The sequence below is a fragment of the Oryctolagus cuniculus genome, chromosome 8 (genome assembly GCF_964237555.1).
Source record: "Oryctolagus cuniculus chromosome 8, mOryCun1.1, whole genome shotgun sequence".
Lineage (NCBI taxonomy): Eukaryota > Metazoa > Chordata > Mammalia > Lagomorpha > Leporidae > Oryctolagus > Oryctolagus cuniculus.
This window is the reverse complement of record NC_091439.1, coordinates 96,485,359-96,548,237: the sequence shown is the minus strand read 5'-3', so window position 1 is coordinate 96,548,237 and position 62,879 is coordinate 96,485,359. Positions and strand designations below refer to the sequence as shown.

General features: G+C 39.9%; 2 protein-coding genes across 2 annotated transcripts in view; both read right to left on the bottom strand.

The window, feature by feature from the left end:
- Positions 1–8,271: 8,271 nt before the first annotated feature.
- Positions 8,272–33,343, bottom strand: LOC108178122 (UDP-glucuronosyltransferase 2B13). Its single transcript, XM_070048062.1, has 6 exons — positions 32,580–33,343; positions 31,161–31,309; positions 21,519–21,650; positions 19,172–19,259; positions 18,070–18,289; positions 8,272–14,926 (listed from the first exon to the last, which is right to left on the bottom strand). Exons 1-6 carry the CDS (start codon positions 33,319–33,321, stop codon positions 14,647–14,649), a joined length of 1,611 nt encoding a protein of 536 aa, XP_069904163.1. The 5' UTR covers positions 33,322–33,343; the 3' UTR covers positions 8,272–14,646.
- Positions 33,344–56,805: 23,462 nt separating this feature from the next.
- The window catches only part of LOC100342219 (UDP-glucuronosyltransferase 2B14), a 22,045-nt gene continuing 15,971 nt past the window's right edge, over positions 56,806–62,879 (bottom strand). Inside the window, exon 6 of the mRNA XM_002717143.5 lies at positions 56,806–62,879. This exon is cut by the window's right edge and continues 535 nt beyond it. The gene's annotated coding sequence lies outside the window, so the exon portion shown is untranslated.

Genomic DNA, 62,879 nt, shown 5'->3' with positions numbered 1-62,879 from the left:
ATATTTCAGTTTTCATCGTGGAAGTGGCCAAGGTTTTCTTCTAAAATTCCTCTCTCTCTTCTGTATATATATTATAGAAAAGGGAAAATCTAAGGGTTAAACAACAGAATAGAATTCTGTTTACAACAGAATAGACATTCTCTAACCAAGATTGAGATACTTACTACTGACTCCAAAAGTGCATCATGTCATTATGCCAATTCTGGTTACATACGTAAACATCAGGGAAGTGACTAGCATTGTGACTTCACACTCAAAGAACTAATTCTATGTTCATGCTTTTCAGAACCTCTGTATGCTGTCCCTTTGAAGAATTTATTACCACGGGAAAACTATGTCTCTTACTCATATGTATCCCAGCACGATATAGTGCCCAAAGGTGTCTACCACATCTTAGCTGCTAGTAAATGAGAAATTTGAGATTTTGTTGTTTGCTGCACCAACTTTTTCACTTGTTTTGCCTTTGCCTCAAATACAACTTTGTGGTATTGAATCTAGACCCTGTAAATATTTTGTGTCTGTCAGCTGGATGAATGTTTAGCTTCATCAACCAAGGACCCTAGATTTTCACTAAAAGTGTGAGATGCAGGAAGACGCATCTCTTCCAAGACTCCACTGTTTAAATCTGTCATTATTGTTGGCTTCTAAGAACTTATGTTAAAGAATATACTCAATAATATTAAGTAAAATACTTAATAATATACAAAGAAGACTTCTAGTTAATGTACTTGTATTACATATACTTTAATAAGCATTGTATTCTATATGAAATTAAATGACAAGTCTCATAATTATACAATTAGTCTCTGACAGAGATAGTCTAAGAACATATCATTTGCAAGATGAAGTTCATTATTTATTGAAATTCCTCCAGGTTCTGTGGAGTTTGCCTGTTCATACCTTTAAGTAGTGTATTTGATATAAGCAAGAAATACACAGATAGTAATAAAAATGAAGAATTTTGTACAAGTTCTGTTTTTCCAATTCTATCAATCTGACTTGACTATATTTAAAATGTTTGAATACTAAAACATTTGAATTTTATAGTAATCAATAAATACTGAAACAAAAAACATAGAAACCACTTTATGATTTTGAATATTTAATGTTTAATTGGATTTTTATGATCCATTGCCAAGTGTATCATGTCTGCATATATCCTAATTATGTCTATGAAATTTGCTTCATGTGCTAAGATTTCTCAAAAAAAAAATAAAACAAATGACAAAACTGTTTGGATCTCCACTATATATTTATGTATATATTTGCAGGGTCTTAGTCCACCCGTACAAGGATGGACTGGGCCCGAGGAAAAGTAAGCAGACCGCTTGCCTGTATCCCAGAATCGCGATCCCGGAAACAGCAGATGCAGTGGGGCGTCAAGTCCAGCAGGAATTCGTTTATTGCACGCATAACAAAGCCTTTCAAAGCACAAAACTGCAGAGTCATTGGGGCAGGGCATAAAGACCAACCAATTACTTAAAAGATCATTTTACGGGGCGATTCTTATAGGACTAGCCATATGTCTATACACTCGTCATCAGTTGTCATCACTTCCTCTGATGCTGTGTGGCCAATTAGCTTTGGTGGTAAACAACTTTGTGTTCTGCCCACCTTACTTCCTTTGGGCGCCATCTTTGAATTGCCTCGTGTGCCTAATTTCCCTGCATATATTCAAATATATTTTGTTTATCTGACTTGATTTTAAAACAAAGCTCGATTTTACAATATCATTATTGAATCTGTGTTGGTTACTTCATGAGTATATAGAAAGAGACTTGAATTTTGCTTTGGCAATGTATGTAGAACTTCATTATTCATAATAATGGACATGTATAAGTTTCCCTTCTTGTAACAATATATTAATAAAAAATTTAATAAAAGAAAGCACTTGTCCATTTATTATTCTGGACATAATTATCACAAGTAGTTACATTAACAATTATTGTTAAAAACTATTTTGTAGTGTAGAGAGTGCTTGCAAATCTTATGCAGGCTTCTGTTCCACATGAATGTTAAAAATATCTCTTGTCAGGCTAAAAAGTGTCATCCACTTGTTTTCTTTGTTCTCTCTGTTTACTTTGCCATCTGCTTTCTGTGTCCAAATGCTTTGGTTAACAATGTTTAAAGGCAAGACATGCAGATATTTTTACATTTAAAGAACTTTCTCCAAGATAGGTTTTAAAAATTGGTGTGCATGGCCAGTGCTGCGGCTCACTAGGGTAATCCTCCGCCGGCAGTGCCGGCACACCAGGTTCTAGTCCTGGTGCGGGCGCCGTCTTCTGTCCTGGTCACTCCTCTTCCTGTCCAGTGCTCTGCTGAGGCCCGGGAGTGGAGGGGAGGATGGCCCAAGTCCTTGGGCCCTGCACCCGCATGGGAGACCAGGAGAAGCACCTGGCTCCTGGCTTCAGATCAGTGCGGTGCGCCACCTGCAGCAGCCATTGGAGGGTGAACCAACAGAAGAAGAAGACCTTTCTCTCTGTCTCTCTCTCTCTGTCCACTCGGCCTGTCAAAAAAAAAAAAAAAAATTGGTGTACATGATATTTAGCTTTTCATGCCATCCACAATGTTATCTTCTATGTATTGCAAGGGGAGACTACATTAAAAAAAAAAAAAAAAACTTCTAGTTTCCATATCCTCAGTGTCCTGGTTATTAAATTAGTTGGATGTATCTGATTTGAAAAGGCAGGGCTAAATAATGGAAGATCTTCCTATAGGAGGAGGGAACTCTAGCATTGTATATATTGAATAAAGCAAACATTGTAACTCAAGCATTTTCAAGGCATAGGTTAGAAAATATATCTCACCTTTCTAACCAAATAATTTACAAGATTACACAGATTTAATTAGTAAGTGTTAGGACTCTCCAAGTCAAAAAGAATTTTTCTTGATGACATGTTTTGTATTTCATGAGAAATGTGGACTGTGAACCCCATGTAGTAAAAAGAGCATCCTAAGCACCGTGCTAAAAGACTTCAGCAAGGTTGCTCAGTCTTGCATTCTGCCCTGGGTCATGTGCTATATCCCTAAAGGCGAACCTGTCATCATGGCTTAGTTTTTGCTGAAGAAAACACAAGAGGCACCTAAGTGCACTGGGGAGGTAAAGGAAGGTCACGTGGAAGAGGTGGTGTGTGATGTGAGGCTTGTACTATATGCAAGATTGCCAAATGGGTATGAAAGAGTACATTCTGAAAAAAAGGAGCTGTATATGTGTCAAATTGAAAGGTCAAGTGCCTTAATATGTTATTCCTCTTAGTATTTTTGTTTGTTTGTTCTACTTAATACTTTTGGTTGAATACTGTAATCAATACACAATTCTTCTTAAGCGCTAAAACTTAACTGAAAAGTGATTGCTGTTAAATATAAGAGTGGGAATAAGAGAGGGAAGAGATGTGCAATTCGGGACATGCTCAAGCTGACTTACCTCAAACAGTAGAGTTAGAAAGATACCAGGGGATTACAATTCAATCCCATCGAGGTGGCATGTACCAATGCCATCTCACTAGTAACGGTGATCAATTTCTGTTCACAATTGATCATAATGATAGGACTAAGAACCAAAGGGATCACATAAACAAGACTAGTGTCTGCAAATACTAGCTGATAGAATAAAAAAGGGAGAGAATGATCCGACATGGGAACTGAGATACACAGCAGACCCATAGAATGGCAGATGTCCTAAACAGCACTCTGGCCTCAGAATCAGCCCTTAAGGCATGCGGATCCGGCTGAAATGCCCGTGAGAGTATTTCAGGCATGGAAAGCCAAGACACTCTGGGGAAAAAAAAAAAAAAAAAAACCTAAATGAAAGATCTCCGCGAGTGAGATCCCACTGGAAAGAACGGGTCATCAAAGATGGAGGTACCTTTCTCTGAAGGAAGAAGAGAACTTCCACTTTGACCATGGCCTTGTCTAAATATGAGCAGAGTCGGTGAACTCAGGGGGCTTCCATAGCCTTGGCAGCTCATGACAAGAGCCTAGGGTGATTACTGATGCCATAAACAAGAGTGTCAATTTGTTAAGTCAACAACAGGAGTCACTGTGCACTTACTCCTCATGTAGGATCTTTGGCTTTAGTGTGCTGTACATTGAGATTTAATGCTATAACTAGTACTCAAACAATATTTTTCACTTTATGTTTCTGTGTGGGAGCAAACTGTTGAAATCTTTAGTTAATGTATGCTAAACTGATCTTTTGTATATAAAAAGAATCGAAAATGAATCTTGATGTGAATGGAACAGGATAGGGAGTGGGAAAGGGGAGGGTTGCAGGTGGGAGGGACCTTAATGGGGGAAGGGAAGCCATTGTAATCTATAAGCTGTACTTTGGAAATTTTTATTCATTAAATAAAAGTTAAAAAAAAAGGTCAAGTGCCTGTTAGAACATGCTCTCTCCAAGAAACCGTGCCATCACTAAATGTGATTTATAGGTTGTAGAAGGTTGCCCACACGCTATCTTGAAATTCCTTACTACTTTATTTTAAAGGTTGTTGATGTTTCCCACAGAAAACACAGAATTCTGCATAATAACAGAAGGGTATTATTTTTGGTGGTATTTGTAAATTTCTATATTAGGGGAAAAGGCAGATGACAAATGTAATGTTTGAATTAGGATTCAATGCCACAAGCCAAGAGATTATTATTATTTAATTAATATGTTTGTAAGAAACAGATCAAGCACTAGACACACACATACACACATACACTTACACACACAGTGCAAGGGAAGTCCTTAGAGCAACAAAGGGAGAAGGAGATCTTACTATGGTTCATTCATCAAATGCACCAAACAGCTAGGAATGGGCCAGGCCGAAGCCAGGAGCTGGGACTCAATCCAGGACTCCTGTGTGGCTGCCAGTGACTCAAATATTTTAGCCATGAGCTGCTGCCTTCTTCATCTAGGGTGAGTCAGCAGGAAGTGGGCATCAGAATTGGAGTTGGAACTTGAATCCAGGAACTCCAGTATAGGAGGCATGTGTCCCAAAAGCATCTGAACCCTTCAGTGAAACGCCTTCCCCCCTGGAAATTACTGAGACATTCTCTCTGAGAGGTACATACACTGAAAATAAGGATACTTTGATTCTGGGCCTACAAATTTTGTAATCATAAAGTGCCAACTGTTATAATTCATTGCATTTACCCTAGGACTGGGCAAGGATTGCAAAGGCATGTGGTTGATTCTTTAGGTTTCCAATAATAAAGTTTTACTACTCTCATCTTGATCGACTGTTACTAGTGTTTTCAGTGTCTGTTCTCCAGAGTCTTGCCAAGAAGGTCATTCTGGGGGATCCACTTATAGAGCCGGGTGTTAGATCCTAACATGTCTGGTTTCTTGCCTTCAAATCGCCAAAGAACCTGTTTGGTAAAGTAATAGCAATTTCATGAATTGGATTTCTAATTATGGCATGTTAAAATTCTAAGGAGGTTGAGAGATCACTCTTAAATATCTTGGATTGGAATGACAAAGAAAAGAGGACAAGATAAATTAAATAATGATCATTAAAAGATGAAGCCTTCTTGTCTCCTGTACTCTTGCTGCATTCAATCAGGTTTGGAATGTATTCATGGTGTGTGACATATAGGATATAACCCAGGTAAGATGAAGTGTGATAAATTCAAGCATTTGAGAAATTATTAGGTGGTCTTAATTCAAATGAAAGAAGAGGAACTCATTACCAGTTTACTTGTGATCTACATTATCTATATGTCTGTAAGTCTATATAGATACAGAGATATATAGATATGTGTGTGTATGTTTGTTTGTACATGTGTTTGTGTTTACCATGTGAGATGCATCTTCCAAACCTATTAACATTTTTAAATTTAAAAAATGGAAACAAGGTTTTATTTGCATCTACTGTTCCATATTTTTTATGAGAATCTGTGATTTTTTTTTAAGATTTATTCATGTATTTTTAAAGCAAAATTACAGAGTGGAAGAGGCAGAGAGAGAGAGAGAGAGAGAGAGAGAGAGAGAGAGGTCTTCAAGCCACTGGTACACTCCCCAGATAAATGCAATGGCCAGAGCTGAGTGGATCCTAAGCCAGGGGCCAGGAACCTCCTCCATGTCTCCCCAACGGGTGGAGGAGTCCAAGGATATGGGCCATCCTTCACCGCCCTCCCAGGCCACAGCAGAGAGCCAGAGCAGAAGTGGAGCAACTGAGACCCAAAGCAAAGCCAACACGGGATGCTGGCACTGCAGGCAGTGACCCCATCAGCTGTGCAATAGTGCTGGCCCGGAGAATTTGTCATCGTTTTTTTCTATCTGCTGTAGCCACTGCTAGGGTCCAGTAGTGAGGGGCAGATTAATTTTTCTGTTTCTCTAAATCTACTTAGATGAGTACATAGCTGGGTTCATGTTTGGTGAGCTCTGGACTTCTGTTCTCCTAATAGGCTCCTCATTAGTATCTTAAATACCCCTACATACAAATTAGGGAAAGTAAGGGGGCATGGATTATATGAGAATCCCAAACTTTATAATGTACTTAAGATGTGTTTCAGTATTCCCTTATTGTTACTGAGGTAGTGCAGTCAGTAATGAAAACTCAGCTCTGTCTGAATACAGCTTTAGTGTACACAGTGGCCTCACAATCCCACAAGGCAAAGAAGCCAACAGCAGGGTAGAATTCAGTGATTTCTCTTTATCTGCCTGCTAAATGATTGAGTATTCCAAGGTTTCACAAGTCACCTGTTAGGTACATTTCTGATCAAAATGTCAATGTCAAAGTTATCTACAATGAAATATACTCTGTGCTATTTTTGCACGTGTCAGGAAGAGTTTAACTGATGTCTGAAGAAAATTAAAGATATCATAAGTATCTCCACTTCACATAGGAGTGTGTGTAATGAGACACTTTGCAGAGTTTAGCAGGCTCATTCAGCGGTTGCCTGCCATTAGGGTACATTTCTGACCTTTTGTGGCAGCTGGGCAAGAGCTGATGCAATCACATTGGCCCTTTCTTCAGTCAGGTTACTGATCATGGACCCCAGGGAAAGCACCACCACTCCCTCTTCTCCAGAGCTCTGCACAAAGTCTTCCATCTCCTGTGAAGAGAAAATTGTGTCTGTCATAAAGAGCAGCATTGTTGGTTATCAGTGTCTTAATAGTTTTTATTTATTTATTCATTTTTTTGATGGGCAGAGTGGACAGTGAGAGAGAGAGAGACACAGAGAAAGGTCTTCTTTGCCGTTGGTTTACCCTCCAATGGCCGCCGCAGCCAGCGTGCTGCGGCCGGCGCACCACGCTGATCTGATGGCAGGAGCCAGGTACTTATCCTGGTCTCCCATGGGGTGCAGGGCCCAAGCACCTGGGCCATCCTCCACTGCACTCCCTGGCCACAGCAGAGAGCTGGCCTGGAAGAGGGGCAACCAGGACAGAACCCGGCGCCCCAGCTGGGACTAGAACCCGGTGTGCCGACGCCGCAAGCCGGAGGATTAGCCTAGTGAGCCGTGGCGCCGGCCGGTTATCAGTGTCTTAAAACACTATTCCTTCCAAAAGCAAAACTTTGTGCCCTATGGACATTATGTGATACATATTTAGAGCATTGAAATCCTAATTTATATTAATCTTGCATTTTACAGAAAATATGTGATTTTTTTATCTTCCTTGTTCTTCTGTTTGCAACTAAACCTTCTATTTTAGCTGATTTAGCCTTATTAAATGTTCTTTGGTAGAACAATATATAATGGTGTGATATGTATGTGTTTGCATATATTTGTATGTATATATAAATTTTAATCATTCCTTAATATTCAGTTTAGGTTACTAAAAATGTATTCTTATAAATAAATGCTACAGATACTGATTTGGCACTTACTAGTTCCTTTTCTGTGCACAATTTTATGTCTTATAAAACCAAAGAGTATATTTTTAAGTTACTGTATGTTATTTGTTAAATTTCTCTCTTCTGTCTTACAAAAGGACAGAGATTATCTGAGCTTACAATAATTAATAAAAAAGCAAGTTAATAGGGGAAACATGCTTTAACAGAATATGTAATTAAGTTCAATAATTCTGTACTTGGTTTCAAATATTGTTTACACAACTAAATCCATGAAGTCTGAGAATTTGAATTCTGCAAATATTTGAACAGAATTGACACTGGTGCATTAAAATGTTGTAAAGCATAATTGAGAGTATATCTTTTATTATTAAGAATAAAAATATAGATTGTGAAATACAATACAAGTTTTTCATATGTAAGCCACCTTATAAATAGGACATTGGACAAATATGAAACTTTTCATATATTACACAATAACAAATAAATGGCTTTCATTACCAGTACAATTATTTTCATGGTAAAGATGCAAAATACTTACAGAATGCATTCCATCACATTTATGGTGATATGTTTTTGGATTCATGTGACACAGCTTGTTTAGACAGTGTCATCAGTCTTAACTAATTTTGAATAATGTGAGTTTTAATGTCAAATCATCTTAGATACTAATAGGTCTAAGCATTTTATGCTTTCTTCCTCCTGATAGGTCCTGATTTAAATAATTTTAGGTATGCCAAGTAGTTTTCTCTTTTGAAATCCAATACATTTAAGAAATCTTTCCTGTCTTGTCAGCCAATGACTGCTGATTTTCATCCACAGAAGACCCTGGAGTGACACTGCACGGTGATAGACAGGATGACACATATCTTCTAACTCTCTACTCTTCATTTGTTCATTATTGTTGGGTTTTAAGAATATAATTGTTAAAGAATATACTTAATAATATTAAAGAATATGCTTAAATTATACATGAAGACGTCTTATTAGCATATTTATATTATTTTTACTTTAATAAACATTGTAATTGGAAATTACTTGACAAATTAATTACTGGAAATTAATTGACAAATTCCTGGTCATGTAATTAGTCTCTGACAAAGATGGACTAAGTTTCATGTATCATTTTCAAAATAAAGTTCATGATTTCCAAGATGGCTGAATAGGAAAAACCCATACTGACTGTACCCACTGACTAGTAACAGAAGTACAAAGAAAGGACAATGTTCACAGTGTACTGATTTAGAGAGATTTTTAGTGGAGAATGGAAAGAAGAGAACAGTACTCTGTGGAGCCATGAGGAGAGAGGTCTGACATGCCCACCAGTCTCGTGCCACCAGGGACTTCTACATATACATGATCAGCCCCAGACTGGGAAGCATCATATTCCAAGGCAAGATAATTGGAGGCTGCCACAGCCTACACCACCAGAAGTTTTGATTGGGGAGAATTCCATCATCTTCATCAGCTTTATGTTTGACCTGGTGAACTGAGAGGGGGGCTGAGCAACTGCTTCACTCTGTGAAGGGAGATCATGTTGTTATACTCCTCTCTCCCCACCAAAGCACCAGTCTCAATCTGCTGAGGTAGAGGTAAAGTTGATCTCTGCTCTGATTCAGAGAATGGCAGAAAGCTCATTTAGGACATGGGGAAGCTCATAAGGCAGATGGCAAAAATTCTGCACATGGTGACTGTGAGAGTTCTGGGCATAGGCCATGGAGATAAGAGAGCCATAGTTTGTGGCTGTGTTCCTGTGCAATATCACAGTCTGATTCTGGAAACTCAGAGTTCCCTGTGCACTAGGGGCAGATCTCACAGTGTGCTGGGCACACACACCATTGTGGTAGGTTAGTGTTCTGTATGGTGCATGTGCCTGGGTGGGTGGAGTGAGCAGCCATCATGAGATCTCTCTAGGTTGTAAATCAGAGAGTTCACCTTGGCACAAAGAAGGGATGAAATTGTGAACACACTAGTCACCTCCAAAATCCCCTCCCCCTACCAACAGTAGTCAGAGATGCTAGAGTATGCCCAATGTGGGTGCCACTTTGAATTCTTATAGCACCCATAGTTAGTAACCATAGCTCCATGGTCCATCCCATCACACAGCCATGAACACAAGTCTCAGGCTCTCTACTGGCCCAGAGAGGCACATTTTTAGAATAAAGCCTTCAAATACAAAACAAATCCACTAGAGGAGATAATAGCAAGTGACCTCCCAGATGCATAAAAACCAATGTAGAAACACAAGAAACATGAACAAGAAAGGTAATATGACTTCTCGAGAATATCAGAGTAATACATTAATTTTGTGCTATGAAGAAGGGGAAGTTGATAAAATGACTGAAAAGCAATTCACAGAATGATTGTAAGTTTACTCAAAAACAGAGAGAAACAGACACATGAAATAAGAAAATATGTACATAAGATAAAGAAGACATTTTATAAAGATATAGAGATATTGAAGAAAAAGGTAACAGAAATATTAGAAATAAAGTATTCCATATGTCAAATGAAAATAAAGTGGAAAATGTTAACAACAGACTTGGTGAGACAGAAGAAAGAATATGTGATCTAGAAAAAAATTTTGCACAGCAAAGGAAATGCTCAACAAAGCAAAGAGGCACCTGCCAGAATGAAAGAAAATATTTGCAAACTCTGCATCTAATAAAGTACTAATATCCAGAATATATAAGGATTTCAAGAAATTCAACAACAACAAAAAATCCAGTGAAGGAATCAGTAAAAAACACGAAGAGGTATTTTTAAAAGGATGAAATACTAATGGACAACAGGCACATGAAAAAATGCTTAGGATCACTACACATAGGAGAAGTGCAAATAAAAATCACAGTGAAGTACCACCTCAAGCAAGTTAGAATAGTTATCATCCAAAATGAAATTAACAAGTGATAGCAAAGATGTAGAGAAAAAGGTACCCTAATACATTATTGGTGGAAATGTAAACTAGCACAACCATTATGGAAGACAGTACAGAAATTACCCAGAAAACTAAAAATGGATCTACTCTGTGAAATAGCCATCCTACTCCTGTAAATTTACCCAAGAAATGAAATTAACATGTGAAAGACTAACCTGCTCTCCCATGTTTATAGCAGTTCAATTTACAACAGATTGTAGGGAATCAATGTAGAAATCCAATCAATAACTATATTAAGAACATTTAGTCTATAAAGATGATGGAATATTAATCAGCCATAAAAATAATGAAATCTTGAAATCTGCAACAAAATGGATTTACCTGGAGAACATCTTGTTAAGTTAAATAAGCCAGACCCAAAAGGAAGAACATCACATTTTTTCTCTTATTTGCAATAGTTAACAGAGAGACAGAGAGATAGAGGTCTTCCATCTAGATGCTAGTTCATTCCCCAAATGGCTGCAATGACTAGGGCTGTATTAGACTGAAGCCAGGAGCCAGGAACCAGGAACTCTGGGTATCCCATGTGGATGCAAGGGCTCAAGGACTTGTACCATCCTCTGCTGCTTTCCCAGGCACATTAGCAGAGAGCTAGACTGGTAGTAGAGCAACCAGGACTTGAACCAGTGCCCATTTGGGATTCTGACATTATAGACAGCAGCTTCACTCACTAAGTCTCTTTAATCAGCAATGAGTAGGTACAGATTTATGTATTTTAATATAAAGTTGAAAATATCATTTTGACAAAATCATCAATGAATTCACATAAGTTACTTCATTAAGAAAAATGTAAATATCCCCGATAACCTAAAGTATTAATGATTTTCTTAAAAAATGTGATGCTTAGAGAAAAACAGGGGAAGAAAACACATATAGATTTGAATTTGGCTTCAGTAGCCAATATAGAGCTTTCTTATTCAGAATAACGGATATGTAAATGTTTCTCTTTTTATTTTTTATTTATTTATTTTTGTTGCAAAATATCAGATTTTTTTTCATTTTCAATTATCTTTATATACAGAAGATCAATTTAGTACATATTAAGTAAAGATTTCATCAGTTTGCACCCACACAGAAACACAAAGTGTAAAATACTGTTTCAGTACTAGTTATAGCATTACTTCATATTGGACAACACATTAAGGACAGAGATCCTACATGAGGAGTAAGTGCACAGTGACTCCTGCTGTTGACTTAACAAATTGACACTCTTGTTTATGGAATCAGAAATCTCCCTAGGCTCCAGTGATGAGTTTCCAAGGCTACGGAAGCCTCTTGAGTTCACTGACTTCGATCTTATTTAGACAAGGCCATGGTCAAAGTGGAAGTTCTCTCCTCCCTTCAGAGAAAGGTACCTCCTTCTTTGATGGCCCATTCTTTCCATTGGGATCTCACTCACAGAGATATTTCATTTAGGTTTTTTTTTTTTTTCATTGCCAGAGTGTCTTGGCTTTCCATGCCTGAAATACTCTCATGGGCTCTTCAGCCAGATCTGAATGCTTTAAGGGCTGATTCTGAGGCCAGAGTGCTGTTTAGGATAACTGCCATTCTATGAGTCTGCTGTGTATCCCGCTTCCCATGTTGGATCATTCTCTCCCTTTTTTTATTCTATCAGTTAGTATTAGCAGACACTAGTCTTGTTCGTGTGATCCCTTTGACTCTTAGACCTATCTGTGTGATCAATTGTGAACTGAAATTGATCACTTGGACTAGTGAGATGGCATTGGTACATGCCACCTTGATGGGATTGTATTGGAATCCCCTGGCACATTTTTAACTCTACCATTTGGGGCAAGTCCGATTGAGCATGTTCCAAATTGTACATCTCCTCCCTCTCTTATTCCCACTCTTATATATATATATATATATATATATATTTCTCTTTAAAAAAAAACATTAGTGAAATTAAAGACTGTTAATGCAACTCTGTTTTCCTCTTCTATACTTAACTGTTGTACACTTTGCTTTATACTGGCTAGATTATACATTCAATGTTTAGTGAAAGAAACATATTCATTATCTTTATTTTATTGGCGATATCATAATAAGCTTTGTTATCAATTATTACTGAAAATAATTTTGTAGCATTGAAGAATGCATAAAAATGCATTTCATGATTCAATAATCATTAATTATACTTATCTTCTATCTGATTATTTAAATATATCTTCTGTCAGACAAAAATGCTGTCCTTAACTCATGTTGTCTTTTCTCTGTTTACTTTGTAATCTTTGTGTTCTGAGTCCCAACTCTATGCATAAAAATATTTAAAGGCAAGATGTGAATTCATTTTGCCATTTAGCTGTTTTCTCTAGAATAGGCTTTAAAGGTCCCTGTGTATAATACTTGTCTCTTTATTCTTCTATTTCTGCTTCTGTGCATTGTGAAGAGAGAGTACACTAAAGAGTTAATATGAACTTCTGGTTTCCATGTTCTCAGTACCCAAGCCTTAAAGCAGTTGGAAGCACCTGACATGGCAATACAAGGCTAGCAAATGGAAGATGTTATTGTAGGAGGAGCAAAAGTTTGTAGCATTACAAGCCAGAGGCAGTGGACTAAACTTGTTGGGCCCAAGCTGTCAATCCCGACTAAAAGGAAATAGTATCTAAATTCATTTTGTGTGTTACTAACAACTTACTAGGATCACTTAATAGTATGGCAATTGTATCTTGAGCATTTTCAAGGCTCCTTGTAGAAAAGTATTTAATCTTTCAAACCAAATATTTTACTAGATTGTTCAATTTACATAGGAAGCAAGTTTGGGACATCTAAAAGTTTTAAACAAAATTTTAAAAATACCCATGATTGCATGGCTTGTACTTCATTAGAAATGTGAGCTGTACACTCCATGTGGTAGAAAAGACCTTCCCAAACACTGTGCTGAGAGATTTCACCAATATCACCTGTCTTCCACCTGCACTAAGCCGTGGGTTATGTTTATAAAGGTGAATCTGTTCTCCATGCTTATTTTTTGCTGACAAAAACATAATCCTGCCAAACTGAAAAATGGCAGTAATTTTCTAACTCATTCTTCTGTAATTTTCCAATTACATGAATTTCTAAGCTCCCTTTTGGTCCACACATTTTCTACTGAATGCTCACATCATTTTTTAAAAAAGATTTACTTATTTATTTGAAAGACAGAGTTACACAGTGAGAGAAGGAGAGAGAGAAAGAGATGTCTTCCATCCTCTGGTTCACTCCCCAATTGGCCGGAATGGCTGGAGCTGTGCTGATCTGAATTCAGGAGCCAGAAGCTTCTTTCAGGTCTCCCACGAGGGTGCAGGGTCCCGAGGACCTTGGGCCATCTTCTACTGCTTTCCCAGGCCACATCAGAAAGCTGGATTGGAAATGGAGCAGCCGGGACTCGAACCGGCACTCACATGAGATGCTGGCCCAGGAGGTGGCTGCTTTACCTGCTATGCCACAGCACCAGCCCACTTATCTTTTTTTTTTTTTTTTTTTAAATCACAGTCACTTTGTTTTAGTTTAAGTTGAAGTCAGTTTATCTTGGAGGCTCTCTTCCATGCTACAGAGGTTTGGATAAAATTTCTCTTAGTACCTTTAAAAAAAATCTGGTTCTGGCTTTCTTTGGAAAGGATAGAAATATTCGATTTGATTGCATTATGTTCAAGGACATGATATTTCTGAAAATGCACATGAAAACATCAGGACATCAATAGACTAATGCTCCAGTGAGTCTCATTTATTTTCAGTTACGATTAAAGTAGAATTATTTGAGGATTGATGTAACTCCAATTGTGTGTTTTTTTCATGCTTAATTAAGAATAAAGTATTTGGGTAAGCCAGGAAGCCACAGGTCTTATAAACTGTGGAGAACCATCTTGCCACACCATGATCCATAGTAGCTGATATAAAGAAATGGTCTCACTTGTCCTGGCTCCCGGCCTTAAATCTTGATGACCTCTAATCCCTCTTTTTCTTCTTCCCTGTCACAACAACATTTTGATAAACAAGAATACTACATTTCATGACAAGGTAAGTAGTGATTGTCACACAAGCCAGCAGGAACCCAATCACGTCCAGAGAGTGGTACTGGTACCAGGTGAGGTCGTGGGCTGCAACCCGGAGATGTTTGGCTCCTTTGTGGCGCATGACGTACTCGATCCAGAAGACTGCTCGATCCAGGGGCTTCATGGGCTGATCGTGGTGAATTCTTGATAACCTCATGGCATTCTCTTTATAGCTGAAGGAAAATCAGTAGACACCAGTTATAGAATGAAATAGGAAACATGGACATACATGTTTCATGCAGATGAGGAAGATGAGTGTCACAAAAGGTGAAAAAAGCAAATTATTTTCTTCAGTAATCATAATAGAGATCTTAGTTCATAGACTGGAATTTGTTGGATGTATTGAATACCAAGATTGAAGAGAGGAATTGGGAGAGAATAAGTACTTTTAATATCCAAATCTAGAAATTGAAATCAGTTAAATCCCAAAGACAAAAAAATGGAAACTAATAGAAACAAACAAAGAGTCTTCTGACACGTAGAGCTTGAATATTCTGTAAGCAATTGTGAATGGACCTGATCTACAAAGTTCAAAATAGTTCAAAATTTAGAGATGGGGCAAGTCCATGATAAGACTCAAGCACGTATCTAACAAAGTTGACAAAGAGTTGGTATCATAAGGAGTGGGTATCAATGGAGAACTGGTATTGAGCTTCAACATTAATCATTACTTAATGTATTACTGATTGAAACCATGAAGGTATGGAAGTAAATTGCCTTTTTTGAATCCTGATGCTGATTGACACTTACTTGTTCCTTTTATAACATTGTTTAATGGAATGGGTTGCAACAGTTTCTTTATTATCTGATTATTGTGAGAAATTATTCATTTATCCTTAGAATTCCTTTAATATTCTCATTACATAGCAGAACGACAGTATTGTTGCTGTTTTCCTTGCTAAGATTACTATTTTAGAATGTGGAAATTGCTCAAGACATTTAAAATGCCTCTGTTTCTATTGATCAAAAAGTAATGAATAAGGCAAAGGGCACAGGTAGGGATGTGGCTACAAAGTCTACATTGAAAAGTGCTATAGCATGCACTGTAGCATTTGAGATGGAGGTAACTTCCATTCTTTTTATATAAAAGATATATTGGGAGGACTGTTTTTCAGAGGAGTACAGTAAATTTGATATGTTTTGCAAATAAAATGGAGAAAGGCTATAACAGAGAAGTCACACAATATATCCAAAAGCTAGTACCTTGTATGTTGTATCATGCACAATTTTTCAATTAAGAAACTAAATTCATAATTTCTAATTCATTTCATTATTCAGTATAACGTATTTATAGACAAGATGGTGGCAGGAGGACTACCGGGGTGCCATCTTGGCACTCTTGAGGAGAGATAGCAACATGAGGCCTGCATTCCTTGGAAGGCCAAGGGTGCTGGGAATAGTCCTCTCACGCCTTAGGTTTTGGGAAGGCTCTCCCCTAGAGGCCTTTGACATCTTGTTCCAGGAATGGTCAAGGGTCTGTTTATCACACAAGATGTTCCTCCTCCCCTTGTGAAATATCCCCTGAGACAAATGGGCAATGGTCTGTTTGTTTCACAAGATGCTCCTCTCCTCCTCGTGAGAAATAGCCTGATGCATATTGCCACATAGGTGAAATTGTGTTGATGTGAACAAATATACACTTGCTTATGCAGATAGGCTACTATCTGGAGAGGATAAAAGCTGCGAGAAGAGGCAAATAGATGTTCTTTCTCTGCTCATGGAGAGGCCCCCCCCCCCCCCCCCCCCCCCCCCCCGCCGCAATCTGTTCTTCACCCTGGAAAAATTGCTGAACAGGTCACAGCAGGTGGAAAGACATACTAGAGAGGGGAGTTTTTACATAAAATTAGCAAAAGAAAAATATACCCTGTGGGTGATCCCCTGAGGCTGCCTGCCCAGCCCATGCAGTTAGCCTGACTTCTGGCCGCCAGAGGGAGCTCCAGGCACATTTCCCCCACACCCGCCTTCTGCTGGTCAGGTAAACTGCTCCCAGGCGTGGCCCAGGCCCACCAGAAAAGCTATGTGACCTTCAAGCTGATTGGAGAGGCATATTGGCACCAGTGTCGGTTCTGTCCTATAGTTGGTGTTTGCCCTGAGTTAGTTAGGCCCCTTCTGCCCACCCTTTAAAAGTGTAAGTGGCTGTTAATAAAGACGGACATGTTCACCGCCTTCCCTGGTGCTTCTTGTGAGAAGAACACCATCGCCCTGCTCTCCCTGGCAGTGTGGACTTGGCAGGATGAATCCACATTACCCCTTTTTTAAAGAAGAGGTTTGCTCCTCATGATGGGGCTCATTAGGAAGAACAACAGCTGTAATAATATTAGAGTCACATTACTTTCAAAACTGGTGTTCATTGTACTATCATTCTTAGAAAATACGTTATTTTCACTTTGCCAATAAAAGATAAAAGTGGAAAAATATGTATCAAATATTATTGATTGCAAGAGCATATAGATAATAGTATAACCATAAGTGTGTTACACTTACATAATTTAAGAATAAAATACCTCTTGTTTCAAAAATTATTATTAAACAGAGATATTCTAGCTTATCTATTTCAGGTCAATTCCATTTTTATTTTGTAATTCTTCCAAGTAAGACAAAAACAACTACAACCATAAGCCCTAAGATTATTCTCATATGGAAAACATATATCTCCTTTTCCAATAAGTTGATTCAGTAAATTTGAAAGCTTACAATAAGAATCAAAATATTAGAATACAAAATTTGGGGAATCATTGAATGTAATAGAAAATAGAGATTGATAATTTCAGTATTGTTTACTGAAATCATATCATTTAAAGTTTTTTTAAAATACAAAAATATGATTAAATATGTAAGAAAATGGGTTGTTTACTGGTTTCACTATAGAACCTTTTTTTCTATCTATATGCATTCTAGTTGTCAGGCTTTATATCTGATATACAAAGAGTAAAATCTATTGAAAATAACATTTTATGAGTTCTTATGCTGAAACAAATTTATAATGGTGCATAAAGTCTGTTAGGACAGTTATAACATTTATGATTTCAAGTTTCTGCACTGTTCCTAATGTTTCCTTGTCCTGTTAACCTCCATCATTAGTTTCAATGACTGGCTAATTCAAAATTTGAACCCTATTTTTAAACATTAAAAATCTTTTTATATATTCACCAAAAATGTTGTGACACTTACAATGAATTTTTGATAACTATCTTCTAACATGAAGCAAATCTGGACTCAACATGATGTTCATGCTCAGAATCAGTTGTGTCCCTTTGGCCTCAGCTGAAAACTTATCTGAAAATACAATTGTAGTTTTAAAGAGAATAATACTCACGAGGGGTCATTAATGACTGTCTTCAAGGCATTGAGCAAATCTGCACTTGACATTGTTTTCCAGTCCAGTTTAACAGCTGCTCCCTTGGTCTTCATGTAGACAATGTTATCAGGTTGATCTCCAAACAAAGGAAGGCCCACCATAGGGACTCCATGGTAGATCGCTTCAAAGACACCATTGGCTCCACCATGAGTTATAAAAGCTTTGGTTTTTGGATGACCTGGGATTGAGTGATGTGATTTTTGGTAAAATTATTAATTACAAATCTTGCTAATAAAATGAGAAATGTACAGTATAAGGCACTCAAGGAACAATGACCTCTGGAAACTTTATCAAAAGCCATGAAACTGTGTTTAAATTGTTATTATTTTTGGTAGCATTTGGAAATCCCTATATTAGGGAAAAAGGCAGATGACAAATGTAATGACTGATTTAAGAGTCAATAATACAAACTAAGGTATTATTATTGTTATTTAATTAATTTACTTGAAAGAAACAGAGAGCAAGAACTGGAGAGAGAGAGACAGACAGACACACACACACACACACACACACACACACTGGATAGAGGAAGGAGTGAGGGAAACATAGAAAGCAAACTACTGATTTACTCTTGAAATGCATGCAACAGCTGGGGTTGGCACAAGCTGAAGCCAGAAGCTAGGAACTCAATCCAGGTCTACCACATGGCTGACAATGATCCAGGGACTTTAATCAGCAGTTGCTGGCCCTGCTGATGTATGTTAGCAGGCAGCAGGAATCAAACATGGAGTTGAAACTTGAATCCAAGAAGCCGAGTATAGAATGTATGTGCCCCAAGCAATATCTTAATAATTTTGCCAAGTGTCCTTCCCCAGGAAAATGTTGAGAAATTACCCCTGAGGCGGAAGTATACTTAAAATAAGGATACTGTGATTCTGGGCCTAAAAATTTTGTAATAAAAAATGCCAACTGTTATAATTCATTGATTGTTTCCTAGGCCTGGAAAAGGGATGTGAAGACATTTATTTTGACTTTTAAATGTTTCAATAATAAAGTCTTACTACTCTCATCTCGATTGGCTGTTACTCATGTTTTCAGTGTCTGTTCTCCAGAGTCTTACCTAGAAGGTCATTCTGAGGGATCCACTTATAGAGCCGAGTGTTGGATCCTAATGAGTCTGGTTTCTTGCCTTCAAATCGCCAAAGAACCTGTTAGGGAAAGAAATACCAATTCCATTAGTTGGATTTCAAATAATAAAATGTTCAAATTCTGTGGTGGTTGAGAGAGCACTCTTAAATACCTTGGAATGTGATGACAAATAAAAGTGGACAGGAGAGATTAAGTAATAACAAAAACTAAAACCTAAAGCCCTTACATTTCCTGTACTCTTGTTCCACTTAATCAGGTTTGTAATCCAACCATGGTATTTCACTTTTAGTACCTTAATCAGGTAAGAAGATAAGTGACAAATTCAACTATTTAAGAAATTTTCAGGTAGTCATAATTATAGTGCGAAAAAAGAACTCATTATCAGTATTCTATGTTATATATATTGTATATATATTTAACTTTATGTGTGCTATTGTGTCTAAAATGTGAGCCTTATTCTCCAAATTTACCATGAATATTTTATATTTAAACAATGGAAACAAGGGTTTACTTGTTCCACTGTTCTATAAACTGTTTATTAGAATTTGACATCTTTTTTTTTTTTTTTTTTTTTTTTTTTTTTGACAGGCAGAGTGGACAGTGAGAGAGAGAGACAGAGAGAGAAAGGTCTTCCTTTTGCCGTTGGTTCACCCTCCAATGGCCGCCGCTGCAGCCGGCGCACCGCGCTGATCCTGGCAGGAGCCAGGAGCCAGGTGCTTTTCCTGGTCTCCCATGGGGTGCAGGGCCCAAGCACCTGGGCCATCCTCCACTGCACTCCCTGGCCATAGCAGAGAGCTGGCCTGGAAGAGGGGCAACCGGGACAGAATCCGGCGCCCCAACCGGGACTAGAACCCGGTGTGCCGGCGCCGCAAGGTGGAGGATTAGCCTATTGAGCCACGGCGCCGGCTCAGACATCTTTTAATATACAAAAAGGAAATCTGTGTAATCTGCTGAGTGAAACAATTCATTCTGCTTAGGAACTGTATTTAAATTGTTTCAGAAAAATTTTCAAGATGCATTTTTGAAATGAATCCATGGCTAGGGTTGAAAATTCTTTAAATGCAAGAAGTAAGAGACAGTTTTTAAATAATGTAGTGGTTTAAAAATCCATAACTATGAAAATGTTATATTTTTCAACTTTTCCAAGATGTATTAAAAGTATTGACAGCCAATATTGCTAATTACTGCCATATCCAGTTTCTTTGGCTGTGTAGCCACATTTTACAGTGTAAAAGGTCTGATTTTTAGCACAAGACTCATCTCCAAATTTTCCTTATATCTGTCTGCTTAACACACTGCTGGAGTCCAGTGCTGAAGGGCAGATTGATTTTTCTGTTTCCCCAAATTTGCTTAACTGAGGGCATACATTGACTCAAATTTGGTGAGCTCCTGCTTCTTCTGAGCAGTAGCTTTTTTCTGAACAGCACTTTGAATAGTCCTATCCCCAAATTAGGGTAAGTCAAGAGGCCCAGGATTACATGGGAAATTAAACTGCATGATACACTTAAGACTTTTTTCAATATTCCCTTAATGTTATTGTGCCAGTGCAATCAGAAAATTTAACACCTTTCTGATAACATCTTTAGTATATGCAGTGACCTCAAAAGTCCTGCAAGGAAAGGAAGCAAACTATGGAGTAGAATTTAGTGATTTCTCTTTATCTGCCTGCAATATCATGATGACATCAAAGTTTCATGCATCTTGTTTAAATATACTTCTATCATAATTTAATGCCAGTTATTTACAATAAAAGCACCCTGTGAGCTATTTTTGCACCTGTCAAATAGGGTTTTATTTTAAACTGATATCTTAGGGGCAGACATAGGTTAAGTATCTGCCTGTGAGGTTGGCATCCTATCTGGGTACCAGTTTGAGACTTGGTTGTACCACTTCTGATCCAGCTCCCTGCTAATGTGCCTGGGAAAACAGAAGAAGATGGCCAAGTGCTCGGGCCTTTGCATCCACCTGGGAGACCTGGAAGAAGCTCCTTACTCCGGGCTTCGGCTTGGCCCAGTCCTGCCATTGTGGCCATTTGGGGGAGTGAACCAGTGAATGAAAGAGAAACCTCTCTCTCTCTCTCTAAATATACATGCATCTCTCTCTCTCTCTCTCTCTCTCTCTCTGATTTATCTCCTCTCTCTTTAACTCTGCCTTCCAAATAAATAAAAGTTAAATTAAAAAATCCTGATATCTGAGGTAAATGAGAACTATCATAAATATTTATTTTTCACAAAGGAACATTCCATAATATGACACTTTGCAGAGTTTCACAGCCTCATTCAGTAGCTGGCTGCCATTAGGGCATGTTTATTTCTCACCTTTTGTGGCAGCTGGGCCAGGGCTGATGCGATCACATTGGTCCTTTCCTCTGTCATGTTAGTGATCATGGACCCCAGGGAAAACACCACCACTCCCTCTTCCCCAGAGCTCTGCACAAAGGCTTCCATCTCCTGTGAAGAAAAAACAGATTCTGTCACAAAACAGCAATAGCACAGAAAATAGTATTGAAAGGATTGGTGCAATCAACCAGGAAAGAAATTTAAGTATTATCATGAATCATTACTGTAGTACCTGTTGTAAAACATGGAACAAGAATCCATCCACCCATTTCCAGTTGCACAGGAGATAGTGTTAATAGTAGTCATATGGCTGTGGTGCTAGTGTCTCAAAAAACTTTTTCTTCCAAAACTAAAACTTCTGCCTTTGAACATTATATGTTACATATTTAGAGAATTGTAATCCTAATTACATTCCTTTTTAATTTTATGGAAAGATGTGATGTCATTTTAATAACCTTCTTTGTCCTTCTGTTTCCAACTTATTCTCCTATTTTAGCTGATTTAGTGTTATTAAAAGTTCTTTGGAAAAACAATTATAATGGTGTGATATATACATGTGTTTGTGCATACATAGGTATATATACAAATTATTTAATCATTCATTAACATTCAGATTACCTACAATAGATTTTTTGTAAATAATTTTGATAAATATTTATTTTGCATTTATTAATTACTTTTCCCTATATGGCTTTATATGAGTACCTAATACAAAGAGTATAAACATTTTCAAATCAACATAATCTGTCAAAATTGTCCTTTCTCTTTTACAAAATGACAGAATATCTGAGTTTATGATTATTAATGAAAAGAAAGTTACCAGTAGAAAGAAATATTTTTTAACAGAATATAAAATAAAATTTTACAATCCTTGACTTGGATACAAATCTTTTTGTGTAATCCATGAAGTCTCAAGTACTCTATTCTGTAGGTATTTCAGTAAAAACTGACAGAGGTGTATTAAAATAATAATTAAGACTTTATAAGCTTCATTATAATTAAGAATTAAAATATGCTTTTCAGTGGGACAATATAGTAGCTTTTACATATATAAGCTATCCTTTAAATATCCTTTAAATCTTTTCATAATTACACAATAACAAAGAAATTACTTTCACGACCTGTGCAATCTTAGTAATAGGTCTGAGGCTTCTACACTTTCTTCATCTTGATATGTTCTAATTGGATGATTTCAGGTTTGCTAAGTAATTATCTGCTTTGAAAAATCAACAAATTTAAAAGATCTTTCTTGTCTTTAACAAATTTGTGAATAATCTATGAATTTACCAGACACATATCAATTAGTTGAGTGAACAAAGACCAATAGCATTTGTTTACTCTAATGTTTAGTGCAAGAACTGCACAGGTAGAGTTGGAAAACATAACTACTTGTTAAAAATTATGACAAGTAGCAATATGTCAGAGTTTATCAGTCTGCAGTGCAGTACATTACACATTAGTATGTAGTGTATGTGTTTCAAATACAGGAGAGCTATTGTCCAATACTAATTTTTTAAAGATTTATTTATTTATTTGAAAGAGTTACACAGAGAGAGAAGGAGAGGCAGAGGCAGAGAGAGAGAGGTGTCTTCCATCCACTGGTTCACTCCCCAGTTGACCGCAATGGCTGGAGCTGCGCCAGTCTGAAGCCCGGAGCCTGGAGCTTCTTCTGGGTCTAGCACACTGGAAAAGGGGCCCAAGGACTTGGGTCATCTTCTACTGCTTTTCCAGGCCATAGCAGAGAGCTGGATGGGAAGTGGAGCAGCCGGAACTAGAACCAGTGCCCATATGCAATGCTGGCACTACAGGCAGTGGCTTTACCCATTATATCACAGCACCAGCCCCATAATATTGATATTTTGAACTATAGCGCACTGCTTAAAATATAATGACATCCTAGTGTTAGAAAACCCATCTATGAATACATTTGTAATATTACATATCAATAATTTATGTGATATTTAGTTCAGTTGAACATTTAGTAAAAACATGCAATAAAGCGTATGACATTTTTCTAATAACTTTAACATATTTTCAAATACTCTAATTACTCATATATTATTATTTCAAAAGAATGGAACCTAAAGGCATTTATTTCTAAATTACCATGAGTGGTATATTTATTGTTCAATTTACATTTTTATAGGTTTCCTATGTATAGGATAATGGGACATAACGGTTAATAATAGCAGGTATTTTTACTAATTATCACCATTCAAGTGCTGTCATCTTCCAGTTTTCCTTGTACTCTCCTTTTTCTCCCTTAGTAACACTGTCGCTTGTCCTTTATAAAATTGTAGAAATATTAAATACACAGATATGTTGTATATAACTTTCACTAATATTGCCTTAGACTTTGGACCTGTGAAAATTACCATACAGAACCAAAGCTACTACTTAATACATTTTAGGTAACTGTAATAAGAAGTTAGATAAAAATGGCCTCTTAGGAGATCAAATTATATAGAATATATGTATATATATGTATATATGCAGAGCACTTTGAACATATCTTAAAAGTGTGATATGAATTTAAGATATATTAAACGTTTGTTTTCTTTTATAAAAAGTGCCATCTGTTGACAGGATTTTGTTCTAATTATAATCTAAGGGCCATTTTTAGGAATGAGTGGCAGGAGTTGCTATGTATACTTTTCCCCTGCGCTCATCTGCTTAGGCAGCTAACATGCTGAGATGCATGGTCCCCAGAGGAGCATCACTGAGTTGTCCCATCAACTTGAAAAAAGGCAGAAAACAATGACAAGGTGCCATGTCACTTATTTTGCTATAAACCTCTGGAATCTAGATGAGAAATTATATCAGCACTGGGGAAAGCAGGTACACATTGGATCTGGCTGTAAATGTTTTGAGGGCCACACATTTATGTTGTTGAGAAATGATTTTCCTGTTAGTGTGGATTATTCGTAAAGAGCCTCAATGCTTGCAATATAATGTTAGTCCTCATCTTGTACAACTTTTTGCCCAAATTTATGTATTTGCTTTTCTAAAAAATTAAAAATGTGTTTATTTAAGGAGTACAGTCTTCATGCATTTCATAAGTGCAACTTTAGTATTATAATGCTTCTTCCCACCATAACTGCTCTCACATCCACTTTCCCATCCCTCCTCCTCCTCCACCCTCTCCCGTTCCCAGTCCTGTTCTTCAGTAAGATCCATTTTTGCTTAACTTTATACACAGAAGACCAACTGTATACTAAGTAAAGAGTTCAAAAATTTGCATAGGAAAAAACAAAACAAAACAAAATAAAACCTGTTCCTCAACAGTTGAGACAAGGGCTGCTCAAAGTCATTACATCTTGATGTTAATTTCACTTCTTCTTTTTTTTAGAAATGGTTAACTTTAAAGAAGCACCCAAGATGCATCTTTTGAGAGCACTTAGAGAGGCCAGAAGGCTTGGCGCCGTGGCTCAGCGGGTTAAAGCCCTGGCTTGAAGTGCCAGCATCCCATATGGGTGCCAGTTCTAGTCCTGGCTGCTCTTCTTCCAATCCAGCTCTCTGCTGTGGCCTGGGGAAAGCAGTAGAAGATGGCCCAAGTCCTTGGGCCCCTGCACCCATGTGGAAGACCTGGAAAAAGCTCCTGGCTCCTGGCTTTGGATAGGCATAGTTTTGGCTGTTGTGGCCATCTGGGAAGTGAACCAGCAGATGTAAGACCTCTCTCTCTGTCTCTATCTCTTTCTGTGACTCTGTCTCTCAAATAAATAAAATAAATATTTTAAAAAACAGCACTTAGACATAATTATAATGCAACCCTTTGAGGAAAGAGGTCCTGCATGGTGCATTTAGTGCACAGTGACTCTTATTGTTAACTTAACAATTAATATTCTTATGTATGACATCAGTGATCACCAGAGGCCCTTGACATGAGCTATCTAGACTATGGAAGCCTTTTGAATCCACAAAGTCCATCAGTGTTTAGACAAGGCCATAAGCAAAGTGGAAGTTCTCTCTTCCCTTCAGAGAAAAGTACCTTCTTCTTTGATGACCACTGGGGTCTCACCCATTGAGGTACTTCATGTAGGACATCTTTTGCCACAGCATCTTGGCTTTCCATGGCTAAAATGTTCTCATGGATTTTCCAGCCAGACCAGCATGCCTTAAGGGGCTGATTCTGAAGTAAGAATACTATTTAAAGTGATTATCATTCATTGAGTCTGCTATTTGGACAGTTTCCCATGTTGGAGAATTCACTCCTTTTTAACTCTGTTGTTATTACCAGACCCTTAATCCTATCCATGTGATCACTTTAACACTTAAGATAGTATTTTTACCACGTAGCTTAAGGAGATTTGGGGTCCCTTGGCAAGTTCTTAAACTATACCTTTAAGGGCTGGTGCTGTGGTACAGTGGGTTAACACCCTGGTCTGAAGCGCTGGCATCCCATATGGGCACTGGTTTGAGACCTGGTTGATCCATTTCCAATCCTGCTTTCTGCTATGGACCGGGAATGCAGTAGAAGATGGCCCAAGTACTTGGGCCCCTGCACCCACATGGGAGACCTGGAAGAAGCTCCTGACTCCTGGCTTCAGATTGGCACAGCTCCGGCTGTTGTGGCCAATTGGGGAGTAAACTAGTGTATGGAAGACAGCTCTCTCTCTCTCTCTCTCTCTCTCTCTCTCTCTCTTTGCCTCTCTTTCTCTCTCTGTGTCACTCTGACTTTCAGATAAATAAATACATCTTGTAAAAAAAACCTGTACCCTTAGAAGTAAGTCCATAGAAATGTATGCAGAGCTATGCAGCTTTACAGTTACAAACTTCATACACTTCATAATTACAACTTTAGGAACATGGTGATTTTTCCCAGTGTGCCCACCCTCCCACCTATATTCCCAACACCTCTTCCTCCTCCCTCTCTTATTCTCAGTCTTATTTTTTTTACTGAGATCTTTTTTTTTTTTGAATTGTATTTATTTATTTGAAAGACAGAGTTACAGAGAGAGGTAGAGCCAGAGAGAGAGAGGTCTTCCATTCTGCGGATATACTCCCCAAATGACCACAACAACCAGAGCTGAGCTGATCTTAAGCCAGGGCCAAGAGCCTCCTCTGGGTCTCCCATGCAGGTGCAGGGTCCCAAGGACCTGGGCCATCTTGTAGCGCTTTCCCAGGCCATAGCAGAGAGCTGGTTTGGAAGAGGAGCAGCTGGGACTCAAACTGGCACCCATATGGGATGCCAGCATCGCAGGCTGGAGCTTTAACCCGCTGTGCCTCAGCACCAGCCCCTGAGATTTATTTTTCAGTTGACTTTATACACATTTAACTCTATGCTAAGTAAAGAGTTCAACAAATAGTATTTAAAATAAAAACCATTCCTCAACAAGGACTATTCAAGACATTGCTTCTCAAAGTGTCAATTACACTTCTACAGATTGCCTTTTAGGTACTTTTTTTTTTCATTTTTTTTTTTATCTTTTATTTAATGAATATAAATTTCCAAAGTACGACTCATGGGTTACAATGGCTTCCCCCCCATACCGTCCCTCCCACCCACAACCCTCCCCTTTCCCACTCCCTCTCCCCTTCTATTCACATCAAGATTCATTTTCGATTATCTTAATATACAGAAGATCAGCTTAGTATACCTTAAGTAAGGATTTCAACAGTTTGCTCCCACACAGAAACATAAAGTGAAAACTAATAGACGATTTTTTTTTAAATGATGATGAAATCAGATCAGACCTATTGTCATGTTTAATCCCAGTGAGAGTCAAGTTGGGAATTGATAATTTCTTTTTCTTTTTTTTTTTTTTTTTACAGAAGATCAGTTTAGTGTACATTAAGTAAAGATTTCAATCGTTTGCACCCCCATAGAAACACAAAGTGAAATATACTGTTTGAGTACTCGTTATAGCATTAAGCCTCAGTGTACAGCACATTAAGGACAGAGATCCTACATGAGGAGTAAGTGCACAGTGACTCCTGTTGTTGACTTTACAAATTGACACTCCTGTTTATGGCATCAGTAATCTCCCTATGCACCAGTCATGAGTTTCCAAGGGTATGGAAGCCCCTTGAGTTCTCCGACTCTTATCTTGTTTAGACACGGTCATAGTCAAAGTGGAGGTTCTCTCCTCCCTTCAGAGAAAGGCACCTCCCTCTTTGAAGACCTGTTCTTTCCACTGGGATCTCACTCACAGAGATCTTTTTGCCAGAGTGTCTTGGCTTTCCATGCCTGAAATACTCTCATGGGCTTTTCAGCCAGATCCAAGTGCCTTTAGGGCTGATTCTGAGGCCAGAGTGCTATTTAGGACATCTGCCATTCTATGAGTCTGCTGAGTATCTCACTTCCCATGTTGGATCACTCTCCCCTTTATTTATTCTATCGGTTAGTGTTAGCAGATACTAGACTTGTTTATGTGCTCCCTTTGACTCTTAGTCCTTTCATTATGATCAATTGTGAACTGAAATTGATCACTTGGAATAGTGAGATGGCATTGGCACATGCCACCTTGATGGGATTGAATTGGAATCCCCTGGTATGTTTCCAACTCTACCAATTGGGGCAAGTCAGCCCGAGCATGCCCCAAATTATACATCTCTTCCCTCTCTTATTCCCACTCATGTTTAACAGGGATCACATTTCAGTTAATTTTCAACACTTAAGAATAAAGGTGGCCTTTTAGGTACTTTAATACATTTGGTTTTAAATGAGTCAACACTATTTTTCTTCTCTGTGCTTGAGAATAAAATCTCCATCTGTTGGAAGCCAGGTCCTATTGAGCGAGGTATATCTAAAGTATCTGGCACACTTTAGGTAATTAATTGTGCCAGCAACAACAAGAAGAGCAATAGTATCAATGGTCAACATTGTATCTGGATTACTAAATGTCAGAGCCATTTTATACTGTTATGTATTTTTATATTTTAACTGACAGATAAAAATTATGTATTTATAAGGTGCCATGTAAAGTTTCAATACATATGAACATTATGCAATTTTCAAATCATGATAAAATATTTATATTTTCAAACACATTTCTTTACAGTAAAATATTGCAAATCTATATGCATTATCATTAATCTATCTGCACAATAGAACATCGGATCTTATCTGTTACTATAACTATGCATACCTATTTGTCAATATTTTCTTATTCCTCCAATTCCATCCTTTCCCTGGCTTCCAGTAACTGCCATTTTACTTCCAACTACTATGAGATCAGGTTGGCTAGATTCCTCATGTGAAGCAAATCAGACACTAATTGCTTTTCTGTGACAGGATTATTTCACTTTATGTAGTAACAGAAGTTCTCCCCTTGTCGTTGCAAATGACATGACTTCATCCTATTTCTTGAATGGACATTTAAGTTGCTCCCATTTCTTGGAATGTACACTGAATGCAGATGTCTCTTTGACAGACAGGTTTCATTTTATTTTGATGCTAGAGGCATTTTCAATGTTTTATCTATATTAACTATTTTTCTTTTCTTTTTTTTTTTTTTTGCACTTACTCCCCATGTGGGATCTCTGCCCTTAATGTATTGTCCAATGTGAAGTAATGCTATAACTTGTACTGACACAGGATTTTACACTTTGTGTTTCTGCGTGGGTGCAAACTGATGAAATCTTTACTTAATATATACTAAATTGATCTTCTGTATATAAAGAGAACGTTCAACAATTGTTTACTGAAAGCAAATGCATTTAACTAGGTGGGCTAGCCTTGGGAAGATAGGCTGTGATTCACGATGTTTCCATGAGTGATTATACACCACACATTTCAAAAAAAAAAAATTTGGAGGCTGTTTTAATTTGATGTGTCTAATTGTGAAAAGCCAAAAAGATAATTATCCTTTTAGATACTTTTAAAGAAGGATACACTAATTTGCAAGGGGCACGGGTTCTTCCTAGATCTGTTCCTCCACCGCGATAAAATATGAGTTAGAATTCACAACTTAGAAAAGTGTGACATGAATAGACCTCAGCTAATTTCAGTGCAGCAATGATTGCTGTTTTTGAGACGACATGAAAAAAAATTTTTTAAATGTGGTTCCTACAGCAGTCAATTGGTTTCCAAGAAATTCTTTCATTGTCAAAAAAAAAAAAAAAATCCACAAAATTCTATAATAGAGCCACCCAACGATAAGGAACATAATCCAAAATGAAACCGGACCAGGTCGATGACCCGCTCCCGAGGTGCAGCGCTGACGGGTTCGTCATTGATCATGACAATTTGATCCCCTGGGATCAGCTTGCCTTCCGAAGGGCCACCTGGAGTGACCCACCGCACGACAGCCGGCTTCTCACTTCCTGCCACGAAGCGGAGTCCCAGGACGGGGTCCCTCCGCATCTCCACCTTGCGAGGAGCCGGAGGGAGGATTTGGCAGCTCTCCAACCGCGGGTCGTCAAACGGGATCGCCTGTGTCACGTGACTCTTGGCGATCCTCACGAAGCTGAAGACGTCCATGCGGGCGGCCGCTCCCCCCCCCGCCCATTCCCCCCCGGGTCCCCCCCAGGTCCGCTCCTCACGCCCGCGCCATGGCCGGGACCTCTGCGAGCCCGGGAGCGGCTGCACCTGTGCCGGCGCCCGCGCGCACAGAGAGACACAGGGGCGGGGGTGGGGTGGGGGGAGAGAGACCCGGGCGCCCCTTCCCCCGGGCACTGTGCCCCCACCGGGAGCAAAAAAAAAAAAAGAGGCCCGCCCTGGGGGGGCGGGGGCGGGGGCGGGGGCGCTGCTGCCCCCCAGCCCTGGGCCCCCTGCGCGCACGCACGGAGCAGCGCGTGCACACGGAGCCGGGCGGTCGGGCACGGGCGCACGCAACCCCTCCCTCCCAGCACTGCCTATATTAACTATTTTTCTTACAGTATACACGATAGAGTTGGTGTAGTGATATGAGATTAGATTTAGTCATGTCTATGACTATTGAAATCTATTTCGTCATTATCTGTTGTATGAACTCTTAAAAGCATCTTAATTCTCACCTTTTCCATAACTGTACCTCTAGAAAATATAATTTAATTACTGCATCTTCAAGACTTTTTTTCTTTTAGAAGAAAATCCAGGGCTGGTGCTGTGGTGTAGCCCATAGTGCCGGTATCCCATTTGGGCACTGGTTCAAGTCCCAGCTGCTCCACTTCCAATCCTGCTCTCTGCTATGGCCTGAGAAAGCAGTAGAAGGTGACCCAAGTCCTTGAGTCCCTGTACCTGCATGGGAAGACCTGGAGGAAGCTTCTGGCTCCTGGCTTCAGATCTTCAGATTGGCACAGCTCTGGCAGTTGTGGCTAACTGGGGAGTGAGCCAGCAGATGGAAGACCTTTCTCTCTTATTGCCTCTCCTCTCTCTGTGTAACTGTGACTTTCAAATAAATAAATAAATAAATAAATCTTCAAAAAAAAAAAAAAAAAGAAAATCTGATTCAATTTTTTTACTACCTTAACTCTTTCTGGACTCCTCGATGTTCTTATGAGCTATATTAAACTCTTTCCTAAAATATATCTTCTATTTCAAATTTCTCATGAGCTTTTAAAAGTTCCCTCACATGAGTGTCTGATGGGAACTATATTTTTTTTCTCACTTCCAATATCTCTGCTTTAGAGTTAAATACCTCAACGAAGAATGCAGAGTCATTTCTGAAAATCAACCATAGCACACAGGAACTTACTTACCTGAGGCAGAGGTTTGGCAGGTTTGCAGTGGAGCCCTCCAACAAAATCAAAGTTTGGTAAAAGTGGACGAGGAAACTCCAAATCCCAATAGCTTCGAATGAGCCACATGTCAGCTTTCCCCACTAGCTCTATGAATGTAACAGGTCTTCCTATAGAGAGAGAAAAAGAACAGTCACATAAAGCACACCATGTACTTTTCTGAAGAGTATTGAAATGATGCAGTCAAAGATGTGTAGTATCTTTGCTGCTAAAGCAAATGTGCTTATTTAGGTATGATATCACTTACAATATAATTTATGCACTAATCACATATTTTATATATGCAAAAGGCAGTGTCAGGGGAGATCGCCTCTGTAATGTCACATCAGTATGTTCATAATCATAGCTAATCATTAGAACATGCCACTATGAAATCAAACATGCATTATTTTTTCTTTAAAAAGGTAGGAAAGGCAAATATAAACAATTATTTTAGCTCCAAGATCAAATATTGCCACCATGATCATGAATTGAGGCATCCTAGGAGTTTTTAATCCCAGTTGTATAATTTAGCAAGCTGATGCCTGATCTTTGAATTTCCAAATGAACTGTGAGTTTTTTTTTTTTTTTTGATTGTTGCTAAATTCTTTGTACATACTTCTGCTTTTGGTCTACTTTAGAAATTTGATATAAAAAATCACCTGCAATTTTTATATATTTGCAAATATCACCAGCATTTGTTAAATTATGAAAATCATGTTTCCTCTTATTTTAGTTCATTTTTGTAAAAAATGAGAAATATGATTTAATATATAGACTGATTACATGTATTTTGACATTTCAACAAGATTTTAGTACTAAATCTGATGATTGTTAACAATTCATTGAAGAAATGTTTAAATATTACACACCTCAATGATATATGTTTTTGATATTAACCAAAGATTTTGATTTATGGGTATCTGGTATTAGAAAATCTGTATCTCTCACCTATGAAGGAATCCTCTAGGTAATATAAAAAATATTTTAGTTTTAATTGAAGAAACAGAGCTATACAACAGTAAATGACTTCCTCAACATCATATCAATAGTTGTGCTAGATACATATGTAATAAATCAATGTAGATCTCTTCATTAACAAACATATAACGGGGTCTACTGACATTTTAAAACATGAAAAAAGTAGAGTAAGATGGGCACGGAATTGATATGAGAAATCTTCAACATTTTCATTTGCAGTTGTATGTGACTCTGGAATGTCCTAAACTACAAAGGGGCCAACGACTTCAATTGACCTTGCAATGTAAACCTTTGCATTATATTTGTGAAAGTGATAGAACATTTTATATTTTTATTTAATTAAATTTCTCTGATTTTACATTCATAGAAGCTCATCTTCAAAGTAATAGGAAAATAGCACCAATTAAAATCATGCCTTACCTAGTACTTCACTGTAAAAGTGATTCCACCGCTTCTCATTTAATTTTGAAAACCAGAAGTCAAAATAAAGCACACATATCATATTTTTTACCCTCTCCATGAATGTCATTTGGCTGCTTAAACCAGACAGAATAATAGGTACATAGGAAGGAGGAAATAGAAGTCCTCCACCATACTTCTCCAGTAAGTAGGCAGGAAAGCCACGAAGACTGTACACAAGGGGTATTTCCAGAAGCTCAGCCAGCAGCTCACCACAGGGAGCAAAGGCGTCTGCAAGAACAACATCAAACCTCGATTCTTGAAGCTTGGTCATGAGTTTCTTATTCAAAACTACTTCTTTGCAGAGACTTTCATAAACATCAGAATATGCTAAAATAAACTCTTGCATTGCTGGAAAGTGCTCCCAATATATATCAAATGACACATTATATATCAACTGATTGATCCAGCACATGAAAAAAGTTTCCACTTCATCTTTGGTGAAATTTGTAGGAAAAGTTTCAAGTTGAATTCCAGATTCACTGTTGGAACTAATGACAACAGAAGCTGAAGATCTCAGGACAGTGACTTCATGGCCTCGCTGGATAAGTTCATCCAAAATTGTCTTCAAATTCATCCAATGACTGAATTCCATAGGCCACACCAGCACCTTCCCACAACTCCCAGAATGGAAGTAACAACTCAGTGGTAGAAGCAGCAGCAGAACTGAAGTGTGTTTCACAGACATCCTGCTGAAATGCATTGCTTTCTTTCCAATTGCTGTCCCTTTCTGGAGCTCCTCGTGCTTATGTCTATGAAGAAATTTATCATGTAGTTAAAGTATAACTTGCATTGATCAAAGTGAACACATCGTATGAACAGTCAGACCTGTGGACTGGTGTGACAGGAGGATAAAGTCAAGTTAGAGGATCTCCCGTTCATACAGAATCTCTCTTTTAGAATGAGAGAGACAAGATACATCTTCCATCCTATAGTTTACTGCCCAAAAGACCACAATGTCCAGGGCCAGCCAAGCTGAAGCCAGGAGCCTGGAACTCCATTTGAGTTTGCTGTGTGAGTGGCACAGCACCCAATTACTTGGGCCATCCTTCTCTGGCTTCCCAGGTGCATTAACAGGGAGCTGAACTAGAAATGAGGCAGCTGGGACTCGTACTGGTGCTCTGATCTGGAATGCCAACATTGCAGGCAACAGTTTAATTAGCTGTGTCCCAGTGTTGGCTCACAGAATCTCTTTTATGATTAAGTACTTTCATCTGGATCACAGTTGAATAAATGTATGTGTAAGGCAGCTCCATTATGTAACAGATTTTAGAATAGGGCCCATAACAGTGGCAAGTGAGAGGTGACTTGCGTCTACAGTCTCTGTGAGATAGAACAAAAGATAAAGTTATTAAACAACTGATCAACATTTCTTAGCATGATTCAAGGTATTTTTGGGTAGAAATTTTGGTAATTTACATATATCCATATCACCAATGCAGTAGGTATAATTCAATCTCTTTTTCTTATTTTTATTTATTTAAAAAGCACAGTTACACAGAGAGAGGGAGATAGACATAGAGAGATATTTTCCAATCACTGATTCACTCCCCAAATGGCTGAAATGGCCCGGGCTAGGCCAGACCAAAGGCATAAGCCAGGAGCCTCCCATGGGTTTCCCACATGGATGCAAGGGCCCAAGCACTTACCTGCACTGAAATTGTTCTAACACTGTGCTAGGAAGGTGAGAGAGGAGCAGGCTGGGAATTAAATGCAACAGGCTCTCACTGCTTTTACCAAGTCATCGAATAATTCTCTCCCTCTCTCTCAAATTTTATATGCCTTTAGAAAGATTCCAAGATTTATTCATTGATCACACTTTAAAATAATTTTTACTAGTTATTCCTATTTCAAAAATAGGAGCTGTTTTGGGAGCTGTTCCATGGTGAGTCTCATCTGGCACTGAGAAGTGGCCATTTCAAAGTTTTCTTGTCAACTTTCTTTCTGTGGCTTAAAAGTTGGGTGAATTCAGGTTTTTACTTGCATTAGAATCTTTAATGTTTTCTCAATAGATTCATTCATAAATAATTAAAATAGATACTTGAAATATAAAATAGTTGCCTTAAAAACAGTTTCCAAATGAATCTATGCCAGATTCCTGAAACTGATCAAGGATATAATATGCTATCTTAAAACTGCTCTCTTATTCAGTATGACTATTTAACCAATTAATTGTTAGTTTGAGTCACTAAACATAGTTTTAAATTTTCCTTATCTATTAATTTTATACATTATAGGGTACTGATGGGTTATTAATACAATATATGCAAATGCTTTGGACAATGTCACTGTACATGTCTGTTCCTCCTATCTCATAATTTTGAAAGGATAGCAAACAAATGGAGAGGAATAGCTAGAGATTTCTAGTTTCTGTTTCTTGCTTTTAACTTATACTTGGTTATGCAGGCTAAACCTGTAGTTAATATAAGTAGTTATATAAACTACAATGCTACAGAAAAATATAAATATGCATATATACAAAGATTGAATACTTTCTTTTTATGAATAAAGAGAATTGCTGCCATTTATGAAGATTCAAATTCAAAATGAGATACATATTTTTTTGTTCAATATGATCTTGGTAATTATCTTTAAAACCTGAAGTAAAAATCTTTAAATTTATCATTGAACATATTTTTTATGTTTTTTATGAATAAATATGTACATATAGCTATATTGAGATTAATAAAAATGATGATTAAATAGCAATGGGAACACTAATACTTAGAAAAGATGGTTAAGTATATATATACTTTTGCCTTTGTCATGTGTTTTAAAATTTTTCTTGCATTTAATCTGAAAAACTCTATTTTTCAAAATGTATGGTTTACAATATGAGGTTCTGATACACTTCTACAAGGTAGAAAGGTGAAACCCAGTTTATTAAATTAACATACTTACAACTTCCATACTTTTATTTTTGTAGTGAGAACATTTGAGATTTACTGAACAATTAAGTTTAAAATTACAGCCCTAAACTTTTTTTCCTCCAAAGCTGAAATTAGGTGCTCCAGGTGCAGCTGTAAAGATGAGACCGAAACTATGTGGCCTTTGCCTCACCTGCCCGACTGGGCAGAGCCCCTCCCTACCCCTTTCCTGTATCTTGTCTCACCCGACCAGTTCCCTGTCCCTGAGTTCCTAGATAAGCCACAAACCTTCCCGTGATCTTGTGTGACCTTGTGTGAGACCCTGCAGTTTGGCACGTACACCCCAACGGCCCAGACCCTATGCTTCAGCCAATCAATTCAAAGGGCATCAACCCTGAAGTAGCACCTTGACAGTAGGGACTCCATTTTGGAGCACTTGAGACTGCATTCTGGGAAAGTAACCCCCACACCATGAGACTCTGGTCTGAAACTATGATCTCAAATAGTTGGACAATAGCAGTGCACTACATCACCCTTGGCAGAGCACAAAACCCCTAGCATGATTGCTCAAGCTTGAAAGTAGAAAGGTTACACCTGGGTTAATGATAAAGATGTGATTTGTCTATGTCTTACATATAATTTGAATTAATGTCAAGATCATAAATGATAATTGTATGATTGTAACTGGTATTGTCAAGATTATGATGGATATTAATTTCACCTAGGTCTTAGTTTATGTTGACCCCAGTAACTATGTACTCTCTTTTTGATCTTAGCAACCGTGTATAGCAACCGTGCATTCCCCCCCTCCAGATTTTGCGGTTTTTGCCTTTATAAACCCTATGCTGTAGTTCCTCGGGGCTGCTCTGTTCTGGTTTGATCAGAGAGCCCCAGCATGCTGGGAAAATAAAATAAAAAAATCCTTTGCAATTTGCATGAGAGAGGTCTTTTGGAGTCATCCCTCAGGTGGTGGGCATTCTCGACCTTAACAACCCCGAGAGCCATCCAACCATCTTAGTGGGTCCGTTCCCACCACTGGATGTGCCAATCAAATCTAGGAGATGTCCTTTGAATTTCCCACCAAATGAGATGATTTGCTGTGATGTAAAATGTCTCTAAAAACCCTGTAAAACCCTGGCCCTTGACTTCTCAGGGCTTCTCTGTTCTTGCGTGTTCAGGGAGCCCCAGCATGCTGGTTCAATAAACCCCCTGATGTTTGCATGAGAGTGTCTCTTGGAGTCGTTCCTTGGGTGGTGGACGCATTTCGACCCTAACATTTGGAGGTCCCACCGAGATTAAGGTCTGCTGCCTGTGAAAGCCTCCAACGGATATCTCTCGGGGTAAGTAAAGGCGCCTACTCTGGTATTGTGTGTATTTTGGTGTTTTGTGTATTCTGGTATTCTGTGAACGGGCCTGTTCTGGTTGCTGCAGCATTTGGTTCTGGGACTGGCTCCTGTCAGGTAGGATCAGACCAGGGATGACGTGGAATCTGTCCTGAGACTGGCTTCCATCGGGTAGATTCAGAGTCAGTAGACTCTCTGAGTTGTTGGTTTTGGTGCTGTTAGTCTGTCTGTTCAGGTTCTCAGGTTTCTGGCTGGCTAGGTGGCTGTTGGGAAGAGGCCACAGGCCATGGCCCTGGGGGACACCCCGGGGTGGAAAAGGAAGACTGGGGACGCCCAGCATTGGGAAGGTGTGTGAGCCTTTCCCAACTGGCTTCCGTTGGGTAGATTCTAGGTCTGCATCAGTATTGTCAGGGCGCTTGCAGCTCCGTGGGGACGCCTGCAGCTCCCATCTGGTAGATTTGGAATCTGCATCTGTATTGCCAGCAGTCACGCGACCGGTGGATTCTTTTAAGGTTTTTAAGGACACTCGTTGTGGTTGTTGTGTGTTGGTCTCTTTTGTTGTCTCTCTGTTCCTGTATATTGTGTTGTCTGATTTGTCTACTAACATGGGTCAGACTGTGTCTACGCCTCTGAAGCTCACTTTGGGTCATTGGTCTGAAGTGGGCAACCGAGCTCATAATCTCCCTTTATTAATTAAGAAAACCAAGTGGCAGTCTCTTTGTGCCTCTGAATGGCCAGCCCTTGGGGTAGACTGGACCCTTGAGGGCTCACTCCATTTACCACTCATTCATCGAGTGAAAGAGGCCATTCTCCAGCCTGGCCATCATGGCCACCCAGACCAACAACCCTGGTAACCACGAAGGGATTTTGAGAAGACATCGGAGGTCAGTATTCCTTCCCTCAAGCAGGACCGGATCTGTGGAAGTGACCGTTGAGTGTCCGGCACCCCACAGCTCTCCAAGAACATGGAGTCCCCCTGGCCACAGCTTAGCTACAGCCGAAACTCCAGAGGGATTGTAAGGAACGGGAGGGAAATTAGGAAGGGCAGTTGGCTGAGAGCCTGGAGACTCCCCTGAGCTCGCTTTGGCTTCCCGGTGGCCAGACTGCGACCCGAGGACCAGGTCTCTCTCTTGGAGGGACGCCTGGTCACACTGCCTACTGCTACGCAAGCAGGGCTTAGCTTCGGTCGAGGCTAATATTGGCCCTCCAGGTAAACTTGGACAACTAGGTAGTGGGCAATCCTGAGCGATAGGAGATTTCAAACCCCACTCAGCCCCCAGATATCAGGGCCTTTCCCTATGCTCCCCTCCAGCTGAGATTCGTAGGGGAAGGTGAGGCAGTCGCTCACATCTTGTCCTCTGTGGCTTTCTGCCTTCCTCCTCCTCCTCAGGGGGCTCCCTCCCCGACTTTTTTGCTCTCCTCATCTCCATTCCTATACAGCTGGCCTGGAGAAAGGAAAAAGCTGTTACCTGTTAACCCTTTCCAACCTGGTAGAAGGTTTTCCCTCTTTGCAACTTATGGTAGCTCTGGTGGGTCTTGAAGTTTTCGTGCACTGTTACTATTGCTAAGCTTCGATTGTCTGAGGATTGAATCTGGAAAGGAGCTAAAAGTTAACCATCTGTTTTAATTAACTGAGTGATTGCAGTAGTCCTGATTGATCTGGTTTTAGTTGAAGCATTCGAGCAGTGTGGATTAAGACCTCACCTTGATAGCTGTTTTGATTATCTAGATAGTTTGAACTTCTTTGTTGCATTATAAAGGTTTTGCTAGCTTATATTGTGCATACCAAGGGTCTGGTTCCTTATGTGCTGTTTAAGGGATGCAGCTTCAGAGTTGACCTCATTCCTCCATGGGTTTTGTGTCAGGTCTGGCTTGCTCTGCATGTTGAATTGTGCGACAGCAAGTGCAGTGGGAAATGTGTGCCCTCCCTCCTTCTGGTGTCTGACCAGGGCCCGGTTGACACCAGGACAGGGAGCTGGTTACCTCTCCCCGCTGCACTTCTGCCTTTACTCACGGCCCTCCCCTGCTCCCCCTAGGCATAGGTCTGGACAGGGAGCCATCTGATAGACTTTGCTATCAGGCCGCACCCTTCCAAGTGAAAAGAGCACTCTAGTATTGTCCAAGCAGTCTTGCAGGCCCGGATTCTGTTGATTCAGAAGGGCTGACTGGCTTAGCCAAATTAACATTAAAATAGCCAGAGGCCATCAGGCCAAGTCTGACTAAAGGATAGCACTGAGAACTTTAGATTCTAGTATGGACAGAAATCTCTTATGTGCAGGTCTTTATGGCACTCAGGAAAGATCATGAGCTCTGTCAAAGTTGCAGACTGGACTCAGTAATGCTAACTTCATTTGAGTTATTATCAGGAGTCCACTGTAAAGCTAAGCCAAAGGAGCCCCCACCTAGTGCTCCCCTAGATGCCCCGGAGCCACCATGCCCTCAGCCTCCTGTGGAGCCAACCGCCCCACCCTTCCCAGAGGTTTGGTGGAGCCCAAATGGGAGCCCCAGCTGGAGCCCAAGGCCAAACCGGAGCCCCCGCCCAAACCCAAACCCAAGCTGGAGCCGGAGTCCCAGCCGGAGGCCTAGCACAGGTGTGAGCTTGGGCGCCAGGGTGGAGGGTTCAGGAATGTTTCCCTTACAGGAAGTGATAGGACCCAATGGCCCCACCAAAATACGGGTCCCCTTTAAAATGCAGGATTTAAATAAGATGAAAGCAGAAATGGGAAGCTTCACTGAGGATCCCGACAGGTGGCTAGAGGGATGGTATAAGATTACCGGCATGTCTGAGCTTACTTGGAAGGATGTAGTATTCCTTCTAAACACTACCCTAACTCATGGGGAAAAGCAAATGGTGTCACAGCATGCCAATGATTATGCAAACGCCTTGCATAGGCAGGATGAGGGACACCCAATCGCAGAGGCAGCAATCCGAATTAAGGAACCTTCATGGAACTGTAATACCCCTGAGGGAAGAAAAAGTAGGGACCACATGCTGGCTTGCCTTTTAGCAGGTCTAAGGGCAGCCAGTAAGGCAAGACCAAAGAACTTTAATAAGCTATCAATGATAGAACAGGGACCACAGGAAAATCCAGCTGCCTTTCTAGAAAGGCTCAAAGAGGGTCTTGATAAGTATACGGATTTAGATCCTGACTCTGCTGTAGGAAATGCCATATTAGGGGATAGGCTCCTAACTCAAGCCACCCCTTATATTAGAAGAAAGCTTCAGAAATCAGGGTTGGGGTTGAGCACCCCCTTTACTGACATCATCGAGGCTGCCTCCATGGTCCACTTTATTAAAGACCAGGAGAACGAGGAGCAAGCTAGCAGCAGGAGCGATGTAAGGATAGGCAACAGGCCAATCAATGACTGTTCTGCACGGTGATACGCCATCAAGGAGACCCAGCAAGGCCAGTGCACCCCAAAACGGCACCTGTTTCCGATATAAGGAATCAGGGCATTGGGCAAGCAGCTGTCATGACAGAAACCATCTTCTGTCAGCTCTGCCAAGAGCAAGGTCACTGGACACGGAGCTGCCCTGGGTGTCAAAGGACTCCTGGTTCAGAACCGCAGACCCTGTGGCTCCAAGCTAAAAAGCCTTTGGCTCTGCCCAGCCTCTGCCCAGCTTCCAGCTCCAGCCACTGCTATTGAGGGGATGGCCTAGGGTCAGTGAAACGCAAGTCGCCTATTTCTATCAGCCTCCTATTCAGCTCTCCTCCTAGTCAAGCCATGTAATGCAAGTCAACAGGGTGCCTCCCATAAAGAATATTTGCATCTCTTGCAATTCTCTTCCAGCACCCCATGGATAGGTCTGGGCCTCACACACCCAGCCAGGCCTTAAAATTCTATCCAATAGTGTTAAGCTTAGAAAGCCCTCCCTGCCAGATCCTAAAAACAGGGCTTTTAGTAACAGCTAACTCAGATAGTCCTGCACCTATTTGGACAAGTCCTCACTGAAGACTTAAAGGGCCTATCTCTCGAGGGGGGTGCACAATAATCCATAATGTAAATGGTTAAATGTAAATAATTTGTTGGTTTGTCTCTTTTCCCAGCCTGAGACTCTAGTCTTGTACATTGGCTTAACTTTCTAGTAAAACTAGCTACTAGGTATCCAGAGGAAAACAAAGCATAGTCCATTAGGGTGTTAATTATTTAACCCTTATCCTCACCCCTGGGGAGAGAAAACCTGCCCCAGAGAGGATATGGGCCATTCAGCAAATTCCTACCTCTGCAAACTTCAGACAGTTCCAGTTTTCTCTATCAGGGAAACAACACAGTTTCTAAACCAGACTCTTGGCAGGCAGCCAAAGCAGAACCCCCTCCTTTGGGGGAAAGAGCAAACCACAGTCTTTGCTCAGATAAAGGATGCTATGACTAAAGCCCCTGTCCTAGGACTGCCAAACCCAGAGAGACCCTCCCAGCTGTACTTCACTGGAAGGCAGGGAGTCCCCTTAGGAGGGTTAACTCAGGATCTGGGAAAAATAAGGCATTAAACCCAGCTACTTTAATGCCAGTTCCAGGGGAAAGTGGTCCCCTCCACTCCTGTGCTGAAACTATAGACTTGATCTATGCCAGCAGAAGAGACCTAAAAGACAGCCCCCTGACTAACGCAGATGAAGTTTGGTTCATAGATGGAAGCAGCTTTGTCAGACGGGAGCTGCTTCTCAGGGTATGAAACAGTTATGGCATGGCACGTTATTGAAGCGTGCTCTGCCTTCAGGAACTTTTGCTCAGTTAGCAGAACTGATTGCCTTAATCAGAGCTCTAGATCACACAAGGGATTTGTAAGGCATCTTCACTCTGCATGGAGACCTCAGTCTTCCAGTAAGGCAGAAAGAGCCAACCAGGCTCTATGGAAAACATCACAAGGATAGAAATGTGTGCTTGGTAAGAAAGGTTAAGAAGGAAAGAATGTTCTTGGTAAGAAAGGTTAAGAAGGAAAGAGTTTTCTTTTTAATAAGGAAAGGACATGGTTTGTAAGAATGACTTTATACTGATGGCTAGTTTACTCTAGACTGGAATGGAAATGATGGAATGTTTCAAGTAAGTTGAAGAAGGTGTGCGGAAGTCACAAAAGGTTATAAAAAAAAATATATTGGATGTGCTAACTGCTGCTCCAGGAGGATCTGTGCTGTGTTCCAGGAAGAATGTTGTCTCTGGGTCAATCAGACTAGACAGGTACAAATCCAAATTAGTACTTTCCTGGACAAAGCCAAGCACCTCCAGAAACAGGCCAAGCAGGGCTGGAATTTCTGGCCTAACCTCTGGTCATGGAAATCTTGGCTATTTCCTCTCCTTGGCCCAATAACTTCTGTAGTCTTGCTGCTTCTCTTTGGACCATGTGTTCTTAATGCCCTTGTTCGTTTTGTCTCTAACAGACTAAAAGCTGTCGAACTCCAAATGGTCATCAGACAAGGCTTCCAGCCTATTCCACTGGATGACCTGAGCAGCCCTCTGGACTGAGCAGGACAGTCTTTCCAAGGCCACTGTCACACACCATAAGACAGATAGCAAGAGGAAATACCCAAATCCCCCTCGACGCCCACATGCCAGCTTCGAAGAAGTTACAGAAAATATAACTCCATCCATAATCCCAAAGAAGAATTTTGGGTATTACCTCTTGAGGGGAATGTTAGGCAGGAAGTTAGATATGAGTTTATGTGTGTGTGTGTGTGACAAAGGCCTCTGGAGAAGACTTCTGCATCCAGCATGTGCATCTGCATCTCGGAGTTATCCTGATAGTGCTTCAGGGGCAGCCCAGCGTTTGCATCCTGTCTTGCCCCCTTCTGCCTGACAGGTCTTCCACGATCTCCCAGATGCAGCCCAGTGTCTGCATTTCAAACACCCGGCTCCACGTCTGGAATGGCAGCTGGAGAGGACCGAGAACCCTCTTAAAATTCGTGTCTGCCATATGGATGGTAGGACTGTGGACTCTTCCCCTGACCCTCGGAAATCCCTATGCCCCCCAGTTGCTAACCTGGGAAGTCATCAACCCTACGGGACAGGTGGTCTGGTCTCCTGGTAACTATACACCAGGAACATGGTGGCCCTCCCTTCACCCAGATGTGTGTCAGCTGGCTGCAGGGGTGGATACCTGGGACCTGCCTGACTTGGATGTAGGGAACCCAATCCCCATGGCTTACTATGCTGCTGTTGGCCTTAGCTGGGCCCTTAGTTGTTCTGCTCTTAATCATCACTGTAGGGCCTTGTATACTAAACAGACTTGTTACTTTTGTGTGAGAACAGATTGGAAATGTTAAACTCATGATCCTCCTACAGGAGTATACAACTCTCAAGGAGGCAGAAACGATGATCTCTAAGATTAGAGATCCACACAAAAAGAAGTGGGGAATGAACAATTAAGTTTAAAATTACAGCCCTAAACTTTTTTCCCCCAAAGCTGAAATTAGGTGCTCCAGGTGCAGCTGTAAAGATGAGACCGAAACTATGTGGCCTTTGCCTCACCCACCCGACTGGGCAGAGCCCCTCCCTACCCCTTTCCTGTATCTTGTCTCACCCGACCAGTTCCCTGTTCCCGAGTTCCTAGATAAGCCACAAACCTTCCCGTGATCTTGTGTGACCTTGTGTGAGACCCTGCAGTTTGGCACGTACACCCCAACGGCCCGGACCCTATGCTTCAGCCAATCAATTCAAAGGGCATCAACCCCAAGAGCCATCCAACCACCTTAGTGGGTCTGTTCACGCCACTGGATGTGCCATTCAAATCTAGGAGATGTCCTTTGAATTTCCCACCAAATGAGATGATTTGCTGTGATGTAAAATGTCTCTAAAAACCCTATAAAACCCTGGCCCTTGACTTCTCAGGGCTTCTCTGTTCTTGCGTGTTCAGGGAGCCCCAGCATGCTGATTCAATAAACCCCCTGCTGTTTGCATGAGAGTGTCTCTTGGAGTCGTTCCTCAGGTGGCGGACGTGTTTCGACCCTAACATTACAAGTTTGAAACATGCATATTAACCGTAGCCACTGTGGTGTTCAATAGTTCTCTAAAACTTTTTCCCTCTGTCTAGCTGAAACTTTGTACCATCTGGCCTTCAAGTCCCTGTTCTACTCTTTGCTTCTACTTGTTTGGCTGTTTTAGTTGACATATCTTGGTGAGATCATGTGGTGTTTGCCTTTCTGCTCCTGGGCTGTTTTATTGGGTTTTCCTGAAGCTTTGTCCATGATGTCAAAAACAGCAGCTTTCATTCTGTTTTAAAGGCTGAAGAGTATTCTATTATGTATTTCATTCTATCTTGACTGTTGGAACCTCTGTCTCCTCTTTATAACTGATTAACCCAGTTCTAATGTTCACCTCCTCTGACTTAGAATTTTAGATTAATTTTAACAGATTTATCTGAACTTCATTGATCTCACTTTTTTTTGCCAGTCATTCTGAGTCTCATTTACCATGACTTGATATTCTAGATGTTTTATAATTAACAAATTTACCCTTCAGAACTTCTCCACACCAAAGAAGAGTCAGTAGAAAAGACAGATCACAGGTAGCATTCCTCTTTGGAAAGCAGAGCGTTTTCTGTTTTTTCTCAATAAGTGGGAGCTGATAGAACAAGGACCTAAGCCTCAGCCATTCTCCCTCATTGTCCCAAAGTGATAAACATTGGAATGTATTCCTTGCCCTTGAATCTCAGTTGGGTCTCATACCCTATTGTCTTCATCCCCCATCTGCCACAGCCACCTGAAAGACCAGTTGCTCAGAGCACTTGAAAGACCAGTTCCAAGGATTCCCCTCTGCCTGCTGCCCCCTACCCCATCCACATCCCCAGCCATCGCAAAATATAAAAAGGCCAGGTCCCTGGGGGTCGGGGCCTTCTGCCACCTGTTCCATCAATGTGCACGTGGGCAGTTGGTCACCCACCTCCATGGATTTATTTTCTCTGAATAAATTCAGTCTGGCTATAAATTTGTACACTGCCTCCTCTCTATTCTGTTCCTCTTTTCCTAACATTTTGGTGCCCCTTGTGAGGAGGCACCAATCTGCAACTTTTTTCCTAACAGGAACTGATAGACTTTTCTAAATAATCGATCATTTAAAAATTATGTAAATTCTTGCAATATCTCTTTATGTGAAAATATTGTTGTTAAGGAAATATAGCTTGCTCCATAATTTAATGCTCATATTCCACCTTGTTCCACCAGTAGATTGGTAGCTTTGGGATCTGCAAGGAGAGAAGGACCACACTTCCGGGAATGAAGTCCCTACCCACACTTCTGGGAATGAAAAGTCCTTGTCAAGGCCCCCACAGGTGCCTAAAGGTCAACCAATGAGAATCAGACCCGCCTCAACCTTTAACCCCCATACCCTGTATCTATAAAAAGAGTCCTCCCAACCTTTGATGCGTGACTTCCCTGGCCCAGCTTTGTTGGGACCAGTGAACCTCGCCTGGGAGCGGAATCCCAATAAAAGCTTGTGAATTAATTGATTAATCTGGCTGGGAAGATCTTCTTAAACAGGTAGGACTAATCTTCCGCCTAGCGGCGCCGGCACACCGGGATCTAGTCCCGGTCAGGGCGCCGGATTCTGTCCCAGTTGCCCCTCTTCCAGGCCAGCTCTCTGCTGTGGTCAGGGAGTGTAGTGGAGGATGGCCCAAGTGCTTGGGCCCTGCACCCCATGGGAGACCAGGAGAAGCACCTGGCTCCTGGCTTCGGATCAGCGCGGTGCACCGGCCCCAGCGCACTGGCCACGGCGGCCATTGGAGGGTGAACCAACGGCAAAGGAAGACCTTTCTCTCTGTCTCTCTCTCTCACTGTCCACTCTGCCTGTCAAAATAAATAAATAAATAAATAAATAAATAAATAAAAAAGATTTGTTACATGCCAGACACCTTGCATAGATATTCTAGTGCTAATTGAGTGTCCATGAGTTCTTCAGCTAGGGAATTCATGGACATGAATATTTGTTGTAAAATCTGACCTGGAATCTGAACTAAACTACCAAAGTCAATAGACTGATTTTTGAAAATGACTTAATGAAACAGAGCAGGATTTTTTCCTATTACTATGGACTAACTCAACAGAATTTTCTTCCCAATAGCATTTCCTTGAAAGAATCAGGGGGAAAGGTAGGGAAAACATGTCTACTACAAACCTGGAATAGGCTTGATATGACAAAAACAATTTGACTTATCTTTTTTTGCCTGTTGAGAGGTATTTCAGATCTTCAGTTTACTCAGAAAGGCAGGCAGATTTATCTTCTTTGTGCATCTGTAAGGACTCAAGAAAAATGTTGATAGACAGACATAGCTCAGCAGAAATTCCTTGTAATTTAGCTGCAGTAGGTAGGGATGTTAAGTAGCACTTCACTAGGCCCCTTCCATTCTGTTTCTCTGTTAGAATGGGAGTGAGATTTGCATAAACTCCTGCCCTGGTCATGGTCCAGCCTTGACGGGCAGGTCCAAGGGGTCCCAAAGGAGGGGAGTTAGTGAAGAAGGGAGACAAGGTTTAGGTAGCAAGGGAAGGCATTACTCTGCTGGTCCTTCTGATAACTTTATTTTATACTCTTTTTACACATATTTTTCATTAAGCCTTCTTCCTCCTATGCCTCTATTCTTTCTGAGAAAGAGCACATCACAAATGATCATTTATGTGTAACCTTTCTCTATTAATCTTGTTTTGGTTCACTTTCTTTTCATGGCCTCATTGTAACCTCCCCATTAATCTTTTCTCCATTTATAGTGGGCTGTGTCAGCTATATGAAACATGCTTAACTTATCTAAAGGAACTAGACAAAAAGTCTAAAAAGTTAATAGATTTATTTTAAAAGGTTAAAACTGTACAGAGAAAGTTCTAATGATTATGTCCTATTTTTCTAAAGATAAGTCACTCCCCTAACAGCTGTGTTTTTAATAAAACCTATTCCAATGCCTAATGTAAGAGTTCCTTGTTCCTTTGTTCTACATTTCCAAGAAGGGGCAAAACGTCCTAACCTTTGTAAAACTCCTAGTGCTTGTTCATCAATCCACTTGCTGTAATATTAACTACACGCCTACTATTCTCATACACTCCTGTGTAAGGCAAGGGGAGAGGGTCTGTGGGAACAAGCACCTGCATGTTCTTTCTGTTCTATTTTCTCATAAAACTCCTCATTACTCATGTTCCTAATAATATTTTGCTCTAGACAAATTTTGGGAGATTCCCCTCTTATTTCTGCAGTCACCTCCTGTAACTCATTTTTTTTACAAGAAACAACAATTTTGCTTACATTGATATCCGTGATTCCCACACTGAAACTCAATGATTACAATTATTAAACCTAATAAAAACAACAGAGGAAATGACTTCAGTTCAGTCAGGGGCTTCCTGCTTTGCAGAGTTCCCCTTCCTCGAGCTGTGACTTTGTCATACAGTATGGATGACATCGCTTCCGCCAAACTCCCATAATTTTAATCCTCTTTGAAGATGGGAGTCACGTGGAGGAATTCATTATATAGCACGTGGGTTCTGTATCAATTAGAAAACCAATGCTTTTACCTGTCATATCTGTAATCATCTGGGGATTGTCAAGTGGAATGCTTATTGGTTTATTAAAGCTGCCTGAGCCCTCAGTCCACATCAGCCTCCAGACAAACAATGAGGCAATCAGGAATCCTTTCCACCCTTTGGAGCCAAGGAGAGATCCTCTTCCAATAACTGTCTCTCTTATATTTGAGGCACAGAGCAGTTGGGTTCCTCAGGTAGGGACATTCTTGGCACCAGTGTCCCACCTTCCCACAATTGAAACATTCTCCCTTGGGCTGTTTAGCCATACAGAAATGCCCTTGGGCTGACACTGAGATCACCAGATGCTGGTAACAATGCAGCCATCCTGTGAGCCTGCTGTCTGGATGTTTCCCACATTGAAGTATATTTTCCTCAGCCCAAAGCTGTTCCTGAGATCACCACTGAGGAGACAGAGGCTGCAAAGCTGAACTCAACCAAGACTGGAAGAAAGGCTGCTCGGCTCTTTGGGTAGAGGGGTTTGTAGAAAAATTCTGAACAGTCATACAACCTTAAGTGGGGAAGAGGCCCATCTATACACATGGGTAGGGAGCAGAGCCATTGATGTAAGAGTAGAGGCTTTGATTACAAGGAATGGGGTCCTAAGTGGTCTGGACAGGGTATAGAACAAAGGACAGAGTCATTACTGGAGGACCTAAGAGACATGTTGTCTAAACTTCGAATAAGTTTTCTGATTGAGAGGCAAATAGAAACTAACAGAACGGCCCTGATAATAATTAGGTGGGCTTTAAGACCTTGAGAGTTAGGAAACTCAGACCTGTCTCTCTTCACATGGGATAAATCCTAAGGGAGGTGTGAACTTCCTAGGAAAGACACCCTGTTGACTTCCATTACCTAGCTGGCCTGGGAGGAGAGGTGGCCAGGTAAATGCAGGTGACATCTCAAACAGGAAATTTACAGTTCTGCTTGTAATGTTGCTGAACCTACTTGGCCATCCTCTCAGCAATGGTGGTTACTTTGAAAGCTGGGCTAAGTGAAGGGCTTTTCAGCTTAAAGCAAACCTGATCTGTGGCTCAACTCTTAGTTGGGCATTGCCAGGGCTCTTCATAAGCTGACTTCCGCTGAAGCACTGGCTTTCCACTTTGAAAACCACTGCAGTGGACTGCTCTGTTGGGTCTCCTTGATGACAGCTCACTGGGCAAAGCAGGCATTAATTGGTCTGCAACCTATCTTTACATTGCTTCTGATGCCTGGCTTTCTTTTCCTCCTGGTTTTTGTTAAAATAGAACAGAGGGAACCTCTAAGAGGATGCAAGTCAAAGGAGTGCTCAAGTGCCATCTCTAATCTTTGGTGGCCTAAACTAGAAGTCTATATTTGTAGGCATATTCTGATAGTAGTTTTTCTGTGACAGGAGCCCATGAGGACAACTATGTCCTCATTAACATCAAACATGATGACTATCTTATATATAAAAGTTGAAGTCATTAGTAAAACTTTCCCTACCTTCCTTTGGTCTAAAATGGAGGCTTTGCCTGTTTTCTATGCCCATGAAGAAGTAAATCTAGCCATGAAATCATAATTTAAACTCATTTTGGCTATGCTATTATTACAGAAAATATTAGCCAATCCTTTTATAAGATCTAAAGATCAAATTGTACATCCTGGAGAATCCTTCAGAATAGAATTAGTTTCCCCTCTTGAAGAGAATAGAGCTCTCTTGTGGGTTTGGGTTACATGGCATTGACTGCAGCAAAGTGAGCACCTCAGAGATGCCACTGCTGCCAGCACAGTGGGAGACCTGAGCCGACAGTGGGGATTGTCTGTGAGCCCCGAACCCCCTCGATGAGTCAGAGAAGTCCCATTGTATCAGAGTAAGATGGACAGTAGCTTTGATTGTGATTGTGGTGAGCTGGAGCCATCTGATCACTAACAAAAGACATTTTCTGTTAACCAATAGCTGCCAGGGCTTCCTGTTGAAATATACAGTAACAAAGGAAGAAAAGAAGCAAAACAAAAGTAGTGCTTACCAGCACCTTAGAATGATGCTGCTCAGGACCAGTCCAATGCTGAATGCATCTGTACTGTGAAGACAATGTTCATAGAAGCCTGTTGTGTGCATAGTTATTCATTTTTAAAAATAGTAAATCATTTAGCACAGTAAATCTGAGAACCTAGTATGTCATTTCATTCCGTTTGAGTTTCTTGAGTGTTTTATTTAGATGTCTGCAGAGTTGCTGCCCATTTCTTGAACTATGAGTACTGCTATCTTTTTAATTCTCAATATAAGTAGAGCTTTGTGCTTTTGTAGGGTTAAAGAGGAAAGAATCCTCCACCATGGGAAGTAGTCCATACAGCAGAATTATACAATGACAATCACTGTAAGTAACACGCAGTGGCCTCAGAATCAGCCTTTAAGGCATTCTGGTCTGGCTGAAAAGAGCATTTCAGGTGTGCAAAGCCAGAACACTGATGTGAAGAGTGTCCCTCCATGAAGAACTCTTGTGGTTCAGGCCACAGTGGAAAGCGGTCACGAAAGTGGAATGTCCTCCTCTCTGAAGAGAGGGGAGAACTTCCATTTTGCTCATGGCTTTGTCTAAAGACTAATGGGGATTGTGGATTCAAGACCCTTCCATAGCATAGGCATCTCATGTCAAGAGCTTCAGGTGATCACTGACCTCAACATAAGAGTGTTAATTGTTAAATTGACAACAGGAGTTACTGTGTACAAACTTCCCATGCAGCACCGCTGTCATCAAATAGTTGTATTATTAGAGTTAGTGGTAAAAATTACTCTAAAAGATTTACTTTTAGCCTGTTAAATAACATATATTCTTATCTCACTAATTTTTAGTTATGTCTTAATGTCCAACTCCATTGCATGGAACTTACTTGTTATCATCCTTAGGTGCTTTCTTAAAGTTGATTAAGTTTCTTAAACATGGACTTCTGGCTCTTTGTAAGTCTCCCTATAATACTTCTATCTTGCCTGTTTTACTCAAATGGAGAGTAAAAATGGTTTAAGATCTCAGGTCTGTTAATGAGGCCGTTGTTTCAATGCACCCTATTGTATTAAACACTCTCCTAAAGGATGTTTTCTTTCTTTCTTTCTTTCTTTCTTTCTTTCTTTCTTTCTTTCTTTCTTTCTTTCTTTCTTTCTTTCATTAGATTTATTTATTTATTTGAAAGTCAGAGTTACAGAGAGAGGAGAAGCAGAGAGAGAAGGAGAGAGAATCTTCCATCCAATGATTCACTCCCCAGTTGGCTGCAACAGCCGGAGCTGCACTGATCCGAAGCCAGGAGCTTCTTCTGGGTCTTCCACATGGGTTCAGGGGCCCCAAGGACTTAGTCCATCTTGTACTGTTTTTCCCAGGCCATAGCAGAGAGCTTGATGGGAAGTGGAGCAGCTGGGACATGAACCGGTGCACATATCAGATGCCGGTGCTCATGCCAAGGGGTTAACCTGCTGCGACACAGCGCCAGCCCCCTAAAGGATGTTTTCTTCTACCTCCTATTAAACTTAGAACCTAACAAAACAAGGATACAGATTTTTCCCAACAAAAGCTCAGGTTTCTAAACAAGAGATAATTACCCAGGATATATTCTGACCCCAGGAAAGTGTATTCTTTCAGTGAAGAGAAAGAACGCCGTTTTATGTGTAGGGCAATATAGATGAAAAAAAAAACATAGAACATTTCTGGGAATGGCAGGAGTTTGTAAAATATGGATTCCAGGGTTTGTGTTAATAGTCAAACCTTTGTATGAAGCTTTAAAAGGTTCTGACACGGACCCACTTTGCTGGACAGGGGAGCTAAAAAAGACATTCCAAAGAATTAAAAAGCTATTAACAGAAGCTCCAACATTAGGAATCCCTAATCTGAGTAAGCCATCCACATTGTTTATAGCAGAGAACCAGGGGGTTGTTCTGGGAATATTAATTCAAAACTTAGGTCCACTTCCATGACAAGTGACCTATTTTTCTAAACAGCTAGCTTCAGTGGCTGTAGGGTGGCCTGCATGCTTAAGGGCTTTTGCTGCTACAACACTTTTGGTGGAGGAAGCCATCAAGCGTTCTGCTAGCTATTTAAAGTTCAAACACCACCTCAGGTGCCAGGGATACTGGAAATTAAAGGACATCAATGGCTGACAGGAGGACATCTCACAAAATATCAGGCCCTATTTTTAGACTCACCTGAGATAACCTTTAAAGTGTGCCAAGCCCTCAACCCAGCAACTCTGTTGCCACCTGAAGGTACTAAAGAGTTAATTCACTCTTGTGTAGAAACTATAGAACAAGTGTATTCTACAGACCTGACCTCTCTAGAGAATCCAGCTGTTGAGTGGTTTACTAAAAACAGTAGTTATATGAAGGAAGAAGTTAGAAAGGCAGGTTTTACCATAGTGGATCATATCAAGGTAACAGAAAGGCATTGCTAAATAATATTTCAGCTCAAAAGGCTGAACTTATTGATTATATTAATTAGAGCCCTGCAATTAGAAAAAGGCCAGTGAGTTAATGTATATATAGATTCTAAATATGCTTTCATTATGTTACATGCACATGCAGCAGAAATTTGGAGAGAAAGAGGCTTATTGGTTGCAAATAATTCCCCCATTAAGTATGGGAAGGAGCTATTAGCTCTACTTCAGGCAGTACTGGAACCTTCAGGAGTGGCTGTCATCTTCTGTAAGGGACATGAGAAGGAAGACAGCCATGTTAGCAAGGGAAATGCACTAGCAGATAAGGCAGCAAAAGGAGCCGCTGCACAGGAAGCTCTAGAAATGGATCTAATAAATACCTCAGCCTGTAACAGTGACTGAAGCACCTCACTATGCTGAGTCTGAGATCGAATGGGCCCAACAACAAGGTCTACTAAAGATACTAATGGGTGGTGGAGTTCAGATGATAAAGTTATCTGCCCAATGGCCTCTCAATGGATAATTATTAAGGAAATACATGATGCTATCCATTTGGGAAGAGGAACTTTAACGCAAATGTTCTCTTAAGTGTTTGGAGGGAAAAGACAACATGGTGTCACAAGGGAAGTAATTTGTTCCTGTCCCATTTGCTTACAAAATAATCCTGGTGGCCATGTGAGACTTCTTCCTTTGTTGACTACAGGCAAAGTAGAGATTGTCAGACAGACTTTCTAGCATGCCCCCAGAAAATAATCACAAACATCTTCTAGTTTTATTGATACTTTCACAGGATGGATAAAACCTTTTCCAACTTGTACAAAAAACAGGCACCAGAAGTGTGGGGAGCAACTGGGAGCAACTCGGACTAGACTAAGTTACTGGAATTAAGACTTATTCTATGCATCTGCTCTCCCACAATATGGCGCTGGGAGAGGAGGAAACAGCTTCTACACAGCTGCCTCCAGTTCAACCAATAAACAGCAGGACCTGCTCCTGATTGCAGGAGAGCAGCATACTCAGCATGTGGGTAGCAGAGTTGGGATTGGTGGAAGAGGACTATAAAGGAGGAGAGAGACAACATGCACCAGGAACATCTAAGGGGAACATCTATCTGAAGGAACACCTGTGCAGCCCCCGAGAGAGCCGGCCGGCGGTGTGCCGCTCCCCCGCGGAAGTGGGGAAAGTGGCCAGGGGGAACCGCCCTTCCACGGAAGTGGAAGGGTTGGTAGCCAACCTGGGAAGAACCAGCAGCAAACCTGGGGAGGGCCGAGCAGACAAAAGAACAGCGCAGGGTCCTGTGTCGTTCCTCCGTGAAGAGGGGGAGCGACATAATGGTGCCGTGACTCGGATAAGAAACCTAGGCAGGGTTTAGTGTCGTTCCTCCACAAAGACGGGGAGCGACATAATGGTGCCGTGACTCGGATATGAAGCCTAGGCAGGGTTTAGTGTCGTTCCTCCATGAAGAGGGGGAGCGACATAATGGTTCTGTGACTCGGATATGAAGCCTAGGCAGGGTTTAGTGTCGTTCCTCCACGAAGAGGGGGAGTGACACAGAAGTATCCAAAGCCTTGGTGAAGGACATAGTGCCATACTTCGGACTTCCAAGGTTACTCCAGAGTGACAATGGACCCTCATTTGTATCTAAAATAATGTAACAGGTAGCTGCTGCTCTAGGAGTTTCCTATCATTTCCATGCCTCTTGAAAACCTTAGTCATCAGGTAAAGTTGAAAAGGCTTTTCGTAGTTTTAAGAAAATTCTAGCTAAGCTTTGCAGAGAGACCTCAGCAATATAACTTAATCTATTGCCTATTGCCCTCCTCAGGGTAAGAATATCACCTAAGGCTGCTCTAAAGCTTAGTCCATTTGAGATGCTTTATGGGAGGTCATTCCTCACCTCTGACATTGTCTTTAGTTCAGAGACTCAAGATCAGATAAAGTATGTTATCAATTTATCCAGGAACAAAAAGCTATGATAGAGTATGGGAATACAACTATTTCAGTGCTGGATCCCAAAACTCATGCTCAGCCTATTTCCCCAGTAGACTTTGTTTTATTAAAGACTTGGAGGAAAGGATGCCCTCCAGACCAGTTGTAGTCTAAATGAAAGGGATCCTGCCAGATGCTGATAAGCATATCTACCTCAGTAAGATTACCTGGCATCCCAAGCTGGGTGCATTGTCAAGGATTCAACTTCTACCTCCTGAGTCTTCGCAGGTACACTCAAAAGATAAGTCTGCCTACTCCTATGAACCAATTGAGTATCTAAATACCTCTTCCAAAAGCAAAAAGATAAGTAAAGCATTTTCTCTTGTCACTGCTGCACTTTAAGGCAGACATGTTGTACCTACCTCTTTTGATTCTTTCTAGGAGCTGTTATTGGCAGAGAAACTTCCTAGTGGGTTCTTCTATTACAATACTGGAAGATCTTGGTATGTCACATGAAGCTAATTTAAAAAGCCTGGGTATTGCTTTAGGTAACCTGGCTTACACTTCAGGCCAACTTTACAGTAAATAGTCAAATCTGTGGACACTCTAACATAGGGTGGACAAACAACAGGCCTGGAATATGTACTGATAGAACAAGGAGGAGCATGTGCAGTGACTAATGGAATCTGTCACCTCTAACAGTAGTGTGCTCAATGAAAGAGACCTTAAAAATCTCTATACTCAGCCAAATGGTATTACAATTAGCATAAGGACAGCCTATCAACACACATTATTGAAAAACAATAACTTATAACCTTCCCATCTTAAAGGGAACTCCACTTGCAATTTGTTTTCTTCCAGTTTTGCTCATATGGATTGATAAATTTTTCTATTTCAGAATCCAGCAACTTCTGGAAGTGATGATAATCACAAAAAGGACACAGCCATTGACGATGACTGAAAGTTCTGCAGCACTGGGACCTGTGCTGTGGAATAGTGGGTAAAGTTGCCTCCTGCAGTTCTAACAACCATATGGGCACCTGTTTGAGACCCAGCTGCTCCACTTCCGATCCAGCTCTCTGGTGTGGCCTGGGAATGCAGCAGCAGAAGGCCCAAGTCCTTTGGCCCCTGCACCCACGTGGGAGACCAGGAAGAAGCTCCTGGCTCCTGGCTTTGGATCAGCTCGGCTCTGGCATCTGTGGCCATTTGGGGAATAAACCAGCAGATGGAAGACCTCTCTCTCTCTCTCTCTCTCTCTCTCTCTCTGCTTCTCTGTATCTCTGCCTTTCAAATAAATAAATAAATAAATCTTTATTTAAAAAAAGTTCAAAGTTCACCAGCTCATGAAACAGAGTCATTAGGTGAGATAGGAAGAGATATCTGAACCCAAGACAGGCTGTAAATATTTAGTGGTGGACCTTGGTGGGCTATACTGGATATGTGGGAGGGCCACCTATACTAAGCTACCCCAATTCTGGACTGGATCTTGTGTGTTGGGGACTATCTGCCCCTGCTTCTTCCTATTCCTACTAGCCACAGAACAATTGGGAGTCTCCATATTTGAAAACTGGAGGGGGGAGGTCAAAGAGAGCAGTGGGCCCTACAAATTGGTGACTAGAAAGAGGAACAGTGGTGTCCTGAGTGTAAAATCCATTATTATGGTCCAGCTACCTGGGCGAAGGATGGGTCTTACAGGCACCACACTCCCATCTATATGCTAAACAAAATAATCAGATTACAGGTGGTTGTAGAAATTATAACCAATGAAACTGCAAGAGATCTCAAACAGCAAACCAATCAATACTGCTTAGCTTTAGACTATCTGCTTGATTCTGATGGAGGGGTTTTTGCAAAATTTAACCAGAACAACTGTTGCTTACAGATAGAATATGAGGTCAAGGTTATAGGGCAAATCACAGATAAAATGAGAAAGATCACTCCTGTCCCAGCCCAAATCTGGAAATGCTGGAACCCTGGCAAGCTCTTTGGTGGATAATTTTCAACTTTTGGTGGATTCAGGACCCTCATAGGTGCTGTGGTTTTAATTTTGGGGACCTGCCTGATTCTACCCTGCCTAACTCCCCTAGTTATGAGATCTATCATGAGCTTTATTGAGGCCACAGTAGAGAGAAAAATGGTTGCACATGTCATGATGTTAAAGTATAAACCTTTAAATCAGGATGAGGCTCTTTGACACTAAAAGGATCCAAGCATTGAAGTGGAGAATGGGGTAGGGATGCTGGCTCCTGGAACAAAGGGAAAGTTAAAGGCTTGCCCAGAAGAAAGGGAAAGTGTGGCATTATCAGTTAACTGTGTACTCATATGCAACTCTGTTACAAGCTTGTAGCATTAGAGAAACTAATCAAAATGTATTGTACCATAGAAGAAGGATGAAGGGACTGAAGTAAAGGAAACTAACAAACGGCCCTCTGCATTTGGAGCTTTGATGTGAATCTGCTTAGCTAGTGCTGGCATTAATAAAGCTCTGCTTCCCACTAAAAGCTTTGGTGTCCCCCCTCTATGTTCAAGGATCCTGCTTCAAAATTAGTTTTTAATTTCAGAGGAATTAAGTAGGAAGCAGGTTTCTTTTTTTTTTTTTTTACCACAAACACAATTTTTTAAAACTTTTATTTAGTAAATATAAATTTCCAAAGTACAGTTTATGGATTACAATGGCTTTTCCCTCCGATAATTTCCCTCCCACCCACACCCCTCCCATCTCCCGCTCCCTCTCCCATTCCATTCACATCAAGATTCATTTTCAATTATCTTTATATACAGAAGATCAATTTAGTATATATTAAGTAAAGATTTCATCAGTTTGCACCCACACAGAAACACAAAGTGTAAAATACTGTTTCAGTACTAGTTATAGCATTACTTCACATTGGACAACACATTAAGGACAGATCCCACATGAGACACAAGTACACAGTGACTCCTGTTGTTGACTTAACAATTTGACACTCTTGTTTATGGCGTCAGTAATCTCCCTAGGCTCTAGTCATGAGTTTCCAAGGCTATGAAGCCTTTTGAGTTCGCTGACTTCGATCTTATTCCGACAGGGTCATAGTCAAAGTGGAAGTTTTAAGTTCTCTCCTCCCTTCAGAGAAAGGTACCTCCTTCTTTGATGGCCCATTCTTTCCACTGTGATCTCACTCGCAGAGATCTTTCATTTAGGTCCTCATTTTTGTTTGTTTGTTTGTTTGTTTGTTTTTCATTGCCAGAGTGTCTTGGCTTTCCATGCCTAAAATAATCTCATGGGCTCTTCAGCCAGATCTGAGTGCATTAAGGGCTGATTCTGAGGCCAGAGTGTTGTTTAGGACATCTCCATTCTATGAGTCTGCTGTGTAGCCCACTTCCCATGATGGATCGTTCTCTCCCTTTTTTATTCTATCAGTTAGTATTAGCAGACACTAGTCTTGTTCGTGTGATCCCTTTGACTCTTAGACCTATCAGTGTGATCAATTGTGAACTGAAATTGATCACTTGGACTAGTGAGATGGCATTGGTACATGCCACCTTGATGGGATTGTATTGGAATCCCCTGGCACGTTTCTAACTCCACCATTTGGGGCAAGTCCGATTGAGCATTTCCCAAATTGTACATCTCCTCCCTCCCTTATTCCCACTCTTATATTTAACAGAGATCACTTTTCAGTTAAAATTTAAACACCTAAGAATAAAACAGCAATGTAAACCAATAGAAAAAATTAAAAAGCAGGTACTTTTTAATTTTTTCTATTGGTTTACATTATTGTTTTACCAAAGTGTTGCAAACTCTATAAATTTCAGGAAAATCTTTAAGCCTAAAAGACAAATGATTTAAGTATAGAACCAACACTGTTTTAAGTAAAAGAAATAGATCCATAGACTTAACTGCAAATATTTCCAGAGAATTGGAAATGTAGAAGACATGGTCCCAATTGTAATTTACAGCCTTTTGAAACTACAGCATGGTTTCACAAACTATTCCATCCTTTCAGGCCACTGAAGCTAAAAGAAGAGGAGGCATATATTGGTCCCAACTATAGAATAGAGTGATTTAATAGGTTGGCAGAAAAACTTCCATAATTTTTTAAGATTAATTAATTTATTTGAAAGACAGAGAGAGTGAGTGAGAGTGAGAGCAAGAGAGAGAGAGAGAGAGAGAGAGAGAGATCATCCACCCGTTGGTTCACTTCTCAAATGACTGCAGTTCCAAAGCAAGGAGGCAGGAGCGTTTTCTGGTTCTCCCACATGAGTTCAGAGCCCCAAGTTGTTGAGCCATCCTCCTTTGATTTCCCAGGTGCATTAGCAGGGAGCTGGATCAGAAGTAGAGCAGCTGGGATTTGAACTGGTGCCCATATGAGATGCCAGTACTGTAGGTGGAATCTTAATCTTCTATGCTACAACACTAGCCCTGTAAATTCCATAATTTAGTGGAAACAAACAAACAAGCAAAAAAGGAACCCTTTGGGACAGAAGGGTCATGAGGCCTACCATTGCCAGTCTACAAAATAAAACTTAAGAGACAGTTGGAAAGCATGTCCCTGTAGTGGGTCTGGGTGGTGGTAAAATTTCAGTTTAAGATGAACCATCTGAAGACCAGTTGTTGCCAGTGCTTTTTATAAAATGGTAGAAAATGAGGCAGCAGAAATGAGGGATGTGGTATCTTTTAATGGGAAGTAATAAGTAAAGTTCTCAGAACCAACTGAGATTAGAAACTAGGTCTCAACTGCCAAATAAATGCAACATCCACTTCCCACCCCCAGCATTTAAGATGAAGAAAGTGGATTAGCAAACAAACACTGGGCAGGTCACAAACAAGACTAGGAGGGCCAAGAGTCTGTAGGTAGTGAGTTTGAGAGTGAGTTGTACTTGGTCTCTTGTTTAAAAATTCCTGATGAGACTGGATACAAGGAATAGGCAGGTGTGTGGTTTCATGGTTTGTCTATGAAGAATGGACATTGTCTTGGGGCTGCCAGGGTGTCTAATGCAATCTTCTCCATTCCCTCTCACCTCATCCTACCACTAAACTCTTCTTGCTCTGATTATCTTAATGACATTCAACTGCTTGCACCATGTCTGCATGTGTGTCTGGCTGCCATTGGAGCAAAGTAGACAAGGTGGGAGAAAGATAAAAGTAGACTAGACATGGAACATTCCTCAAGTGCCTAAGTGAGATTGTTTGGATTTATCACCACTCTTGCTCTCACCTGACTAGTTCTGACAAAAATATGTTAACAAAGATGTCTGGAGCAGAAATTCCTGTCTTCTCACAAGAATAGAATTTCAGACATGAGACAGAGATTGGCAGCAAGCATGTCAACAAAGTCTATTGAAAGGAATACACTTGACAGGCAAGGCAGGAATCTCCCCATAGAAAGGAGAGCACCAGTTGCATTCAGACAGGGGTTTTTATGGGTATGGGCACATGGTTTCTCATCTCCACTTCTTCTGGTATATTGTTGAGCAGAAGGTTTTCTAAGCATGGAATTTGTAAAATTCCCCAGGGCTTTATCAGCAGTGCTTTCAGACTGAATGGAACCCACCAAATAGGATTATCAGACTTGAGCAAGAAGGAAGACACATCTCTTCTCTTCTAAGGCTCCACTCCTTACATCTGCCATTATTGTTGGGTTTTCAGAATGCAGATGTTAAAGAATATATAGAATGATATTAAATGATATACTTAGAAACATACAAAGAAGACTTCTTATTAGCATGTTTGTATTAATTTTCCCTTAGTAAACATGGCATCCTGCATGGAAATTAATAGACAAAATTTCTAGTTATATAATTTTCTCTGACATAGATGGGCTAGCCAGGTATAATTTTCACAATAAAGTTCACTATTATTTGACTTTTGTCTTCAATCTACATGGTACTTGCAGTATATTTGATATAAAGATGACTATGAAATAGATAATAAAAATGAAAAAATATACCAATTCTTTCATTCTAGTTTGATTAATTAGTGTGTTTGTATTTAAAGTTTTTGACTGCTGAAATACTTAAAAACTGTAAGAATCAATCTTGAAGGAATAAAATGAAAACTATTATTTTTTTGGAATTTAATGTATAACAGAATTTTTATGATTTTTGCTCGGTGTTTTGTCATATATAAATATTTTCCTAACTATGGGTAAATTTTTTGCTTTATGTGGATAAATGTCTCAAAATTAAGACAAACTACTTTATTCACCTATGAGTAAATATAGATTATGCATCTGACTATAAAATTGCAAAGAGGTTCTATTTTGAAAAAAATCATTAATGAACTTGTATAATATACTTCAAAAAGAAAAGAAATAGACTTGAATTTGGCTTTGATAGTGCATGTAGAGCTTCCTTATTCAGAATAATGGATACACAGATATTTCTCATCTTTTAAAAATGCATTAATAAAGTTAAAGGACACAAACATTTCTTTTCTACTCTTTTATACTTTATTAATTGTTTTACATTTTGCTTTATACTTGGGGATTATTTATTCAAAAAGTAATAAGAGAAAATATTCATTATGTACTTTTTCTGGAAATGTTTGTCATAATTAGTTTCATTAGCAATTATTGCCAAAAATAATTTTGCTGCATCGAAGACTGCTGTAAGAATATTTAAATAGTACATCCTCTCAGGGTCATAATTCATACTCTTTTTTCTCCATGTTTGCTTGCCTTCTGTGTTCAGGGTCCAAAGGCTGTGGTTAACAGCCCTTAAGATGAAGTGAACACATTTTGCATTTACCTGCTTTCTCCAGAATAGATTTTAAAAATTCTTGTAAGTAATGCTTGGCTTGTCATTCCATCTGTCTCCATTTCTGTGTTTTTGAGGCAAGACAACAAGCAATAGTTAATATATGTAGAAGAGAGACATTAGATCTATACCTCACAATATAAAAAAATCACTCAAGATGCAACAAACACTTAAATTTAAAACCTGAACTACAAAGCTGCTAGAAGAAAATGTAGAGGGAAACACTCCAAGACACCGGTAAAGGTGATGACTTGGATAAGATCCCTAAAGCACAGGCAATTCCAAACCAAACTAAACAAATGGAATTATACCAAACTCAGAAGATTTTGGACAGCAAAGGAAATGATCAAAAGAGTAATGACACATCCAACAGAATGAGAAATTAAAGGATTAATATCCAGTATATTTCAGCCAATCAAAAAACTCAACAACAAAAAAGCAATCACTCTAGTTACAAAGTGGACAAAGCACCTCAATAGGTAGTTGTCAAAAAAGAAATAGAAATGGCCAAAAAATGTGAAACAATGCTCAATATCACTATCCATCACAGAAATGCAAATTAAAACCATGATATCACCTCACCCATGTCAGAATGGCTATTATCCAAAACTCAGAGAGTAACAAATGCTGGCGAGAATGTAGAGAAACAGGGACACTTATACACTGCTGGTGGGGATGTAAATTAGTGCAGATACTATGGAAAACAGTATGGAGATTTACTTAATTAAAAAAATAACTAGAAATAGACTTGCCTGATGATATAGCAATCCCAGTACTGGGTATATACTTAAAAGATATGATCGTGTTTTATCAAAGAGATACCTTCACCACCATATTTGTGGCAGTATTGTTCACATAACCAAAATATAGAATCAACCAAAGTGTCCATCATCATACAAATAGATAAAGGAAATAAGGAAAATGTGATATATATATATATATATATAAAATGGAATATTATTCGGCTATAAAATAAGAATGAAATTTTACCATTTGCATCAAAATGAATGTAACTGGAAGACATCATGTTGACAAAAAAAGACAAATACTGCATGTTCACCCTTTTATGTGAGAGCTAAAATTAAAAAAATTAAAAAAACAGAAAACAAAAAAGAGATATTAACAAAAAAATTTTCAATTGCTAAAAATATATTTTTGTCAAACTTTGTTTTACACGTATGTCAACACAATTGTTGAGAATGTTATATTACTTTAGGTTTAATGATGTGTGATTATTTTAAATTTACTGGATATGGGTGAATTGAAATTTTTCCATTTGGTTATTGTGTATTGACCTTGCCTATATTACCACTGAACTAAGGCCTTTATTTTTTACTTGTTGATTTCTTTATTTAGTGAAATATTAAACATTTGACTATAATGCTAATTAAAAATGTTACATCAAAAACTAAAAAAGAAAGCAAGAAAAAAAGGGAGAGGTAGAGAGGAAGGGAGAAAGTAGGAGGTAAGAGGAGAACATCATTATTTTCCTTGAGTTAAATCAATGGGCCACGTTGCTCTGTATTCGTTGCATTAATATTACATGACATGTAATAAAAATAAAGTATCATAAAAAAGTTAATATAAACTTCTGGTTTCCATATTCTCTGTATCCCAGCTATTAAAGTAATTGAAGGTATCAGATTTGACAAGGCAGGGCAAAGAAATCTTATTGCAGGAGGATGCAAATAATCTAGCATCATAAGCCTGAGGGCCTAGACTGAAATTGTGGGTCCTGAATTTTCAGTCCTAACTAAACAGAAGTATGTGCGCACTTCGGCAGCACGTAAACTAACTAAACAGAAGTAGTCTCTTACTGCCATCGTATCTCAAGTATATTAAAGGCTTCATGCAGAAAACATATCTCATCTTCCTAACCAAATATTTTACTAGATTGCCCAGATTTAGGTAGGAAGCAAGTTAGGGCCATCTCAATTTTTTTTCAAAATTTAAAAATTCCTATGACAACATGCTTTGTATTTCATATGAAATGTGAACTGTAAACTCCCTATCAAAGGAAAGACTCTCTTAACCAATGTGCTAAGAGGTTTCACCAAGGTTAGCCTGTCTTCCACCTTCACTAGGTTATTAGTTTTATTCCTAAAGGTGAACCTGTTGTCCACGCTTAGGTGTTGCTAAAGTAAAGCAATCCTGACAAACTGGAAACTGTCCATTGTCTAATCCTTCTTGCAAAATCACTTTTAATAATTTTTTACTTCATTCTTCTTTCATTTGGCATTTTCATAAAATAACCTAATCAATGCTCAGTCTTTTTAAAATCTCAGAAACTTTTTTTCCTATTTGAAGTCAAGATCAGTTTATGCTAGAGCCTCTCTCCCAAACAACAGAGGTCTGTACAAAATCTGTCTTATCACCTTTACCAAGCATCTTCCTCTGGTTTTCTTTGGTAAGGATACAAACATTCTGTGTGTGCGCTGTATTCAAGTAGATGACATTTCTGAAAATGCAAGTGCCCACTTCAGGCTTTTAGCTGTTCTGAAAACAACAGGCTGAAATTCC

Coding starts and splice junctions, on each gene's coding strand:
- LOC108178122 (XM_070048062.1), bottom strand. CDS start 33,321: ATGCATTTCAGCAGGATGTCTGTGAAACACACTTCAGTTCTGCTGCTG. Junction 19,260..21,518: donor TGGCCCAGCTGCCACAAAAG/GTGAGAAATAAA, acceptor TTTCCCTAACAG/GTTCTTTGGCGATTTGAAGG. Junction 14,927..18,069: donor ACAGTCATTAATGACCCCTC/GTGAGTATTATT, acceptor ATTTTCCTTCAG/CTATAAAGAGAATGCCATGA.